We start from the raw sequence: 60,836 nt of genomic DNA, 5'->3' as shown, positions 1-60,836 counted from the left end.
TCTTTTAGAGATGCATACTAAAACATTTTTAGGTGAACTGGAATCCTATCTAGTTTTGCTTCAAAATAACCTCAGTTAAGGGTAGAGTAGTTGAGGGAATAAATAACACAAGATAGGCCATGAGTTGATAATTATTAAAGCTGAGTGATGGGGACATGGAAATTCCATTATAGTCTATTTTTATATATGCTTGAAATTTCGTAAAATATAAAACAAAAATAACTGCAAATGATTAAGTCATTAAAAACAGGGGCTGGCAGAAGTAACACCTGCATGAGTGTGGTTGGTAGGATAATAATATGGGTGTAATAATTTATAGTTTTAATTTGAACATTTCACCTACAATGTAATATGGTGTATTTGAATATGATATTGTTATGTTACAGAATTATATGCTTATGATTTTGTAATAAAAAAGGGGTGTTATTTGTGCCGGACCCTATATATAAAAACTACAAGTTCACAACAATAACTTAAAGAGAAAGCAAAACAAAATAAAAGCAACACCAAGTTGCTAGGACACAAACCTGTTACTTTGAAAGAGATAAATAAGGAAACGGATTTAAGCATTTGTCTTGACATTCTGGTATGAACTTTATTTCAGAGTAACCAAATAGTCCTAAAGGATATGAAAAAATTTTTCTGTACAGAAGAAAAAAATAATAGCATTAGAAAATCATTATTTTGTAATCCCTGATGAAATAACCAATTCATAAAATGGTCATTAATGGATGGTAAAACAATTTGGTGAAAAGTTGACAAGGAAACTTATGATGCAGGATCAGGCTCTCACTATCTGAAAATGGGAGGAGCCTGGGACCTGAAATGCACAGTGGAAAAGAGCTGTCCAACCACAACACCTGTGCTCCTGTGTAAGTAAGAAATAAATCTTTATTGTGTTAAATCACTGAAATATGGGGCAGTTCATGACAGAAGTTAGCTTATTATAAAAGTATACCATTTATATATATTAAAACACATAAACACATAATTATATATATATATTTAAAGATACATAGATGTACAAAGACATACTGAACACATTAGAGTGTATGCCTAGGTCAGGAAGTGGAATGAGGATCAGGGATGACAAGCAAACAAAACAAGAAAGAGACTTAGTATCAACTGATGATGAGAGTTTAACTATTAAGGAATAAACACTAATTTAACAGAGAAAATTGTCCTGGCCAGATAGTTCATTTGGTTAGAGCATTGTCCTGATACACTAAGTTGCGGGTTTGATCCCCAGTTAGAGCACATACAAGAATCACCCAATGAATGCATAATTAAGTGGAACAACAAATTAGTGTTTCTCTCTCTCTAAAAATCACTAAATAGAAGTTTAAAAAGTTAACCAATGATTGCATACATAAGTAGAACAACAAATTGTTGTCTCCCTTCCTGCCTCTAAGACCAATAAATAATAATTTTAAAAAAGGAGAAAATCTACCCTTTCCAGAGAGAGCACAGGCTAGTTTGCTGGTAATTTTCTCCTACCTTGAGGAGTACATAATGGTTCTGGAGAGGAGGCAATCATGTCCACTAGGAGAGTCTCAAGCCTGAAAAGTTCCCTAAATCAAGAATTTCTCTCAAGTCTGACCTTCATTCTTTCCTCTTCCTGGTAGTGATAACGCAGGAGGCACTTGCCATTTCCCAGACATGGGGCTTGGACCTGGCCACCTCCTCCTTAGCACCAAGCTGAGGGAGGCTGCACAAAGCAGAGATGCTCATTCTGGGCCTGGGTGCATCTTCCTGCCCACCCTCCATCTCTGCCTGTGGTTGGATTATGGCCTCTCCTCCAAAGATGCTCATGCCCTAATTCCTATCTTATCTTATACAGTAAAAGCGACTTTGAAGATATGGTTAAATTAAGGATCTTGAGATGGGAAGATGATCCTGGATTATCTCAGTGGAGCTAATGTAATTACAAGGATATGTAATCACAATGTAATCCTCATAAGAGGCAACAGGAGAATTAGAGAAAGAAGATGTAAGAATGGAAGCAAAGTTCAGAGGAGGGAAGATGCTGCTGGTATGATGATGGAGGCAGGGGCTGTGAACCAAGGAATGCAAGCAGCCTCTAGAACCTCGGAAAGGTAAAGAAATGGATTGTCCTCTACAGGCTCCAGAAGGAATGCAAGCTTGTCAACACCTTGACTTTAGCCCAATGAAACAGATTTCATACCTGTGACCTCCAGAACTGTAATAAAATACATTTGTGTTGTTTTAAGCAATTAAGTTTATGGTGAGTCATTACAGCAACAATAGAAAACTAGTATGTTGGCCTTGCTGCTAGGCAGCACTAATCTGTTCTTCTAGGAAAGTAAGGTCTGTGAGAGTGAGAAGTGGAGAATCAGACAAGACTTCCTGGAAGTCCCTGCAGTCAGACTGAACTAGGTTCATATTACCATTCATTTATTACCTATCTGGCCCTTATCAAATGTCTAAACAACGATACATTGTTAATAAGGCATTGTTTATAGGGTTGCTAAGAATCAAATAATGTTTTTAAATTACCTACTATTACCTAATTACCTACTTAAAAAAAATAAGTTACATCTCCTTGTGGGTTTACACATTCATCCCTCCAGTAACAGGTGTCACTGAACACCCAGTATGGGTCTTGCACCAAGCACACAGTGAGCGTGTGTCCACTATAAACCTCAAGCATTTCTCACCTATGCTGCCAATGCTAAACCTCATTGACCCCATCCTAAGTGCACGCCCTTACACTTGCCCAGTCACATGGTTTAATGTCTCCCTGATGTACCCATCCCAGCCAGCAACACTCCTTATCCTATCAGGTGCTGTTTCTGCAGCTGCCAAGAGCAGTCTCATCTCTGCCTTTACCCTGAGCACTGACTGACTAAAGCCCTAAGCCCGCCTGGAGGACAGTATGCTCCATCTGATCATACTTTCAACACTGTTTTCTTCTTCTCTTTTATCTCTCTGTACCTCTCCCCCTTTTCCTCCCTTCTCTTTCTATGAGCAACCAAACAGGTCCTCCTTGTAGCCTAGGAAGGCCTAAATTAACAGAAGAGTTAAACCTCAAGCAGCCAGTCCAGAAGCAGGTAGGAAGAACCAAGGACGTGTGTTTACTGGGTTCCTAAACTACTCTGACAGTGAAATAGGGTCTCAGGTATTAAGCAGGATGACCTACCTGGAGTGCACAGGCACCCCCCACCCATCTCTCCTGCTCCTCAACCCTCAGATGCCTATCCAATTGAGCTATAATCCCCTGAGCTGCGGAGCTCCCCAACTCCTCAGGATCCACCTGGATTTCCTAATCTCAAACCTCTCTCCCGAAGCCCTCACTTCTAATCTCCAGATTTGAAATGCTGAGTTCTGCCCCCATGACCTCTAGGCTGACTCACCCTCCCTACCCAGAAAAATGGTCCAAGATTGATTTTCCTTGTATCTGCAGTCCAGATTAGTATCCAATCCAGGTCCAAGTTTCTCTCTCCTCAGAGCCTATAACTCCTCTCTAAACATTGAACTACCTTTTTACAGTAGGGTAAGAACCTAAATATTAAAACAGAGGAAAATTTCTTTCAGTCCCTTTGAGTTTGGATAGTATTGACTGAGCGAGGTGGGGGAACAATCTGGCCAAGTGATGGAACTGTGGGCAGGCAGGCAGGCAGATCTGGGTTCTCTAACCTGGGCCATGGATTTAACATGGATGACACTGAGCAAATCTCTGACCTCTCTAGGCCTGTCTCTCCAGCTTGCCTGTGCAATGAGAGGCTGGTTTTCTGTAATGCTGCATTTGAATTTGGAAGTTCCACCCAGCTACCCATGGCAATGATGCATAATGGCCACAAGAGGGCAGGCAACTTCTTCAGCTCAGATGTTTGTTGACTAAACAAACACATAAGCTTCCAGGGAACTAACCAAGAGCATGCTACAAAATGGCAACAGAGTAGGAATTTAAAAAGGGTATTTGAATTTCCAGCCTGGGGACTTGGTGGGGAGAGGGACGGTCAGGAGGCCCAAAACCAGGAGGGGAGGTAAGGAGAGGGCTGTTGGGCAGCAGAGGAGAGGCAAGAATATATTTTAGTGATTTCAATCACATTAAGGGGATGGGAGAGAGGATCTTTAGGGGACAGCCATGGACTGAATGTATTGTGCCCAAATGACTGAGGTCGGGGGGTGCAGAACAAGACTTGAGGAGTTTAGGGGATGTGGAGATGATCCACTTGGCTTCCTTCCCTTCCCCAGCATAGAATGAAAGTAGAGAAACTGCAGCAGTTATTCTAGGATTACGGATCCACTCCTACAACTCAGGAGGGCACAGCAAATAGACAAAGATCACCTGATATCCTTTTTGCCTTCCAAAAATCTAGTTTCAGGACCCAGGAAAGATAAGGACCAACATGTAGGCAGTTACCTGAGGTTCAAAGGGTTAACCTCCAAGAATTCATATTTTGACATCAACCACAACCCTATCTCCTTGTCCTTCCCCTGAGCCTCAGGCTGGCAGCTTTCCTGAATTCCTTCTTTGGTGTGATTCATTAGGACCCTGGGACCTAGGCCCAGAGCCATTTCTCTGCACCCTCCTCAGGTCTAGGAGTCTAGGGCTTGCTCTAAGAAAGGAAGGAAAGTGGCCTTTCCCTGGATCTCTCTCTCCTCCCAGGATGTGGGCCCTAGGACTAAAGAGCCTCTGTCTTTCCCTGCCACACCCGCCTCCATTGTAACTGAAACAAGGGGATTCCTTGTGTCCCAGTCTCTGGGCAGGTCCTTGTGACCAAATGGTGGAAAGTCTGGGGCAGGATGGGGGAGGGGAAAAAAAATCACAGGATTAGAGAAGACAGACACATCCTCACTTTGGAGATTTTGGTACACCTCCAGAGCTCTGAGACCTCAGGCTTGTCCTCCCTCTGGCTCCCATCCTCAAAGGGGAGAAGAGGCGAGGGAACTCATCTGCATATAAAAGGCCCGAGGTGGAAATGGAAACTGAGAAGGTGTGGAGACACAAAGGCTGAATCTCCTTGCAGTAGGATTTGGGGCCAGAATACAAGAATGGGGGCAACCCAAGGACAGGGTAAAATGGGACTGTGACAGGGCAGGCCAAACAGACTTCTGAGAGCAGCAGATGGAGGCCTTGCCAATTTCCCTCACTAAAAGCACAGATACAGGAGTGCTGGCACCAGACAGAGATGTGGTCACAGGGGAAGCAAGGTCCCCTGGGTTAAAAGGTGAACACCCTGTTTAAAAAGTATGAACCTTTCCGAAAAGAAATGCAAACATCTAACGGTGAAAAACTTTCCTGCCAGGAGGGGTGGTACGCTCCCCCTCACAAGAAGTAATGGTATGGAGAATAAATGGCATGGTCTCACTTAGCAGCAGGAGTTCACACACTGCTTTGTTGATCTATCACAACTACAGGACTGGTACAGTGGAAAGACTAATCCTGGCAGGAAATGACACCACTCACCAAACAGGAAACAGTGGTTCTACCAACACCAGAGGTTTCTGGGAAGGCCGATCCACGGAGGGTTGGTCCTGAGTGTCCATGTCCCTCAGCCATCCTCCATCTCGGCCAAGAGGGGGGCCAAGGCTCCTAGATATTGGATGAGGTAATTATATCCCCATCTCTTCATCAGTGATCTCCTAAGGGTCCTAAATCCCTCAAATCCTTACCTAGTTACAGGGCAAAGGGGAAGACAGAACATCACACCAGGAGCCACAAGTCAAGCCTCTGGAGTCAGTCTATCTGTGGAAATAGCTCTGTGGACCCAATAATTGAGGGATAAAGGCATAGCTTCCCCAGAGACCAGAGGGATGGTAGGCCAGGTTTCCATGATAACTGATTTCAGTGCAGCCTCTTTCTAGTCCCAGACTGAGGGAGAATAAATTTCAAGGGAGACCAGGGCCTAGTGAAGAAAGAGCCACAGCAGCACAAGAATGGACAAGTTGTTACAGGAAGGTCACATCATCCTGACACTGCCCCCAGTACCAGTGGACCTCAAAGCCCAGCTTGGCACTCTCATCCTCTGGGGACTCAGGAGGTTCACTCTGGAGCCCCTCCCCTGGGTGCTTCCATACAGTCCTCAAGCTCCCTAGCTTGGTGGCTGTCAGGTCCACCTCAGTCCTAGTCCTCTCCCCACCGGGTATAACCTTTGCCCAGTCCATCTCAGGACGGGGAGCACTGAGGGAGCCCTGTTCATCCAGCTCGCTGGGGGCCACGGTGTCCAGGAAGCTGCCAATGGAGACGCTGTCCAGCCGGTCAGTGGAACTGATGTCTGGCAGGCTGTCCCAGCTGCCTCGCCTTGAGTGGCCTGGACTCCCACCTGTCAGGCTATATTGGCTGCTGGTGAGGCTGCTGCAGTGGCTGGTCAACGTCCCCCGCTCTTCCAACAGCCAGCGCACCGCCTCAATGCCCTCGTTCAAAGTCACCAGCTGCTGTAGAATCTTCACGTCAATGGCTCGCAGGTAAGCCTGGGGGAATGGGAGAAGGAATCAGTCCCAGGTTTGGGGCCATGGACTTCCCAAATGTTTCCAGAGGCATCTACCTTATAGTCCAACCATTTCACTTTCAAAAAGCACAGAAATAGAAGGGTCTAGAGTGTGGGCTTTAGAAGCAGATAGATCACTGTTTTAAAATCTCACCTCTGCCACTTATTATATCACTATGGCCAACTTTCTTAGCTTTTTTGAGCCTTGGTTTCCTTGTTTGTAAAATAGGGCTAACTCACTCACCTCACAGGATGGCTGAAAGAATTTTGAGATGCTATTATGTACTCAGCACAGTGCCTGGCATACAGTAGGTTCTCAGTAAATGTTAAATTCAGGGTCAAGCAGAAGTAACGCCTGCTTGAGTGTGGTTGGTAGAGTAATAATATGGGTCTAATAATTTACAGTTTTAATTTGAACATTTTAACTTAAGTGTCATATGGTGTGCTTGAGTGTGATATTGTTATATTACAGCATTACGTGCTTATGATTTTGTAATAAATAGGGGGCATTATTTGTGCTGGACCCTATATTAAAATCTGATCCTACTGAGCACTGAACTTCATAGATAGGATGTTACTATTAACTATTGAACCAGTCCAGATTCACCAGGAAGGCTTAGAAACAAAGAATAGTTTGATAAGGAGACCAGGTGTTACACGGGAAGTAGTCTGGACCAAAAGAAGGCAAAAGCTGGGGGATAAAAAGGGGGCCAACCTGGTCCCCCAGTCCCTTCAGGGTGTTGGTAGCAGTTGTTAAGGGAGGCAAGAGTTGGCTAGGGCTTCGTAGGGTCAGAATCCTGACTGGGGATTCAGGGCTTCCCTTCACCACACACCAGTCTCCCTGTTAGTGTACTGGGAGTTAAGTCTGACTTACTGGGTAATCTCTAAGGTCCCTTCCAACCCAGATGCACTGAATTATCTTCCCCAAGCACAGGTCTGAACCTGTTTCTCCCCTGCTCAAGAGCCTTTATGGGCTTTGCCCTGCTCTTAGAAAATAAAATCTGTTGGCATTCAAAGGCTGTCATAATATGGGTCTTTCCAGCTCTCTAGCACCTCTAGCATACCTCCCTGGGAACCCCAGGTCCTGCCATACCTGATTTAAATTTCCTTTTAGGTAGTGCTTTTTTTTTTTCATTTTTATTTTTGAAAAACATTTTTTTAATTTATTTTTAGAGAGAGGGGGAGAGAGGAAGAGAAACATCAATGTGTGGTTGCCTCTGGAGTGCCCCCTACTGGGGATCTTGTCCGCAATCCAGGCATGTGCCATGACTGGGAATCAAACTTGCAACCTTTTAGTTCGCAGGCTGGCACTCAATCCAATGAGCCACACCAGCCAGGGCTTATTTAGTGTAACTTATAATCAAAGGAATAAACAGATGTAGATTAAAGAAGCAAACAGTTCTGCAAGATTTATTATGAAAAATAATAGTTCTCTGTTGTTGTCCTAAATCCCCCCTCCCAGAGACAACTATTAATTTTTATCTATTTTGGTCCTTACCTTCTAATTTCCAAATAGCATGCTACTTAGTGATTTTTAAGACTTAGCTGTTTTCTATTGACTTTCCACACTATAGAAGGTTAAGGATTTAACTCTTTCATCCTATTCCCCATTCCTCTGCCATAAAGGCATGCTTCCCATCTCTCCAATATGCAATAGATGCAATATATGTAATAAATTAATTATTCAGTTTTTACCTTATTAGACTTTAGAAATGCTATTCACAGCTAAGCCATGTGGTTTACTATAGTTACTTTTCATTTCTTACAACTTTATGTCTTCATGTGAAGTTTATTCACATTTATTCACACATTTATTGAAGCCTATATGTTTTAAAATGCTGTTATTCTCTCTTCACACTGTTGACAACTTAGCTGCATATAGAATTCTAGGTTGAAAATAATTTTTCCTCAAGATTTAAGGCACTGTTCCATTTTCCTCTAATTTTCAGTGTTACACTTAAAAAATCTGATGCTACTCTTATTCCTGATCCTTTGTATGTGACCATCTTCTCACTCTTTACGGAAGTTGTTAGGATCTTCTCTTTGTTCCCAGTGTTCTAAATTATCGCAGTAATTTGACATGGTATGGGTATATTTTTACCCATTAAATTGGCCACTTGTTGGGCACTTTTATCTGGAAACTCATGTCCTTCACTTGTAGGAGATTTCCTTTTATTATGCCTTTAATAATTATTTCTCCTTCAATATCTTTCTGTTCTTTCTGGAAATCCTATTATTTAAATAGAGGGCAACCTGGGCTGATTTTTTTTTCTTTTTCTTCTTCCATCTCTATATTTGTCCGAGTTTCTGAACTATTTTGAATATTTCTATTGAGTTTTTTGGGGTTTTTGTTTGTTTTGTTTTTGTTTTTTGGCTATCATGTTTTTATTTCCCAGTGTTATTTCTAGTTTTCTGAATGTTTTCCTTCTTACACCTTTCTGTTTTTGTTCATGGTACAATATTATCTTTTATCTCTTTAAGGATATAACTAATGATTTTTATAAGCTCTCATTTCCCTATATTATCTCCATTATATTCAAGTTGTGTTTTTCTCTTTGTTTAGGTCTACATGGTTAGAGGGTCTCATCAGAGGGTCTTACGATTATCTAAAAGTACGATTACTTACTGTTCACACTTCAGAGTGCTCTTTAAAAAGCTGATTGGAAACTTTGAGTGCATGTGTGAGGCTTGACAACTCTGAATCTCATTAATGATTATATGGCTGGGCTATATGATTGGGTAAGGCCTGAAGTCAGTATTTTCTGTCTTTTTATTTTTTTCTCTTGGGTTCATCATAGTCACCGTATGATACCGATCTAGAGAGTATAATGTAAGCAAAGCTGTCAATGTTCTGGAAGCCAAGTAGGGAAAAAAGCTGGGAGGAGTATTTTATAACATTTAGTACATTTTCATGTAACCCCTTTTGTCTTCAACTTTGCTTGGTGTTTCCCAATTTGGAGACCTTCCATTCTTTTTTTTTTTTTTTCAATAGATTTCATTTATTTATTTTTAGAGAGAAGGGAAGGGAGGGATAAAGAGAGGGAGAGAAACATTGATGTGTGAGAGAAACATGCCCCCAAAAGGGAACCTGGCCCACTGCTCAGGCATGTGCCCTAACCAGGAATTAAACTGGTGACTTTTTGGCTTGTTGGATGATACTCAACCCACAAAGCCACACCAGTCAGGGCCAGTTTTATTATTTTTAAAATATATAAACCAGGGCGCTTGTGCCCTGGTTGGTGTGGCTCAGTGGATTGAGCACCTGCCTGCGAGCCACAGAGTCGCTGATTCAATTCCCAGTATATGGCACATGCCTGGGTTGCAGGCTGGGTCCCCAGTGAGGGGCACAGGTGATGCAACCACATATTGATGTTTCTCTCCCTCTCTTTCTCCCGCCCTTCCCTTCTCTAAAAAAATATAAATAAGTAAAATATTTAAAAAGTATGTCACTTGATAAATGTTTATTAAATTATTCAGGGAATAATTTCTTTATTCACATCCACAATGATAAACCACAATAAGACCAAATATTTATACACTGAGAAAAATATAGGCACTGGTATTAAACATACCTGGGTTCAAATTCCAGTTTTGCCATTAAGAAGCCATATAAAAGTGGATTCCCCCCCCCTTCAAATCTTTATTTCTTCATTATAAAATTAGGATACTATCAAATTTAAAGGTTTATTTTAAGAAATGGAAGGAACATTAAGTGTATAGCATACTGCCTATTAAGTATTCATTAATCAATGAATGATAACTATTTGGCTTTACATATTACTATAGTTAACTTATTTACTATGTCATAGCACAGACCAAATTTTGTACTTGAAATGATTTGTGTTTTTGGAAGACTATCACAACTTTAATTTAATTAAATAAATGATTATTGGGTACCTGGGTTTTCTAGTAATTACAAAGATAATGGAGCCCTATCTGGTGTGGCTCAGTGTGGCTCAGTGAATTGAGCACTGGTCTGCAGACTGAAAGGTTGCTGGTTCAATTCCCAGTCAGTACACATGCCTGGGTTGTGGGCCAGGTCCCCAGTTGGGGATGTGTGAGAGGCAGCCAAATGATGTTCGTCTCACACATTGATGTTTTCTCCCTCCTCTCCCCTCTCTCTAAAGATAAATACATAAAATATTTTAAATGTCTTTATTAAAAAGAAAGATAATAGAGAAACTGTCTTTGCTTAACAAAAGCTTGCCATTTCAGTAAGGAGATGTGGACATAACTGAAATAACAGACCATACAGACTATTAATAACATGATAAGACATTACCATCAATTATTTCATACTGAGGACAAATATATTCCCTCTGGGAAACCAACAGTCCTAGTCCATGACCAAACGAAATGTATTAAACAAAATTTCTCATGTTAAAAATGCTTCCCCAGCTATGTTTCCCCTTCCTCTTTCCCTCTCTCTTTTTCTCCTTTTCTTTCTTCCTTTCATCCTTCCTTCTTCCTTTCCCCTTTCTTCCTTCTTTCTGTTTTATTCTTTCCAAAATTTACATCTCCAGTGTTCTGCTAGGATAAAGGAGTGACTGGTACCTGGTTGCCCAGTTAGGGAAGGGAGCTTAGAGTAAGCTTCATAAAACAGATGCTCACCAAAACCCTTTTATTTTCAGCTGCTGCACCCCAGCTCCAGAAATACTTCCTGCATCTAACTGTTGAGACCTTTGAATGTGTTAGTAATGCAAAATGGGTTGCTTTTCAACTTCCAAAACTTTGCTCCTATCATCTTCTTTCCTGTTTTTGTTGTCATAATGGTTTCATGGCTTTTACAATAATCCTTTTACTGGCTATTTAGTAGAGTTTCAGGAAGGAATATAGGTAAATGCATGTGTTCAATGTGCCATCTTGCACTGGAATTCCCAATGACTTTATTCATTCTTCAAGGCACAACTCAAATGCCACCTCCTCTAGGAAGACTTCCCTGCCTTCCTCAATATGGGATTAATCCATTCAGTCAATATTTATTTGGGGGGAACAACATTTATTGAGTGTTGCTTACACACCTGGCATCGTGTTAGATAAAGGAAGAAAAGACACCATTTCCTGCCCTCAAAGAGTTCACAGTCTAGTGGGTAAGGTTAAGACCATGACAAAAACACTTGCAAAATTCAGCATAGCAAATGCTAGGGGCTGTGGGTACCTAGAGGGCCATAACCCAATCAGGGAAGTAAGGAGATGCTTCCTAGAATAAGGGACATAAGCTGAGACTTGAAAATTAATTCAAACTTAGATATAGCGGTGGAGAGAGGCATTCCAACAAGAAGAAACAGAATGTCTCTTCCGCCTTTTCAGAGCCCAAATCTGTCCCTCTATAATGAAGACTCTTCCGGAAAGCCCTCCCTGGGTTCCAATAGCACTTACTGTCCTCTACTAGAGTTACTAGTCTGTTTCTCTCCTTCTCTAACCCACACTATGTGCTCCCTGTGACCAGGTCCTGCCCAGCTCATTTCTGGTGCTAAGCCCAGGGTTGGGTAGGTCAGATACAGATCTGTGATTTCCTTGCCCTTACTATTCTTGGCCCTCTCTGCTGGTCCCTGGGTTCAGGGGTTTGGGTCTTACCATGTTGGTAGGAAATGAATTTGAGGGACCAGATTCTATAGTCCTGTGATAGTGGGATTCCCTGACTGTAACAGCATCACTCACAGAATAGAAGAAAGCAAGGCTTTCTTGCCAAAAAAAGAAACCCTCATTTCACACCACCTCTTTGCAAACAAAAAGGGGGGCAAACAGTTCAGGAGAGATGCAGCCTCAGAGGCCACTCCAACCCAGTTCTCTTCCCGGCGGGATAGAAGTTTCCCACTCCTCTCCTCAACACACACACATCAGACTGCCCAGCCCTGAGGTCACAGTAGGGCTCCCTCTTCACTCTATTCAAACCAGGCCCTGGGACAAAAACCCAGAGATCCCTGTCCTAAATCCCTGAGATTCACAGGGACAGAGATTCACAGACTACTGTTACTGGTCCCACAATCCCTCTCCCCCACCCTCTGAGAAGAGGCAGAAAAACTGAGGTCAAGAGAGACCCTGTTGAAGATCACAAAAGGATCTTGGACTTGAACCTATGCCCTGCTCCTTGCCTTCTGTGGAGTGGTTGTCATAGCAACAGTTACTTGGGTGGGAGTATTAAGTAGAGGAGGTTGCCCATGTTTCCCCTTCCCACATATCCCAGAGTCTGGCTGGTTCAACAACCTTCAAGTAGGGGAGAGAAGCAGGAGGGAAGAGTCCTAGAAGCAGGGATGTCCTTGGTCTCAAGGGCAAGACAGTCCCCTCTCTGTAGGAGAGCTGGGAGAAGGACAGTTGAAGGTCAGTACTTAGAGGGCTTAGACCAGTTCTGCCACAAGTAGCTCCAGGGGAACCCCCCAGTGCCCTGCCCCTTGTCCTCCCTGGGTGCAATCCAGTGGGCAGGGCAGAGTGTAAGAAGAGATTAATGACATCTTGGCCTGAGGAGGGAGAAGGGAATGGGGTTGGGATCTGTGGGGCACATAGGGGGCCTCTCGCTCTTCTGGCCCTTAGAAGGCTCCCTCACTCCTGCCCTTCATGGGCACCCTAAGGCCCCAGGTGAGGCTGAGTTAAGAGAGACCTAATCAGAAGTTAAATGTACCCCCTGAAAGTTTACAAATAGGTTTATCTCTACCAAAGGCAGAAAAGAGTTAGAACCAGAGAAAGTAGGCATGGCTCCTCCGCTACCTCCTGTGTGAGCTCAGGCAAGTCCCTCAACACCTACAAGCATGTTTCGTCTGTGAGATGGGGAAAATGACTGCTTTTCTCACTTGAATGACATGTGTTTTAAGTGTCTGGCACAAAACAGGTCTCAATGGCAGACGGAAAGTGTAGGCAGATCATCTAGGTTCAAAGCCTGGCTCTGCTTTTTTTACTTTTCATATGACCTGGGGCAGTTACTTAACCCCTTTGTGCCTCAGTTTCTTCATCTATAAAGTACCATTTACCTAATAGGGTTGCCGTGAGGATTAACAGACTATCTTGTTAAGTGCTCAGCATAATGCCAGGCACATACTCTTGGTGCAAGTTAGTTTCCAAAGGAGAGCACTCTAGGTGGGCTCTTTCTAGGCCTTGGGCTAAAGTTTGTGCAATAAGGCAAAGCCAGCCCCTCCCTTAGGTGGGCACTACTTCGGAAAATCTGGCTCACCTCCAACCTTCATGGCCAAGTGCACACATGGCATTCAAATCCTTCCCCCAGGGAGCGTTCCCTGATTGCTCTGCCCAAAAGGCTCTCCTCCCAGCCTCTCAGGCCCTCTGGAAGCCCCCATGAACTCCCCTGCCTCTCCCTCGCAGCTCAGTCTGGCACAGAGCTGGGCACACAGTGGGGGTCCAGGAAGACATTAACTCACATCCTCACTGTGGCTTCCTGGCTCTGGGCCAGACAGCAGCTGGCACTTCCTCAGTTCCCCAGAACTTGGCTGTAAAGTGATGGCAGGTGTGAATCACCTTCTTCACCGGAATCAGGGCCCTGGGGAGCCTGATGAGCCCCAACTGCCCTTTTGGCTCTCAGTCTAGACCAGCAGCAACAGAGAAGTGGGAGGGTGCCTGTCTCCTCTTCTCCCCAAAGCGTAGAGATGAGATCCAAATATCCAGTGCACCTTGGGGGCTGGTGGGAGGAGACTGAGTCAGAGGTGATGAAACCAACACTGAGTGCTGCTTCTCATGTCTGCTAAGGTTCTAGGAACCTTTCAAATATTTTTAGGGGGATTGGGAGAATGTTAGGGAAAGGGAGGATGTTTTTAGTGGCCCTAGTCCAGAGAGTTTTCACCCAAATCTCTTGTGTGCTAAATACTGTCATGAACACTGGGGTCTCAGAAGAAACCCTGGGTCCACTTTGCAGGAGAAAAAACGGGTTGCCCTATAATGGCAGCTGGGGGATAGGTGGGAAGGAGGGCAGAGGAAGATTTCGTCTCTGCTAGGTTCTCAGTGTTTCCCAGTCTTCACCCCTCCCCTCCCAATTATTTGGTAGGAAAAACTTCCAAGAGCCTGAGCCTCCCACCCCGAGCCTTCAGGACCCATCTACACCTGACTCACCCTTGGGGAGGCAATTAATGGACCCCAGGGTGTAAAGACTGACCTGGGAGAGATCCTGAGGAGTTAAGTGGGGAGTTTTAATTCCCTCGTCTTTAGTCCAACTCTGAGTCGTTCCTTCAGGCCCTACACAGAGGACTCGGGTCCACCACCCTCGCCACCCCGGCTCATGAAACCCACACTCACCAGCTCCATCTTCAGCGCCATGATCTTGTCCCCCAAGCCGTGGCCCGTGCTAGGCGCCCCCGGGAGCAGCAGGGCTCCAGGGATTCCCGGCTCCCGCTCCCCTCGAAGCCCGCGGAGCAGCCCTTCGGGGGTCTTCCTGCCCACCTTGCCCTCCACGTCTCGCAAGTCAGGCGTCTGGGACTCTGCAGTCCCCTCCATGCGTGTCTAAGCCTGAACAGAGCTGGGCGACCAAAAGCAGGGGATCTCGATCCCGGGGGTCCTCCTGTCTCCGCTGCTGGTGCGGGGCGGAACCGGTGGGTCCCCGCCCGCGCCGCACTGGGTAGGGAGGAGCGCGCCGTAACACTTAGAAGAGCCGCGCAGAGCATTGTTCGTGTGTCTATATATATTCGAGTACAGCGCACATAACCTCTGGTCCTGGAATGATTAGGGCTGGCGATTCTGGATTGTACCTAAAGGAACATTCAGAGATGTATCTCAGCGCCTTCTCCCCACCCCGGCACTCAATCCAGTGGCACACAGCAGGCGCCCAATAAATGTTTGCTGAGTGAAGGCTAAGCATAATCAGTCATGGATGTGGGAGTTTAAGGAACAGTGGTAACAGAGAGCTACAGAGGATTTTAGAAAACTTCCTGGAGTAGAGCTGAAATTAAAACTGGTTAGAATTGAGCTAGCCACTGACACACTCACACACACCCTCACTGTAGCCACTCCATTTAGACTGAGTGGAAAGTGAAGTTTGGCCAATGAGGAGCAAACGGTATTGAAGCTGAAGTGGTCCACATGGGCCAGATCATGCTTGATTTTGTAAACTGATGCTTCTTAAGCTTGACTGTTCACATGAATTACCTTTGAATCCTGTTAAAATGCAGATTATGATTCTCTAAATCTGGGATGGGGCCCAAGATTCTCCAGGAATCACACTTTGAGTAACAAGGTTATAGAAGATGGTTCTAAGATGCTTGCATTTTATTCTACAGGCAATGAGGAGCCATGAAAAACATGCTTTCACTTGATTTTGGTTTTTAATCCAAGTAATTCCAGCTCATGGTTACAGAAGGATAAAAGATAAGTTACCCTTTGCCCTATTTCCACCTCTAGTCCCACTGTCAGAGGCAATCACTTTTAGCTATTTTTTTTCTGGTATTTAAACTAATAACTCCACAATAGGTTTACACCACTATTTCTTCATTTTAAACATTGTCTACTGACTTCCTATTATGATAAATATGGATTTACCACACTTACACTCCGTACTTCCCTTTTCTATAGGTCCTATATATTTTTACTATTATTTTTACCTTTGTAATTTTATGTAACATATTTTCCCTTAGTATCTTTTTTTTTCCTGTTACTGATTCCAGAGAAAGGGGAAGGGAGGGAGAGAGGGAGAGAAACATAGATGTGAGAGAGAAACATCAATCGTTTCTCTTGCTTGTGCCCCAACTTGGAGACCGAGCCTGCAACCCAGGCATGTGCCCTGATGGGGAATCAAACCTGCAGCCTTTTGGTTTGCGGGACAACACCCAACCAACTGAGCCACACCAGCCAGGCGTCCTTAGTATCTCTTGATCCACTGATAACCTAACATTTTGGAGGATGTCAACCTACCATTTAGGAAACAGATGGAATGTGGAGAGTTTGAAAATAATCTAACTGGACTTCTGGCTTCCTCTGTCTCCTTTTAATCTGCAAACAGTAAATATTCTCTTAAATTGGATTATATTGCTTCCCTGCCTAAAATTGTTTCATGGCTATACATTTACTTCAAATAAGCATCAACGTCACCTGGAAACTTGTTAGAAATGCAGCATTCTGCTCTGCCCCAACCTGCTAAATAAAAAACTAAGAGTGGGGACCAGCCATTTGTGTTTTAACAGGCCCTCTAAGTCATTCTTGTTGTTCTTACTGTTATGTATTGATTAGAGAGAGAGAGAGAGAGAGAAAGGGGAAAGGGGAGAGGGAAGGAGAGACATTAATTTGTCATTTCATTTATCCATGCAGTCATTGGTTGATTCTTTTCTGTGCCCTGACAAGGGATAGAACCTGCAACCTTGGCATAGGAGTAGGATGCTCTAATCAACAGAGCTACCCCATCAGGGCCTAACAAGCCCTCCAAGTGATTCTTACACAAGCAAAGGTTTGAGAGACACTGTGGTAAGTGAAGTGCTGTGTATATGTATTATCTCATCTAATCTTCACAACTCAGTAAGTATTATTATTGTCAGTATAGTGCAGGGACTAAGAGTGATATCTGGAGCCAGATGGTTGGGGTTTGAATTCTAGCTTTCCCAGCTTTGTGACATTAGGCCGCATTTTCTTTCTCTGTAAGATTGGCATAGTAATAGTATCTATCTCATGAGGTTGTTGGGTAATGATATGAGTTAGTATAAAGTGCTTTGAACAGTAACTGGTACAGAGTAAGCATCATATAAGGGTATTCTCATTTCACGAAGAAAGGAACCTAGGCTGAGACCTGAATCGACTTCCTTAATGCCTAGGTGAGTGGTAGAACCAGATTTTAATTCCCCTTAGCCTTCAGAGGCCGCGTATGCACCAGGCCTGGGTGCAGCCTTGCTCAAGCAAGGGGAGCGAGTAAGCTGTGTCCAAGGCCCGTAACCCCTCTGACCCTGGGATGCCGTACGGTCTAATTCAAGGCTCTATCACTCTGACTGAAATCGAGTTTGCCACCTGGCCGTGCTGGAGGAGGGGAAGCAGCTCCTCCCTAGCAGGCACCCCCGCCAACCCGCGGCGAAGCTGCCGAGGGGCTAAGGGCTCGCGGTATCGCGGGCTACACCCCCACCCACCGCCGCCCAAAGCGCCGCCCGCCGCCCTCTCACCCCACGGCGTTGGCGGCGGCGGCGGAAGCGGGGAGGCGGGCCGGGCCGGCCAGGGCGGGGCCGCGCGCGGCATGGAGGAGGCGGAGGCCGCGGCGCGCCGGGCGGAGCAGTGCGGGCCCGAGAAGGGCCCGAGTGGGGCCCAAGGCCCCTGACCCGTGAGTGCCTCCAGGCGGGGGTCTGGGAGTGCTGGCGCGGCCGGGGTAGGTCTCCCGAGGCCTTGGGCAGTCCCGGGCCCTGGGAGGAGAAAATCAGGGCCAGATAGGAGGGGCGAGGGTGGAAGGGTAAGGAGATTGGGGTCGGGGGGAGCCTCTGCACTTAGCCCACCCCAGGACCGAGAAGGCCTGGGGCTTGGTCATTTTGGGGGCTGATTAGCCTTGAAAGCTGATGATTGGCTTCTTCTCTGAGTCCCTGGACAACCCTGTCAATTTCCCTAGCCCCAGGGGAGTTTCCAGGTGCTCTGACCCCTCTGACGGTTTCATTCCCAGAAAAGTTGAGCCACTCTCCCCAGGTCACACAGTGTGGATCCCTGCAGGGAAGCGTTACTGGGAGGTGCTCCCTCATCTCCCAGAAGGCATCAGACTTTAGGAGGAACCCCTTACTCCATGTGATCCCCTCAGTTTCCTGAAGGCATGGGTTGGACGGGACAGTGGTGACCCTCCAGTCCGGCATGGACGACTGGAAGCCCAGCCCCCTCATCAAGCCCTTTGGGGCTCGGAAGAAGAGGAGCTGGTATCTTACCTGGAAGTATAAACTGACCAACCAGAGGACCCTGCGGAAATTCTGTCAGGTATAGAGGTGTCCCAAACCTCCCAGACTTACCCCAGCTTCGACTATAAGCACTAGAACCCACCTTGGCTACTCTCACCCTAGAAAGGGGCAGCAGGTTCCCAGAGGGGAAGCCTCTTTGTGTCATGTCCCTACCAGGTAGTGGTTTGGGTCCGGAGTTCTGGAATCAGAACCCAAATACAGCCTCCTAGGTTTCTGAGAGAAGCCCGAAGTCTGATCAGGGAGGCTTTGTCCAAGAGCCCATACCATCAGGCAATCAGGGCTAGGACCCAGGTCTTTTGATACCAGGCTGGTTCTCTAGGACCGGCTCCATCTCTAGGAACTAATTGTGGAGGGAACCAAAGAAATCAAGGCCTCACATGGAAGCTTACAGGAGATCTGGTTAGGGAGAGCCCCGGTGAAGGAGGAAAGGGTGGGAGGTGCCCTGGAGAAGGTGATCGTGAAACAGGACCCTGGTTGGGGAAGTAGAGCTGGGCAGAGAGAGGGAGGAGAGACAGGCCCCAGGCTCTCCCTTTGTCATGACCGCAGCCTGGGCCCTCCTTTCAGGAAGACTGTCAATGGTCTGGGGCAGGGGCTGCCCCTCTTTAGTCATCCCCTCCCCTCCCCTCAGACAGGGGCTGTGCTTTTTCTACTGGTGACCGTCATTGTCAACATCAAGTTGATCCTGGACACACGACGGGCAATCAACGAAGCCAATGAAGACCCGGAGCAGGAGCAAGACTATGGTGGGGGCAGGCTGATTGAGGATGGGATTGGTGAAGGGGGTTCCCTGGGATCTCATGGCTAAAATAGTAGGCATATCCCAAAGGATGAGACTGCTAGAGAGACTACTTCCATGACCTGTCGTACCCCCACAGATGAGGCCCTGGGCCGATTGGATCCCCCACGGCGCAGAGGCAGCAGTCCCCGAAGGGTCCTGGATGTGGAGGTATACTCAAGCCGCAGCAAAGTATATGTGGCAGTGGATGGCACTACGGTGAGTGGGTTGGTGTCTGGTGTACACTCGTTTCAACTCAGGCTGGGGTCCACTGGCTTTGGGGTCCACTGCCCGAGTAGGAACTACACCTCTGCTAATTTCTACATGCTCAACTTGGAGGCCTCGGTTCCTCATCTGAAACTGGGACTAAGGATTTCTACTTGCCACAATTACGTGAAGAGTATGTGAAATGTATTATATGGAGTGGGATTTTTTCAGAAGCAATCATTACTATTAGTAGGCAGTTAATTCCTTGTTATTTGTGTCATCATCACTTCCTGGTCTTTTCATTAGCTTTAGCCTTGTCTCGGGCACTGGGGAACTGCAAGTAATCAGACTTGCTTCAAAGGGCTCAATCTGATAGATCATGGTTAACTGCAGCAGGAGGCAGGGGCAATCAAGGCCTCTAACAGCCATGGGAGCTATGGAAGGGAAGGTTGTAAAAAGATGTGATCTCTTGATGGGAGTGCTATGGAGGCTTCCTGGAAGAGGTGGCCTCCAAGCAGGGTTGGAAAAGAATTATGTAAACAGAGGCATAGGTAGGAAAGGAGGTTTCCTTTCATGCAGTTATTTTTTTAAGTGCCAATAAGACAGGCCTTGAATGCCACAGTGAAGAGTTGGACTTTGTCTCTGCCACCCTTTAGGTACTGGAGGATGAGGCCCGGGAGCAGGGCCGGGGTATCCATGTCATCGTCCTCAACCAGGCCACGGTGAGGTTCTAGGGTAGGGGATCTGGAGAGCCGAAGCTGAGCCCTCGTTGCTGGTGACACTTAACTCACAAGTGGCGTGTCCCCTGCTAGGGCCATGTAATGGCAAAACGTGTGTTTGACACATACTCACCTCATGAGGATGAGGCCATGGTTCTGTTCCTCAACATGGTGGCACCTGGCCGAGTGCTCATCTGCACTGTCAAGGTCAGTGACTCTACCCTGGCCCCATCCCCTAAACTCCAGCTCCAACCCTGTCCATGACCTTGGGTTCTATGCCCCTAGTGTGGCACACTGGGAAGAGGCTCTGAAGGAAAGTAACTTGGGTTCCATTACTAGCCTTGTCATTTTTATTATTTGAGCATGTACTGTGTACCAGGCACTGCACAGGCTACAATGGGAAGCAAGATAGAGTCCCTCCCCTTAAGGAGTTTATTCTAGCAGGGCAAGATTTTTTTTTTTTTTAAGCAGCCAAACAAATATTTAATGCCAGGAAATGAAAACTTATATGAGGAAGGAAATAAAAAAAAGGGAGACAGAGTGATGGGGGATGTATTTTAGAAAGGGAAGGCCTCTGTAAGGAAATGACATGTGAGCAGAAAGCTGGAGGAAGTGTGGAGTGAGCTATGTATATATCTGGAGGAGGAACATTCTAGGTAGAATAATGGCAAGTGCAAAGGGCCTGAAGTGGGAACATGCTTGAAGAACAGCAAGGATGCCAGAGGAGCTGGAGCAGAATAAGGCAGGGGAAAGAGTGGTGGGAAGAAGGCAGAGAGGTTAGCAGACACTGAGGTGCAGATTATGTGGGATTATGGTAAGGATTTATTAGCCTGGTGACCTTGCATGATTCTCAGACTCTCCCTAAGCCTTGCATTTTCTTATCTGTGAAGTGATAGTAATCACAGAGGGTTGTGATTATTTACTGAGCTAATTTAAGTAAAAGGTTTGACATGTAGTTAATGCTTCATGAGGCCAGGTCTCCTGGAACCTCGTTGTTCAGGCTGACCACCTTCTCTGGTCTCACAGGACGAGGGCTCCTTCCACCTCAAGGACACAGCCAAGGCTCTGCTGAGGAGCTTAGGCAGCCAGGCTGGCCCTGCTCTGGGCTGGAGGGACACCTGGGCCTTCGTGGGACGAAAAGGAGGTGCCAGCACCATAGGCCATCCACCCTTATAGTATTAAGGGCCTGGGGGAGCAGAACCCTGTGTGGGGTGGGGAGGGAAGCAAATAGGAGCCAGTGTTGTGAGTTGGATGGAAGTGGGTAGGGAAAAGAGAATAAGCTCTAAAACTGGAGTCTGGGCCTCCATTATCCCTTGTTCCTGCCTCCTGCCAGGGCCTGTCCTCGGGGAGAAGCATTCTAAGTCACCTGCCCTCTCCTCCTGGGGGGACCCAGTCCTACTGAAAACAGATGTGCCGCTGAGCTCAGCTGAAGGTGGGGTTCATGGGGGCTGGGCTCTGGGGCAAGTGCCTGGGCTGGGGTGGGCATTTGATTCCTCTTCATGGGGCTCTATTAAACTCTTGACTGGGGGGACTGGTGTTCTTCAGACCACACTGGCCTTGTGCCCCCACCCTGTTGACCCTATCTCTCCATCAGAGGCGGAGTGCCACTGGGCAGATACAGAGTTGAACCGTCGCCGCAGGCGCTTCTGCAGCAAAGTTGAGGGCTATGGGAGTGTGTGCAGCTGCAAGGACCCCACCCCCATTGAGTTCAGCCCTGACCCAGTAAGTACAGCCTTGGGCAGTAAGGCCTAGGCTCCTTCCTAGCCTGGCAAGGGGCCCTCGGAGAGGTCCAGCTTGGGCTTTCCCTACCCTAGCCTGGGAGGGAACCGGGAGCTGAGGGTTTACACTGAGCTCAGAAAGACAGGGCATTTGGAGCAGGTGGGGGTCAGGTGGAGGGCAGGCCTTGTGAGAAAAGACCTGGAGTCAGAGTTGGGCTCAGTATATGGAGGACCGTGACAGGGAAGATTCTTCCCTTTCTCTGAAGTTTCCCTCACCCCCAAAGAATTCTTCCCTTGGTAGGCATCCCAGTTTGAAGAGGGAATGAGGCGAGAGCTAAAAGCTATTTCTCACTCAGCTCCCAGACAACAAGGTCCTCAATGTTCCTGTGGCTGTCATTGCAGGGAATCGGCCCAATTACCTGTACAGGTGAGCCTGGGAATGGGCTTCATCCAGCAGTGAGCAGGAGTGTGCTCCGTGGGTGGGAACCCCAGCTCATCTATCTGCAGGCGGGCAGAAACAACAGATTCTAGGTCTGTTTACATATGTGGGTTAAAATGAGGAATGTGGGCCCATCTATAAACACCAGGGAGTCCTGAGTTGGGGGGGTCAAAGAGGCCTAACCCATCCCTGGGCTCCCCAGGATGCTGCGCTCTCTGCTTTCAGCCCAGGGGGTGTCTCCCCAGATGATAACAGTTTTCATCGATGGCTACTATGAGGTGAGTAGGACTTGGGGGGCTTTGGGTGGAGCAGAACAGTGTTGCGGGTGCCGAGTAGCAGTGATCACTGAGGACTGGCAAGGGAGACAGCCCAAGCAAGGGCTGTGACATGTGGAGGGCTTGGCACCTCAGAGCTTGCAGAGAGGGCAGGGGGAGGGTGGCTCACTGGATGACCAGTGGCCATGCCCCACAGGAGCCAATGGACGTGGTGGCGCTGTTCGGTTTGAGGGGCATCCAGCACACTCCCATCAGCATCAAGAATGCCCGCGTGTCTCAGGTAGTGCCTAAGCAGGGATGGAGGGGGCAGGCACCTGGCAGCACCATCCCGCCTAGAGCTCATGTGCCCTGTTTCTGTTCCCCACCCAGCACTACAAGGCCAGCCTCACGGCCACTTTCAACCTGTTTCCAGTGAGTAGTAAGGAAAAAACCCTTGGGCCGAGGGAGGGGAAACATGAACATAAAGTCTGGGCCACATCCTCCATATCTGGAAAATCGGCAGAGTGCTGCCTGAGAAGTGAGGTGAGGGTGGAGAAGACATGAAATTGGAAAGGCCCACCTTGGGAATATGTTGTCTCCCTCCCCCTGCAGGAAGCCAAGTTTGCTGTGGTTTTGGAAGAGGACCTGGACATTGCTGTGGACTTTTTCAGGTGAGGGAAAGCTTCTATAAGCTGCATGCGGCCTCTTTGCTTGACTGGGTCTCCAGGGAAGACGACAGTGAGGTGTTTTGGAGAGCTTTCTGGAGGAAGCAAGCTCAAAAGTGAAGGAATAGTCTGAGCAAACGTAGGATGATAGCTGTTGGGTTGGAGTAGAGAGCTGAAAGGATGAATGGAGACAGTGGAATTTTGGAGGGAGGAAGAAGGAAGCATGACTCCTCAGTCCCATCTCCAGCTCTTCCCGCATCACTGTGTGGTTGGGTTTGTCTTTGTCCCTCCCTGAACCCCGGGACCCTGCCTCTCTCAGTTTCCTGAGCCAGTCCATCCACCTGCTGGAGGAGGATGACAGCCTGTACTGTATCTCTGCCTGGAACGATCAGGTAGGCTGAGTGGCCCAGAGTCAGCTGGGGAGTTTGTAGAGGCCCTGAGCTAATATCTCCCATCATGGCCCCCTATCCCCAGGGGTATGAACACACCGCCGAAGACCCCACATTGCTGTACCGTGTGGAGACCATGCCTGGGCTGGGCTGGGTGCTCAGGAAGTCTTTGTATAAGGAGGAGCTTGAGCCCAAATGGCCCACACCGGAAAAGGTGTCCTGGCAGGGTAGGGTGAGTGGGCTGGGGTCCCCTGCCAGTTTGGAGACTCTTAACTTTCAAAATCTTCCATGGCCCCAGCTCTGGGACTGGGACATGTGGATGCGGATGCCTGAGCAACGCCGAGGCCGAGAGTGCATCATCCCTGATGTTTCCCGATCCTACCACTTTGGCATTGTGGGCCTCAACATGAATGGCTACTTCCATGTGAGTGGGAGGCAGGGATGTTCGGGAGGGGGCACAGCATGGTAGATAGGGCAAAGAACGTGGCGCTGGAGCAACCCTGGCTCTGCCGCTCAGGAGCCATGTAACCTTGGGGAAATGGCCGATCATCCTCTTTGAACCTGTTTCTTTATTTGCAAAATTAAAATTAAAATACTATTTACTTTATAGGGTTGTGAGGTTATGAGGTTTAAATGAGTTAATATATGCAAAATGCTTTGAACTGTGGACGTTATGTAAGGGTTAGCTGGTATTATTTTTATTATTACTATTTTTAGCACTAGACTGTGGGTGTGAGGAGGGTATTTCTGCTGCCAAACATGCATCCAGCCCTGCAAGCTCTGCCCTCTCCTGTCCTTCCAAGTGCTGGAGCCTAAGCCTCAGCCTGAAGTGAACAGGGAGGTTCCCAGGTCCCCAGCCACTACGAGGCTGTGTCCAAACGGCCATTCCCCTCCCTGTTACTGAGAGGGAGACCTTGAGACAGCCCTGCCTGAAGGAATGGACAGCTTCCAGCTTGGAACCTCCTAGAAGCCCGAAGGGCCCTCAGAGGCCAGCTAATATGAAACCTGTCCATTCATTTTCCTGAAAGGGGCAGGCATTTACCCCAGGTCACTCTCAGCACCTTAGTCACAGCAGTTTTCCCTACCAGTCCAGCCTATCCCTTTGCCCACCACCTGCTGCAGGGCCTGTTCCTGGCTTCTGTGGCTCTAGAACAGCAGGCCCAGGGAGAACCCCTGGGAATAGGGACTAGCTCAGTGGTCACTGGCATGAGCTGCCGGTGTGGACATGAGCTCTCTGGCAATGCTTAAGTCAAAATTAGAACTTTAAGAGCCTGTCAACGATACTGCAAAAAGGACAGGGAAGGCAGAATGATATTAGAGGGACCTTTATTGGTCCAGGACTTCATTTGTGGGCCTGTGGATATGTGGTAGGTCAGTGGGCAGGTGTGGACCAGACAATGTAAGGCCCTGATTTGCACCCTCACACCCACTCCAGGAGGCCTACTTCAAGAAGCACAAGTTCAACACGGTTCCAGGTGTCCAGCTCAGGAACGTGGACAGGTGAGGGCTGGGGACAGCAAAGCAGAGGATATTTTGGAGCCCTAATGAGCAGTATTTGACAGTCCCTTCCAACCCTGGGGCTGTGTGTTTATCCTGGTCCTGCTGCCCCCTGATTCCCATGTGACTTCCAGCCCTGCTCCGGGGACCTTAGGGACTACCCCCTCCCTTGACCCGCTTCTCCCTTTCCTGCAGTCTGAAGAAGGAAGCTTATGAAGTGGAAGTTCACAGGCTGCTCAGGTATGGCCTAGGGCAGTTAGAGCTATGTGGCAGGGAGTGAGGAGGAGTCAAATACTAGAGTTTTGGCCTCATAATTTGTGGGACCAACTACAAAATGAAAATTAGGGCTCATTTTTCAAAAATTACTGAGAATTTCAAGACAGCAACAACTAAGCAAGGGGACTTGTGTGATACACTTAAGAATCACTTCCTGTCTTGCCCACCTCCCCCCTGCCCCCAACCTGGCTTCCACTGCAGTGAAGCTGAAGTTCTGGACCATAGCAAGGACCCTTGTGAAGACTCTTTCCTGCCAGACACAGAGGGCCATACCTACGTGGCCTTTATCCGAATGGAGAAAGATGATGACTTCACCACCTGGACCCAGCTTGCCAAGGTGCCTAATACCGCACCTACCTGAGGAATACCCTTCCCCTCAAGATACAGAAAACCTTTGTTCTAGAATCTTTTACCTCAGAACCTTCTATTCACACTCTGAGAACCTTCTTCCAACCACCTTGTTCAAATTTATATTTTAAAAGAGGCTACCTCTTATTGAACTACTTCTTTAAGAAAAAATTTAATTTGAGAAATTGTAAAAGAAAAAAAATGCTACAAAATGCAATCTTGCAAATTGAGAAACCCCTGCTGGGGAGGGGTTGGGGCTGGGCCGTGGGTCCTCAGTGGCCCCTCCAAGGAGCTCTCGGACTCATGCTTCTCCCAATGCCTCACCCCCACCAGTGCCTCCATATCTGGGACCTAGATGTGCGTGGCAACCACCGGGGCCTGTGGAGATTGTTTCGGAAGAAGAACCACTTCCTGGTAGTGGGGGTCCCAGCCTCTCCCTATTCGTGAGTGATTCTTTTCTGCCCTTGGAAATGAGAGACTTATCTGGATTAGGGGACATAGCTAATGACCTCTTCCCTATTATCTTCCCAGAGTGAAGAAGCCACCATCAATCACCCCAATTTTCCTGGAGCCGCCCCCAAAGGAGGAGGGAGCCCCAGGAGCTGCAGAACAGACATGAGACCTCCTCCACGACCCTGCAGGATTGGGTACTGTGTACCCCCAGGCAGGCTAGCCCATTATCCCATCCTGTAGGATTTTGTAGACACTGGCAGGGGCTGGGGCTGGTTTGTTTTTAACATGAGACTTAATTACTAACTTCAAGGGGAAGGTTCCCCTATTCCAACACTGCTATTTCTGAGTTGGAGGTCTATTTATTGACTTTTCTTGTTGGGAAAGGGCAGGATAGTACCGGAGATCCCTGGGCTCCTGATCCTTCCCTTTGTATACTTCCTCCTCCAAGGCCTGGCTCAGAGGTTAACCTATTTATTTACTGTCCTGAGGGCCTTGGAAACAGGCTGAAGCCTGAAGGGCCTTGATTTCTTTATGGACTGGGGTGCTGCCCTGAGAGTGGGGCTGGCTCTTACTCAGGAAACTGCTGTGCCCAACTCCCGGACAGGCCTGGCAGGGCCCCCCCCTCCGCCCCCCTCCCTCCCCCACTGATACAGACTCACTCAGAGACCCTCAGACACTGAACCAGGCCTCTTCTCAGCCTCATCTTTATCCAGGTTTTCAAAGCTGGGTAAGGTGGTCATTGATTAAAAAAGGAGAAAAGCTCTACGGATATGTCTTGTGATTGTGTGTGTGTGTGTGTGTGTGTGTGTGTGTGTGTGTGTGTGTGGAGAGAGAGAGAGAGAGAGAGAGAGAGAGAGAGAGAATATGAGTGGTCATGGTGGATCATGAGTTTTCCTTACGGCCTTCCGCAGGGTTTATCTTCCATTTGGGGCTATTTAGCCACCAGGGGATGCCCAAGTCTCAAACTTGCAGGTTTTTCCATTGGCTCCACCCTAGAGCACTTGAGCCTGACCTGTTGGGGCTGAGCTTGGAGTAACCACCCCACACCCCTTCACTACTGTTTAACCTTCAAGCTGTTTCCTGCCCAGCTTGTCAGGGCTAGGCACCTGTCCTCAGAGATGGAGTGAGAGAGAGCAAAAAGAGAAGCTTGGGGGTGGGAAGGCAATAGGAGTGCCAGTGAGGCTACAAGGCTCATTTAGGAGGCTAGGCCTGGGTTGCTGATGGAGACATAGAAGTAAGGATTTCTGTGGCCCTTACGGCACTGTATGCAGATTTCATAGCTGTGCATCTCTTTTCTAGAGAAAAGGCATTGTTTTCATCAGATTCTCACCCAGCCAGTGATCCAGAGAGGTTAAGAAGATCTAAGTTTGTTTTAGAGACACCAACAAATGAATGGGATTGTTTACAGGATGTATAAGAGCCCAAGGCAGGTGCAGTATGACATACAAGGGATCCGTGAAGGACTTAGGGTCAGGAGGGTGGGTACAGAACACCTCTTGAGAAAGGGTCTGCCTGCAGAGTCCTTGGGAGGCGAGCCACATGAGCTCTATAGAGCCTTGGCCAGGAAGGCAGGAACTGATGAGCTCCCACCCTCCTTTCACCAGCTATCTGCCCCTGCCTCCACCACCGGTGCCTGGAGCTCCCCTCGGCGATGGCACGGGCGGTGTGTGGCTTGGACGATTCTTGCCACCCTGCTGCCTTCAATGTTTGCTGAAACTAGAGATAGTGCTTGAGGTACCATAACAACCAGTTCAAGGAGCTATTAGCTCACAATAAGGTGGCAGCCCGCCCTGGGCAAACAAATCTACACTGTTCTGTGGGCACCTGGGGGAGGGGTTGTGTGCAACACATAGAAAAGTACGGAAGAAGGGCTCATTGCTCTCCCTGCCCGCTCCTCAGCAGGCTTCTAATTTTGGCCTCAGACTAGCTCTTAGGCATTGTATGGCTTTGGCTAGGTCACTGTTCCTTTGTGGGATTAGCGGGGGTGATAGTTCCTGGCTGCCTTAGGAAAACCTGGGAAGAGGGATTCAGGGGTCAAAGGGAAGCAGGGAGAAGGACTGGTTTGCCCTGTGGGGCTTTGCTTTCATAGCAGACACGGCTCTCCAGGTAGAGCCTCCTTAGTGCTATCCTGGCTCAGCAACAGTCAGACCAATGTGTGGGGCATTCTGGCTTTTTGGTAAATCTTGCCATGTCAGATGGCCTGGTCCAAACTCTTCACAGAAGGTGTGGGTCTAGAACTAGTCACACGGCATTTCTAGGCCCCATTTCTGGAACATCAGGGTGGTTAAGAGGAAATACCAGATCTGTACAACACCAGGCAGGCCAAGAGCAAGAATAAATGAAGTTCCTTCTGAAATACCCAAAACAGAGACAGGTGGGGGGCTTTGCCTGACTGGGGAGGGTAGGCAGCTTGGATCCTCTGCTGGGGCTTTCAGAGGGCTTTCCAGAGCCTAAGGAGAGACTTCTCCCATTGCCCTGCCTGTGTTTATGGTCTTCCCTGCCCCCACTTGGGCACAAGGTTGTTATTTTCATAGCTTTATGGTCCAGTGCCCCTCACCAGGAATGGGTAGTTTCAGGCCAAAGTCCTCCCACATTATAGGAAGTTGGCCCAGCCCGCACCTCCTCCCTAGTGCCCTCTTGACTGTCCCTGTTACACCCCTTCCCAAGCCTGGAATCCAAATAGAGGGGAGAAATAGCCACCCACCTCCACCCCACTTCTCTTTTACCTTTTTACGGGCCTTCTGGGTCTCCAGCCCCACAGGAATATGAGACCAGTTTAGGCAAGATGGGTCCCTCTCTCCAAGGATGCGTAAGAAAAGAGTCCCAATGGAAACATTTTAATTAGTTTATGAATTCTGAAGTGCCTTCTACACATCCGCCTGGTTACTGCTAATTTTGCATATACCCAGGATATAGAGTACCTTACTCCCCAGTGGAGTACTAGAGTCACCAAGAGCTCCTGTTGGCCTGAAGGGTATCAAGGGCTCCAGAGACAGACTGGAGGAATGGGCAGAACTTGCAACCATAGAACTGGCTCTGGAACAGGTGGGCCCCAACCGCATCAATGGAAGGCAAAGTCAGGCACAGCCTGTAAAGAGTGGTCCCTTTGTGGCCCCCAACTCCACAGCAGCAAGGCTAGGCCCATTCTGGCCCAAATGACACTGTTAGATCCTGTCCCCATGCTGATCACGCCCACTTGTCAGTACCAGGGTGCCTCTTCCCCGTGTCTGCAGCAGCAGTGGCGGAGGCAGAAGCAGACTTATTTCATATTGCAGTATAGATACAAGGACACAATCATGGCAGCCAGCTGGTGGGGAAGAAACAGGGAGACATGAGGGGGCATCATCATGGTCCTTAAGCTTTAGTCCCCCTGCCTCCCAGACCCCCTTCATGAAACCCTGTTAGAAGTCTGCCTCCTCCAGAGAGGCCTCAGACGTAGGTCGAACAGCTCTGATCCAGTGGGGATACAGTGCCCCAACCTCCTCAATTCCTTACCTCCAAGCCCCCAATTCCGGCTGCCACACCACCCACAGTGGCTCCATTGGTTTGGATGATTTTCAGAAGCTGGCTGAAGCAGCCCTTGGGGAAGGGAGAAGAGCGTCTGTAGTCAGCACCTGCCTCCCACCTTTCTTCAGCTCTCTAAGGCCATTAAAGCAGCCCCAACCTTCCATGCCGGCCCACACCTGTATAGCTTTGTCCTCAGCCTCCTTCTTGGTGCAAGTGTCCGTGGCTGTGCTGTTGACATTAGAAAAGCAACAGTATGGGGGAAAGGTTTTGTTCTCTTTGAAGTAGGGAGAATTCTCGAAATCTGTGTAGTTATTGAAGCCACAGCACTTGAGCTGGAGACAAGAAGGAGAGTGTGGTCAGTAGGGCCTTGCTTCTTTCTTCCCACTCCAAAATCTCCCCCGACCCAGCTTACCCCTTCCATGGTGGAGTTCCACACTTGGGTGAAGTCCTTCTGGGAACCATATTCTTTCTCGATGGTGGGCACTATTGCCAGTGTCAGGAAGTGCTCGGCCTGGATGGGGCAGGCCAGTGTTTAGGGCCCAATAGGGAAGGTGGCCATTCACTGGCCACAGCCCACTTCCAGGGCTTTGCCCAGTCTTACCCCCTTGCCCCATCCTCGATCCTCACCATTGTGGTAAACACCAACGCGACCACAGCGGCTGCAACCTCAGCGGTGAAGATGAGGAAGAGGATGAGGAAGAACTGAGTGGGGAACAGGAGACTGAGTTTTAGGGAGAGACAGTCCCTCATGACTTCCTTGCTCTAATCCACCCCCATAAAAACGAGACAGGGGCCCCTTTGCTGAGGTCCCTGGAGTCCAGAACAGGGTTTGGGGATCCCCAGGGCTTGGTGTCAAAGGTAAGGGGACCCTGAGCATTGGTTATGGGCCTCGGGAGCTGGGTTTGACACACCATCATGAGGGCACACTTGTTCTCAGTGTGAGCACCGTAGCAGCCCAGGAAACCAAGAGCGAAGAGCACAGCACCAGCTGCGATGAGGAAGTAGCCCACATTGACAAATTGCATGGCACTGGACGACAGCGGTCCAAAGATCTTCAGGAAGGATGGTCCATCGACTGACACCCAGATCCCCACTGCCAACAGGGCCACACCACACAGCTGTGGACAAAGAGGCAGACCTTGAAACAGTGTTGGCAAGCAGTTCCCTACCACGCAGTTGAGTCAGGAAGATGGGAGATGAGAAACCTCCCCTTTTATTGGCTAAGGAGTCTAAAAACTCTTCCTGTAGGGAGGAAAAACATCCTGTAGAGCCAGAAGGATGGGAGCTGGGGTACCCATAGCCAGCATCAGGCTGCTCACCTAGGTAGATACAAATGGGATCAGAGGTTCCTAAAATACCTACTGGGTGCTGGGGAAGGTTGGGGGGGTGGTATGCTTTGCCTCACCTGTGCCAGAGTCCTGCCACATATCTAGGAGTGAAAACAAGCAGGCGGGCACCCCATTTCCTCCCCAGCCTATTGGTGCCTGGAACACCTCTGTCCTCTGATAGGCAGAAACAGGGGAGTGGTAGCATTGAGCAGGCTCAACAGTAACCATGGCAGTGAAGGCAGGACCAAGGTTTACACCTACTCCCAGCCTTGGAGAGGCAGGTAGTGAGAAGGGGCACCCTGAGGCCCCAGTTGGCTCCCTTTCAGAATTAGATTGCAGCCATGCCCTTCATCTAACCTAGACCTTAGAGACCCATGGAGGGAAGTACACCCAGAGCTCTTGGAGGCTCCCTAGCACAACCCCAGACCTCAGAGGGAATTCTGAGGCCCAGACTGGGGACGGGGGCATTGCCCAGTTTCCAAAGCAAAGCTTTGCTGATCCAGAGTTTCAGTGGATGAATCATCCTGACACCACCTTGATGCCCAGTCCCCACTTCCTAGCTATAGAAACTGAGGTTACAACCAGGAATAAGGTGGCAGGTTGTGGCTGGATTCCAAGCATGTTTGCTCAAGGACAAAAAGCTGGACTTTCAGCCTGTAGGGTCAAATTTCAAGGAGTCTCAGGCCTGCCCTGCTTTGCACAGCCTGGTAAGGGCTGGGCAACAGAGGGAAGAAACCAAACCGGATTTGCCTTTAACCCCCTCTGGCCAGAGCCTTTGCTGTCGATATCCCTGGAATCCTGTCATCTTCTCTAAATACATGGATAAAGGTTAGTTCCTGAAAGCCAAAGGAAGCACAAGACACAGCCTACACTGTAGTCAGATTTCTACAAATTCATCTACACTTCATGTCTCCACTTCCTCACCTTTTACTCACTCTAACCCACTCTAATGTGGCTCCAAGGTCTCTGGTGACTTCCTGTGCTAAATCTGGTAGACACTTCATGTCATAACCTCCTTGACCTCTCTATCTCACCCTCCTTGTCTTTCTCCCATCGGTCTTTCTCCATCTACTTCCCAGTGCTCGTTCCTTCACTTATTCCTTATAAGCTGGGTTTCTCGGACTCCACTCTCCCTAAGTGCTCTCACCCACTGCAGGGCCTCAACCACCACCTATGGGCACAAGACTTTCAAATATCCCTGTCCAGTGCCCATCTGAGCTGCAGCTCTAAGCTGCCTGTGGGGCATCCCCAGGGTTGCTCATTCCAGAGACATGGACATCATCTCCAAGACCTCTCTCTCCCTTGCACCTTCTTCTATCCCTCAGCCACTGTCTGAGGGTTTTCTCCTTTGTCTACTTTTCTGCTTTGTACATTCTCCCCATCTCCACCACCATCTCCAGGATTACACCTCACTGCTCAGCTTCCTCAAACATGCCCTACACAATCTGTTCCTGGTTTTCTGAGCAGGATCTGATTTCACCGCGTCTGGGCCTTTCTGCAAGCTTTACAACCCCCTTGCAAAGAGTAAATCCCTGGCCTCAGCTATTTCCTCTAGAAAGCATTTTCTGCCCAAGCGGGGTTCAAGCTTCTCCAATGGGCTCCCATAGGCCCTGTGCTAGGGCCAGAAATACTACATTGCGACTATCTGCCTATCTGGCCTGCTGGACCTGAGATCTCCAGGTCAGAGAAGGAGCTTCCTCACCTGTCACCCCAGCACTCAGCACTGAGTCTTAGGCTATAAACATGTGTTGAGTGAACAAGCGGCTTGAGGCAGACCTTCTGCTCTGTGGTCTCTGGGCCTTCTCTTCTTTCAGTTCCCCATCATACAGAGGTCACCAAATTTTCTTCCACGCTAGGTGACTTAGGGTAAACCCCTTCACCCCCTCGGGCCCCCCATGCAGTCTCTTGTTTCCCAGCTTGAGTTCTACTCAGATTGTAACCCACTCCTGTAGGGAGCCCCAAAGAGGCCACATGCCCCATACTTACAAAGATGAGAAAATTGAAGAGGATCATAATGGTCTTAATGAAGCTGTAACACTGCATGGTGGCTCCTGGGAGGCAGACATGTATGAGTTAGGACGTCCCCCGCAACCCCCAGGGTGGCCCTGGCCCTGGACACTGACATACCAGATACCAGAATCCTGAACCCAAGCTTCCCCTGCATCTGGACTCTGACACCTCAGAATCTTTCCTCAGTTCACATCCTGACACTCCTACCTCTTTGTACTGCCCAGGCCCTCTACCAGCACCTGATACTCTGAGATCCTAACACCCCAGTTTTATCCACTGGCACCCCACATCTAACTACCATACTGCAGGTCATTCCATGCCCTTCCTTAGCAACTACATGTCCTTCCCCACACCAGCTCTAGATTCCTTTAGGACCCTCCCCATAGTCCCATGGTCCCATGGTCCTTCCAGCTCCCCAAACCTGCTTTTAGATTGAATTCCCTTTCTAGGATAATCTTTACCCTATGCCATCACCCACCTGTTTAGGACTCTTGGTTGTGACTTCTGAAAGAAGGATCTGCTGAGGCTCCAGAGGGGGCAAACAGCTCCAGGAAACTGCCACTGAGTGGGCAGGGAGACAACGGAGCTGGATTTCACACAACACTGCTTACCTGCAGGTGGGGCAGGTGTTTTAACTGCTTCCTTCTGCCCGCCTGCCTGCCTGCTCCACCCCAGCGCATAGGCCTGCTCTTGCCCCTGCTGCCCCCTGCTGCTTGGAGATCTGTCCCCACAGCCTGTCCCCACAGCCACAGGAGCAGGCAGACTCCACCTGGCAACACCAGCCTTGGACAATGCCCCTCCCGATCTGAGAAGGGAGAGGAATCTGAGGGTGGAGCCCCAGGACTTCAGAGTGCCGTCCACCCCAACGGTGCACACATGCTTCTAACTCTATCTGCAGATACACCCATACGTACCCTATGTGCTCCCAGGCATACTCATCTGCCCAAGCTGCGATCTACATGTTCACACCCAGATACATACATAAACTGGTGCTCATGAGCGCGCACACACATTGAACTCTGTGTGGACTGACTCCTAGAAACTAACGAACAACAGAGCAACATCTGAGGTACTTACTTAGAGCCTCTCTCTCTCTCTCTCTCTCTCTCTCTCTCTCTCTCTCTCTCTCTTTCTCTCTCACACACACACACACACACACACTTTCAAGGAAGTGACCAAGGCTTTGCAGCTTCTGCTCCCTCCACTGAGTAGCAAACAGATCCCAGTCCTTTTCCCTTCACAAAGCCTCAAATTCCCCATCTTTCTCCTCCCTCCATCTCTCCTCCTCACTCTTCCCCCTCCCCACCCTTTTCTCTCCTCCCCGCTTCCTGTCTTCTCCGCGTATTCTCTGTACACCCCCCTCCCTTTCTGCCAGAAGGTGGCAGCACGGTCCCACGAAATATCACTTGCCTGGCTGCAAGGCTCTGTTATGCCCACCTTCATCAATCCTTTGGGGCTGCCATCCCACTTCCCATTACAGCATTCCTGATGGCAAGGTGCTGGGATAGTTCTGGCTTCCCAGTCACCCAGACCAGACGTTCAAATCCTGGTTCTGTTACTTATTAGCTCTGTGACCTTGGGCAGGGCATTTCTTAGACTTCGTTTCAAGCCTCTGATTCCTAGTCTGCATAACAGAATTGTTACTGGGTTTTAAAAAAGAGATTTTTCTCCTCACTTTGGGACATAAGTGACTACAGAGAAAGAAGGTCAGAGTGGAGAACATCACAGCCAGAGGGGGTATGGCATGGACAAAGTAGATTTTTAAGTTTATTTTGTTTTTATAATGGGAGGAGGCAGCTGAAAAGACAGGAGAGAGAGGTGAATATGACAATACAATATTTGTACAGATTATGTTTTAAATGCAGTGTGTGTGTGTGTGTGTGTGTGTGTAGTCAGTCTTTTTTCCCTTTCACAATAATGCACAACAAGATAGATTTTCTTATCTCCTTTTTAAATATGAAGAAACAGAGGCACAGAAAGGCACGTCTTGCCATAGTCACACAGCTTATTAGTGGAAGAGCCAGGATTCAGCCTAGCCAGTCTGGTGCCAGAGTCTACATCTTAACCACCAAGCAGAATGTCTACCTTGATGGAATTTCTAAAAAGACAGGAGGGGCTATCTTCCAGGAAAAGCAAGGAAAGAGGCCTTGGTCTGGGACTAGCATAAGAAGATGGCCAAAGGCAGGTGGGTTTTTAGGTATAGTGTATAGAAGTTGATGGAGGCAAGATTGGTTTCTAAGACTGAAGATGGTAAGTGTGGAAGCTGGAAAGGCAGGAGGTGTGGGGCTTTTAAGTGTGGTGTGGAGGGCTACTCAGTCTCCCAGCAGGCTCCTGTGGAAACAGAGAAGAGGTGGAATGGGGCCTACAGGTAGACCAAGAGGAAGGAGAGAGGACTGAGGTATAGAGGAAGAAGAGGCAAGTCCAGAGTTCTACAAGAACTCAGTGCGAGGCCTAGCCGGGCCATTGATGTTCCTGTCTCTTTTAAGAAAAGAGATAAACCCGAGGTTGCACTGATTGTCCACATGGCTTTCTCCTTCATCTCAGGAAGAATTGGAACCAGGTCACATTAGTGTATGTTCCCAGTGTCCAGCACATATAAAGCTGTTAGTACTTCATTTCCTGAATGATTGAATGAATGAATGAGTGCAGAATAACAAGAGTTAAATGTTTAGGCTTTGGACCTTCGCCATGATGGATTTGAACCCTTGCCTGCCTCTGATTGTGTGACTTCACCTGAATCTCAATTTCCTTATAATATCAATCCTCATCATTCATGGATTACATATTAGTGAATTTACCTGCTCGCTGAAATTTATTTGTAACTCTAAACCAATATTCATGGCACTGATAATATTTTGCAGTTATCCATGGACATGTGTAGAACTGCAAAAAATTTGAGTTGGCCAACTCGCATGTTCTCAGCTGAGGTTGAATAACAGAATACCCTGCCTTCTCATTTCAGCTCTTATAATGTAAACAACTGTTCTTTTGTTGGTCTATTGAGTGACAAGTTTTTCATATTTTGGGGGCTTTTTGTTGGTGGTTTTGCTGTTTAAAATGGACCCCAAAGTCATACTAAAGTGCTATCTAATGTAGCTAAGCACGAGAAGGTTGTAATATGACTTACAGAGGAAATACATGTGTCATATGAACTTCATTCAGTATAAGGTATAGTGTTATTGACTGTGAGTTCAATGTTAATGAGTCAACAATAATTTTTAAATTAAGTGTCTTTAAACAGAAAAACACATAAAACTAGGAGATGTACAGATCAATCAATTGACAAAAATGTTATGACCTGGTAGGAATCTAACCGTGCATTTCTCCTAGGAGCATTGACAATATTTGCTAGTTCAGTGTTCATAGTGGTGACTTTATTAGAACATTACTACCATCAATAACAAGGGTTGGCTGTATGTGAAATAGAAATAATTGTAGAATCTCCTTGTAGGGTTGTTGTGGGATTGAATGAGACAATGTTTTAAGGTACTTGGTACCATGTTTGGCACACAGTAAGTGTTCGATAAAAATTGTTAATATTATTAACAAGGATGAGTGAGAAAGTAGTGATTTTCCCCCATTAAGAGTTCCTTTCTCCCAAGGGGTCGAGAGGAAGTTTCTTGTTGGACCGACCCGTGGAGAGAACTGTTAGACATCTTGACCTATGAGGAGGGGCCAGGGACCAGGACTTGTAATAAAGAGCCCCACCCATATACAGACTCTGTATGTCATAGAGACCTCAGCTGCCCTGGCCAAGAGCGCGCTCAGGCACAGCACAGAAGCTCTCTGTGCCCATGGGGCCTTTTCAGCTTGCACGTGCCCCTCGGCCCCGGGGCTTACGTTCCCCCTACCGCAGGCCAGGTATGGGCTGGCCTCGGCCCAGGTTTCCCAAGATGTTCAAATGCAGCCACAGAAGGTACCGGCAGAAACTTCAAGGCCCAGCTGCCACAACTGCAGCCACCAATCTTGCTCCCTTGGCCAGGGATAGCAACAACAGCTATCCTGTCACCACAAGTGTGTGGATCCTTCCACTGCAAGGTTAGCCAAGGGCCCTGAGCCAGGACTGGGGGTAGGAAAAACAGGGCCACTGAAGTTTTCCCCACCTCAGCCCTGCATAGGCACTCAAGGGGACACATGCTCTGTGAAATATCACCCCAAAGGTATGGAGAAGGCTTGGGGACAGGCATCCTAAAGACTGAGAGCCTTAATGGAGGATGATTGGCTGGAAACGGAGGGCTTGGGGAAGCGGGCAAATCTAAGAGCAGTGGAGCTTCCAAAACTGCTGCCTACCTCACACTCTTCCCTCTCTTCCCTCTCCTCAGCTCTCAGACGCCTCTGTCAACCTGGCAGCTTTCTGATCCTCTAGAAATGCCCAGAAACTAGTCCAGAAGCTTAACTGGCTCCGGATCTGCACTTTTGGGGCCATGGGTGGTAAATAGCAGCCAAATACAATCATTTCTGCCCTATCTGCCTATTTTACCCCGAGATGTTTCTGGCTGACTCTGCAGGGTATGAGGGCAGGGACAGGCTTCAGTGACAGCCACAAGGATCACAGACGGTGGAAGGACAGGACGAGGTCAGCAACACACACCATCTCCCCATCTTTGGCTTCAAATTTTGATACGCCCTGTGAGGTAAGGGCCTTCCTGCCTTACACTCCCATCTGCACAGGGATAAGGGTCTCCATAGACATCTTGGAATGTATAGGGAGCCAGGTCCTTGAGGAGGGAGATAGAGACACAGATCAGAAAGGATAGGATGAAAGAGATTTCACTGCTTGAGTGTAACCCCATGAGTTCTTAAGCATAATGTATGTGGTTCTGTGTTGGGATGGTCGGTGTGTAGGTGTAGCTGCTGATGTGTGTGTCTGAGTGTGTGTGTGAGACCAGAACAGGGGGAGTATAAGCAGACATGTGGCTGAGTGCGCCCTTGCAATTGAATGTGCCCCTGTGGCCGGCTGTGAGTGTTAAGGTGTGTTTGTGAGGGTATGGATGTACCAGAGAGAGGCATCAGCTCTGCTGAAAGGAATGAAGGTCAGGTCAGGAGGGGGATGGCGGTTAGCCTGAAGGAGGAGAGGGTTGCTTCTGAGTATGATGTACCATCTTTTGCCCCTAAGTCACTTTCTGAGGTCAGTATTTTCCAGGACAGGAAAACAGCTGAGGTAGACCTTTGGAGGTGGGGCAAGACTGAATTTGAGTCCAGAAAAGGGGAGGGTGCTAAGCATTCTGGTCTGGTGATTTTCCATTTGGTTTCCTGAGTGTACACCCACGTGTCATTGGGTGTAACTGGGTTTCTGTGAGGTGTGTCTCCATGGCATTGTGTCTTAGTGACAGGAAACATTGTGAAGGACCCTGTTTCTAATGTGTCACTTTATGCTTGGGTTAGTGTGTGCCTCACTGTCTGAAAATCTGGCTCCATTTCCAGGGCTCCCTTCCCTGAGGGTTGAGACCTTCGGCCTGGCCCCTGGGGTTCAGGAAGCCTGTGGGGAGAAAATGAATTGTGTCTGTGTCCATCTACTCCAAGGCTTGCCAGAGAATCGGACCTGGAGAGGAGGGGAGGGACAGAGAATTCACTAACAGTGTCAGGTGGGGCCTGAAGTTTCTCAGGGTATTGAGAGGGGGAGGTGCTGAACCTCAATTAGAACTAGAAGGTGGCTGGGTTAGTGTTCAAGGCCCACAGGGGGGCCCACGCATATAAAGACACATGATACAATCTATGAACACAGTATAAATATAAGTGAACTCACAGAAGCACAATGCAACAAATACACATGCATGCAAGGACATGCCTATAAACAAACATGCAGACACTAATACACATAGACCTCCTCATATAACATGTGTAATGTGTATACATGCCTACAAATGAACATACACAGACACAAACATGTCTGCGTCCAGGCACAAGCACTCAAACTCATGCAAACCCAGGCACACAGACACACACCTACATGCAGACACACTCACCAGACTTCCCTGCCCCTGCGGCCCTGGGACCCAGAAACCTCCCCTACATAAGTGTGTGTGCGCGCGTGTGTGTGCGTGCGTGTGTGCGTGCGCGTGTGTGTGTGTGTGTATGCATGCCCACACTTGAGTCTGTGAGAGTAAGTGTGTATGTGTGTGAGTGAGGGGGTGCTGAGCTGTGGGAACCCGATGACATCATCTCTTCTGGCTATTTTTAACTCCCTCTGCAATGCTGGCTCCTCCACAGCCCTTCCCCCTCCAGGCTCCCACCTCTCCTCCCCCTCCAGGCTCCCAGAGGCAACGGCAGCCAGAGGGCACCCACCACCCCAGTCTAGGTGACCCCCTGGATAACTGGATACCGCTGACTCTCTCCCACCCTGCCAGAGCTCCCCGGCGGCTGAGAAACCTGGGCTCCCAGGCCAGACGAGAAGACTTGGGCTATGTGGCAGCTTGGAGCAGGGGCCTGGGTTAGGTGAGCTGCCCTGGCTGGTCTCCAGCCCCTGGAGTTTTTCTGCTTCTGCTTTTCAATCTGAAACTCTGTCTCAGTCAGTAGTGCCTGCTGTGTGCCAGGGAGGGTGCCAAGTTCTGGAGATAAAACAGTGAGCAAGTCAGTGGGAGCTCTTCCTGGTGGGAGTCACAGCTCTATGGGAGACACATTAAATAGATCACACAAGGCACTGCACTAAATTGTGGCGAAGGCTCTGAACGCTGGTAACAAGGATACTTAGTCTGGGATGACGTTCTTTCTCTTTCAGTCTCTCATAGAGATTACCTGAAACCAGATGGGCATACTCCCTTCCCTTGCACCTTTCACCCTGACAACCACACCTCCAGAATTCCACAAAGCAGGTCTTCCTTCTCACACCTCAAGCTATGCTCTCAACATTGCACCAACCCACCAACTAAGTGGTGGCCCGCTGTTATTCATATCCCCTTTTCTTTGGAACCTCCCCACAGTCGATCTATAGATGAGAAAACGGAGGACAACTAGAGTAGTCAAATTCATAGAGACATAAAGTAAAATGGTGGTGGCAGGGGCTGGGGTGAGGGGGGAGTGGAGAGTTACCTACCATTTAATGGGTACAGAGTTTCAGTTTGGAGATGGATGGTGGTGCTGGTGGTTGTACAACATTGTGAATATACTTAATGTCACTGAACTGTACACTTAAAAATGGTTAAAATTGTGTATTTTATGTCATGTATATTTCATCACAGTAAAAAAAGAAAAAGGTCCAGATTAAAGAAAAAAGCAAAGAAAACTGAGGCCCAGAGCAGGACAGCCCAGGACAGCACTTGACCATACCCGTCAGTCCGTGCAGTGCAGCTGCCAGGGGCGATGGGCGACGGAGGGGGAAGTGGTGGTGGCGCAGGTGTGGGAGGGGCAGGGGATGTGGGGGAGAAGATGAAGGGGGAGGAGGACGGTGGCCTGAGGGACCCATGCCTGGAGGAGGGTTTCCTGCTCCAGCCAGCCTAGGCAGCCACAGGAAAATCGGGTTTGGCTGCTTCAGCCAAGCCCTCAGGGCTGGAAGGGGTGGCCCAGACAGCTCTGGGGAGGTGGCTTGGAGGCAGGCCCATCCTCTAGCCCAGTCTGACCGAATCATCGGGGAACATTATGTAATAATGGGACACTTTGGAATTTGGGGGCAACAGCTGTGGACTAGAGGCAGGAGCCCAGAGGTCCAGCCCATGTTCTGCTCCAAACCACAGATGTGATCCTCAGAAAGTCCTGCCTCATTTTCTTGGTCTCACTGGATCCTCCCAGGAAGGAGCCCTGGGGGATTAGTTTCCCCGCCCCTGACTCCTGCCTTCTGGGTTTTCCTGGGAGTCTGACTCAGGCAGGGGAACCTAAATCAAAGGGTAGAAGCTAAATCAGACCAACCCCCCCGGGCGCCAGGCTGGAGGAGGTCCCTTGCCACCAATGGGTCAATGGCCGGAAGGTCAGCTCCAGACCCACAATGCAATACCGGTCACCCCACCCTTACCAGTGCCCTCACCCACACCCCCACTTCCGGCCTCTGTTCTTTCCTCTCCTTCAGGGAAAGCTGCATAGCTCCCCAGGGAATCTCCCATATCTCCTCCACTGGCTCTCAGCCCAGTGCTTAATCCTACCGCCCCCTTTGCCCATTTTGGCCAGGCGAGGCTCTCAGTAAATTTTCTCTGGAGCATGGGGCAGGCCAGGAAGGAAAGGCAGCTGGGTGGAAGGGCTGCAGAAGAGCTTGCTTTTCCTGCTACCTTCAGATACTGGAGTCCTAATAAGGGGCTTGAGGGGGAGGTGGATGGACTGAGTGCTGGGGCCCAGGACTGGGCTGCTCTGGGCATATCCCACCGATGGAGCTCCCGGGAAGGTGGGAGTGCTACCCTTCACCTATCCAGCCATCTCCTTCCCCTGGTCTCAGTGACTTCAGAGAAGAGAGCCCAGAGCCAAGACTTGCTTCCTCCGGACAGCAATCACAAAACACCAAGCCAAGCAGGTACCGGTTAATGTCACTATGTCAACGACAAATCCATGAAACACAAAAATCATAAAATTTTGATGCATAGGCTCCGTAGTCATGGAATTTTAGAATCACAGAATTCTAACACTGTGAAACCTGAGTTATAGAATCTTAGAAATGCAGAACTCTGGCCTCACTGAGTCCTAAGTCACAAGTTAGAGTATCCTCGAACTGGAAGTTTTGAGAAGTCAATTAGTGAAGCCTCCGTCTTTAGGTGGACATCTAAGTCAGAGGATGCCTGATGGGTGATGGGCGAAGGCGTTTGTACAAAACACTAAGGAGGAGGTGGAGAGCCCAGGACACATGAGCTTAGGGTGACGTAACAAATCTGTAATTGACAGACCTCTTCAATAAGGACAGTGCTAGCTTCTGAGGAGGAGGGGAGTGGAGGGGCAGGTGGGATATAGAAAGGGGAACTATATAAACAAAGAAATCGTAACCAAAAGGAAAAATCAAGTAGCTTAATACTCTGGCCCCAGTGCCTCCAGCTTTCCCATGATTGAGGTTAACATCAGCCCAAGACATTGTTAAAGGTTAGTAAGACTACTTATCGCATTAAAATGGCAACTCATGTCTGACTTTTTGGGGAAGAAAAAGGTACAAAACAAAGAAGAGTTCATATACCACACTTTTCTTGGGACTGCTGGGAGGAGCGGATGCTTTCCAAAGAGGAGGTTGAGCTTTGGGCAACATGATATATACCAAACCCATCTTGTGAAGTGGGGTTCAGGGTCCCCAGCAAGGTCCCGGGAGGGAATCTTGTGGAGAGCATCAGTCTGGGGTGGTGCCTCAAGTGGAACATTTTTACAGAAAGAGCCAACTTTGAGATGGCACTTCATATGGAGACCCTTGTCTGATTATGGGATTGGTTACTCATGAAACAACAGGGATATTTACATAGCAATTCTGGGAAACTACTGCAAAGTCAGGAGCCCAAAAGGAGAAGCTCCAGAAAAAGGCAAATGCCAAGCCCTGCTTGGCATGGGAAATGGGGCAATGTTAGCTGGAGATCCTCTTGCTTGGCTGCTTGTCCTTGGATTCAGCTCAGTGCCTCAGCCCTGACCTCTCTCCACTCCCTCGTTTGCCTCCCTTTCCCTGTTTGCTTGCTCTTCTACCTTCTTACATCTGCTGTGTGACCTTTGGCAAGTGCTGTTCCTCTCTAAACCTCAAACCTCCTTTGTTCTCTTTAAAAATCTATAATTGGGTCCTAAGTGCAGCTTTTATTACTTTATAGTCTTGGTATTGTCTGTATCAGTTCTAAGTTCAGGTATCTCCATTCTTTGTTTCCAGAGAAAGCATCAGGCAGCTTCAGGGGAAAATACAAAGACTAGGGACTAAAAATAAAGCTCATATTTGATGTCCTATACAGGGTAGGGCAAAAATAGGTTTATAGCTGTTTGTATGGAAAAAGACATGCAAATTATGATTATTGTTTCATTAACTCTGTTTCGTATACTCACCATTGTAAACCGACTTTTCCCCACCCTGTATGTGTCGGTGCCAATGACAGGTGTTTTCATAAATCTTACATAATGTCCAATAACCAGTCTGTATATATAAATCATTGCTCCTATTTTAGATATGAAGGAACTATGGCTCAGAGAGGGTAAAAAAATGCTTAAGATCATTCATCTTAGCACTCATTCAGCTAGGGAGTAACAGAACCGGAATCTTAACCAGGTCTGTCTTAATCTGAAGGCTGTGGTTTCAGATTAGCATTATTCCAAGGATGGGAGTTTCAGGGAGAAGTGGCTCACGTGCCGTGAGAGGAGATGAGTTCCATTTTGGGAATGTGCAATAGGGGTTGGCAGCTTTTGCTGTAAAAAAAGAGAAACAAAAACAGCAACAACAACAACGAAAACAAAAAACACTGAATGGAAGCTTCTTTTATTGGTATTCTCAGCTCACGTTGGCCATAGCTGGGCTGGGCTGCGTTGGGCGTGAGGAGGTTGGAGCTGGGTGTGTGGGGTGTTTCTGGATTGGTCTTCAGGGGCTTGAGGGGCTGCTGCCACTGCTCCTGGAGATAGTGTGTATGTGTTGGGAGGGGCTGTGAATGGGGGCTTCTTCACTTCCCAGGATGGGCAAAACCCTGCCCCCCTCAGTTGGAGCTGGTTGTCAGGCCTCTGGAACCTGGGGCAAGGGACTTTTCAGCTGCGACAGTTTCATGGTGTGTTGACACTAGGCTCACTGCCTTGAGGTTCCCAGCACCTTTTGGATCCCTAAGCCCCAGAAACCTTGCACAGTTGCCTCAGTCTACTGACTCAAAGGAGGTGGAATGATTTCAGATGCACCCTTGACCCCTGCCCTGCCCAAGGTTGGGTCATCATCGGAGGCAGGGGCCAGGAAGTCATCGGCTGAGAAGGTCAGGTCTAAAAGCAGCCTTGCATGTCATCTTATACAGATTCTTTGCAGTAAGGGAGAGGGAGGAGTTTGAAGTCCAGAAAGGGAACAGGACTTGCCAAAGAGCATACAACAGCCACTGCTGTCCCCATCAAGTACCAGGTACTTCTCTTGGCACTGAGGGCAGAGAGTTGAATCTGTCCTAGTTCTCACTCTTGAGAGCTTGCATTCTAACAGAAAATAGCTACAAGAAGAGAAGTGTCAGGGCTAGGAGAGGTTCAGACTTTGTATGTTTTGAGAGGCCAGCACAGAGACCCCTTACAGGCTTCACGAAAGATACAGAGGTGGTTTTTAGGCTACGCTTAAAGAAGGGTCAACATTTTAGCTAATGCAAAGGAGTAAAAGACTGCTGGCTGAGAAGCAGCATGCGCAAGAGGGGGCACTGACTTGCTATGTGGGATCAATGAATTGCCCTGCCTGGCTGGCCCCTGTGGCTGGAGTGGGAAGTCTGATGGGTAACAGCAGGGCTAGGACTTGAGGTCGGGACTGTCTGTGCTCCATAAGCAAATAATAGTCACAGAGGTGCAGGCCACCGGGATGCCAGGGCCCAAGCTGGTAGGGGCATCTGAGCAGTCTGTGGTTGGGAGACTCCTAGCAGTAGAGGTGGGGGCCTCTTGTCTCTCACCACCCAGCCCAGGCTGTTTCCTTTAATCCAGTACACAGCACACAAAGCCTCTGCTCCTCCTCCCTCGACGGGATCCAGGCCCGGCCCAAGGTGGGGCCAGCCAAGGGGAGGAGATGACTCCCTCCCGCAGCTTCCTTCTCACTCTCCCATTGCTCCTAAACTCGCCACTGGGCGGGGACAGGATGGAGCCGTCCAGGGCTTTGGATGCAAATCAGCTCCGGATTTATTCACGGGCGTTCTTTCCATAAAGCGCGACGCCCCCGGCGCCAGAGCTTGGCTGGAAATACCTCTCGGGCCCTGACCCAAGGGCGCTAGTGCCTAGAACGGGGGTCGGGGAATTCTTTCCCTGCCCGCGGATCCTGTGGCTTTGGCCCTGGGGGCGACGTGGGGGGAGGGTGAAATTGGGAGTCCGGGGACTGCGCAGGGGCTGGGTTGTAATTAACCACCGCTCCAGGTGGGGAGCAGGAAGTGGTAGTCTCGAAAACCCTCCCAAAGGGAAGAGTGGGAGCCACCGAGAGTCAGTGGGGAGTGGGGGACACCTTGGGTAAGCAAGGATGCTGGTCTCGAGGACCAGACCTGAGATTTTGGTAGAGAGATCTGAAGGTTTATGGCTGGAGAGCGTGGGAGGGAGTTCGAGGGGAATCCTGGGACCTCGGAGGGGCCTCCCCAAGCCTTGCCTGGTCTCTGTGCAGACGTTGTTTGATCACAAAGAAGGAATTGGACTGATCCCTGCCCTCATATCGCTGGGATTCTAAGGCAGAGTTACCTCTCAGAGGCCTGAAAGCCTGGAGGGGTAGAGGACATGGAGGAGTGGGGCTGTCCCATGCACTTCCAAGGGCACCAGCCTCAGGAAACGGCTGGAGGAATGGTGGCAACAGTTTATATATAAATGCCATTTAAATCAGCATGTATGAATAGGTATGGAGAGATGGTATTTATTGAGAGGTTACTGCATGCTGGACCAAGGATATTCACGAAAGTGACAAAAAGGAGAGATGTTTGCTTTCTTTTTTGGTATTTTATAGTCAGAAAAGGACAATGCGACTTGTATATTTTTTTCTCGACTTTTATATATGAAGGAGGGAGTGAACAGAAAGAAAAACATCGATTTGTTGTTCCACTTATTTAAGCATTCATTGGTTGTTTCCTGTATGTGTCCTGACAGCAGACTGAACTGCAGCCTTGGTGTACTGGGACAGTGCTCTAACCAAGTGAGCTACGTACCCAGGGCACAATTCTTCTTATATGAATTCGGGAGAAACTACAAGGTGTGAGGCAGAGAGTCGAGAGAGAAAAGGTTAGAAAGGTAAGCTGGGGCCAGACTGGGTCACAGTGGGGGTGCTTAAGTGACTGAAGCTGGTTTTCCTACTGAGAGCTGTTGAGGGTTTTTCAGCAGCTGCCGCGGGAGATAGGCTCCTAGTGGGGCTGTGCAGAGGCAAGGAGACCTGTGAGGGGGGCGGGTAGGTGGCATGAACTGCAGCACAGCCTTGGGATGGGAAGAAATGGATGGATTTGACAGGTAGAAATGACAGGACTTGGTGATGGACTGAATGGGAGACATAAGTGAGGAGGTGTGAGAACTGTATCCTGATTTCAACTTGGGTCCCTGGGTGGTGCTACCTTCTGAGACAGGGAGTGGGGAGAGTAGCACATTTGAGGGGAAGCTAAGTTCAGTTTTGGACATGCCTGTGACCACACTTCTGGACAGACCCTCAATAATTGGGGTCTTGTCGTCCCACCTGGCAATTACTCTGTCCAGAAGATGGGAGGGGTATCATTAGGCACTGCTGGCTGTCTCTTCCCTGGCTGCGGTTGGCTGGAGGTCTGGGTGGGGAGATGGGGGTGGGGGCTGCCACCACTGGGCTGAGCCTAGTGACTGTTCTTTTGTGGCTCTGGGCTGCCAGGTGGTTTCTTTGGGCACAATCATGTTATAGGAGCTTGAGGACTGGGATGTCAGATTGTTTCCAAAGAAAGTTCCAGGAGTGGGGCAGTGCTCTGTGCTGCTATGGTTACTCTCTCCATTTTACAGTTGAGGAAACTGAGGCTCAGGAATTGAGAGGCAGGGCCAGGACATGAACAAAGGCCTATGTGATGGCTTCTCACAGTTCCAGCTGCCATGTCATTAAGGATGATATTTGCTCTAAGAGGGACTGGGAAAGCACTGGAGCCATGGCTCCTTTGGGGAGAAATGCAACCTGGAGGTGGGTTCAAGGAAGGAAGCAGGGAAAACTTCCTAGAGGTGGTACCATTTGTGTTGTCATAGAAGCACAATCTTGTTTTCTGTCTCACTAGCCAGCAATCATCGACAATCTGCCATTGCCTGCAGTAAGGATGACATCACCTGAGGGGTCTCGAGGCAGAATGTGTCCATAGAACCCAAAAATTTGCAGGCTGGAATTCTTGCAGGCATTTTAGGCTTAAACTGAGGTAGTTCTACCTCAATCTCTGGCATCTGTCAGCTTGAACATCCCTTTGGCACTGGCTCTTCACTGGCAGCTGGAAGCCCAGTGCCTATTCATTTTCATATCAGGGTTCAGCACAAGTTTATGCTGTGTTTCCAGGTTTTGTTTTACTTACAAAAAAAAAAAAAAAAGAAGAAGAAGAAGCATCATGTGATAAAGTGATGGATTCTTTCTAAGGGAAAACTGGCAATTACAAGAAGAACTCTTTCTATGGATGATTGGGGAAAAGTTCTAAGTCGCAAAAAATGTTGCTAACTTTTATCTGTCACCCACCAAGTGTTTTTCCCCAGGTGTTCAAATGGCTGAATCAGACTGACGTGGTAAGGCAGTGGCGAAATTCTTGGGAGCTCAGAAGGGGTAACTTTTTAAAAAATGTTTAATATTTGTTCATTGTAAAAAATACAAGCAAGTAAAAATATATAAAATATATATTTTATATATACATGTATATATATAAAACATCCATTTGGAGATAAACACTGTTAACATTTTATATATATATATATTTTTAAATTTCCGGGCATACATGGTTTTCTTTTATGTGGTTAATATACTGCCTAGACAATTTTGTGTCTTGCTTTCTAATTCAACAAAATTATAAATTATAAGAACTATCCGTATCATTTAAAACTTTAAAAAATTTTAATGTCTGCATAATTTTCTACTACATGGAGTTACTGTATTATATTACCAAACATTTATCCTTAGACATATAAATTCATTCATTCACGTGTGTTTTTTTTGTTTGTTTGTTTTTTGCTGTTGTAAAGATGTTGTGATGAAAACCTTTGTGCATATATATTTTGGGTTATTTTCTTACTAATTTTTCTGGAAGTGGAATTACTGGATCAGAGGACCAAAGTGTGTGTGTGTGTGTGTGTGTGTGTGTATACTTATATATGTGTGTGTGTGTATATATTTTTTAATCCTCACCTGAGGATCATGTTTATTGATTTTAGAGAGGGAGGAAAGGAGCGAGAGAAAGAAACATTGATATGAGAGAGAAACACTGATTGGTTGCCTCCGTATGTTCCCTGATTGAGAATCGAACCTGCAATCTAGGTATGTGCCCTGACTGGGGATCAAACCTGAAACCTTTTTTTGGTGTACAGGATAATACTCCAACCAACTGACTACCTGGTCAGGGTGAGGATCAAAACATTTTTAAAGATCTTAATATGTACTGCCAAAATGCTTTCCAGAAAGGTTGTGCCAATTACACTCCATTATCCTGATAGAGATGTACCAGTCTTATGGCATAGCACTAAGTATTAACATTTTTAAAAGTTCTTGCTAATTTGATAAGCATAAAATAGAATTCTTTTTTTCATGCTGAGTACTTTCTTGGAGACCAGAGTGGCATGGATCTACTAGGGTCCATGATTTGGCCCAATCTGACCAAATTCCTCTGCTGATCAGACTGTCTCCTTCATTAAGTTGATGAGGTTTGGCCATTGCTGTGGACACCTATTGTTTTTACCTGCCTGGAATTCTCTCCTCCTTTTGATTAAGTGTCTCTGGATTTTTCTTTAGGGAATATCCCTCCTCTATTTTGGTCCATGTGGTTCAAGTGGGCCTGCCCCATCCTCAGTTCCAGAGATGGGCATTGAGGCACTGGCCTGGCTAATTATCACAGTGGTTTAGTGATGGACATTTCATCCAAGTGGGGCAATGCAAGCCTTTTTCTGGAACAGCTAGGACAGAGGCCCTCTCTTCTGTTAGGGGGTGGGGAGTAGGGCGAATAAAACTGAAGAGTGTGGACTTGGAATTGGCTGGTGGCTGTTTTTGTAACTTGGGAAAAGCTTACCTGAAATAGCAGTCAACACTAGTTAAGTAGTGCCGAGAAATGGAGAAGATATATACCTAGAGACTTTGAGCTTCTAGATTTGGCTGCCTGGCTTTTCATTTACATGAGGCAACAAGTTCTCCTCTTTTTTTTTAAAAAAAAAAGCTGGTTTGAACTATGTTTCCGTTATATGCAATTGAAAAAACCCTATGGTTTTGCATGGTGCACAGAAAAGGCAAATGTGCCTGAATTATTACAGAATCATAGATTCTGAAGGTTGAAGGATCTTCACCATCTTCATTCACATTTTATACACAAATCTCCATGTAGTTTAGTCAGATATCAGTCCAGCATCTGCTTGCATAATTCCAAGGATGAGGCACTTCCTGCCTTTAGAGGTAATCTGGCCCATCCAAACTGACCCCCATGCCTGTAAATAAGACAAAGGATGGGAAGAATCTAATCCAATGACCCAGGTTTTTGGCCAAATCCTTGACCAATATAAAAGTGAGAGGTTGCAGAAGCTAACTTTAGGGGCAAGACCAAGCTAAATGGTTTGGAAAAGATAATGGGTGTTTTGTTTTTTTGTTTTTGCCTTTGAAAGTTTGGGAGCCAGGAAAAGGGAGCTGTAGAGAAAGAAACAGAAGAGGAAGGAAAGTAAAATAATAGGGCATAGTAGCAGAAAGACTTTTAAGAACAAGAATGTCTAATACTAAATTTGGGAGGTATTCTGTGGTTATGCTAAGTCCCCTCTGTCCCATGAATCTTCAGTGAAGTTTGCTAACAAAGCTTTCTGGTAAACGATTATTTTTGTCGTGTAAATGGTAGTTATAGAAAAGATTGAGGACTGGGTGCAGGACAGGGATAACACAAGTGAGATGTGAGGTAATCCGTAAGCTAAATTCAGATTGTGGAAACATGGATTCAGAGACAGAGGAGATTAGGACCATATTATTATACTGAGCATTTTCAATAATCTTTGGGAATTTTGTGGAAGAATTTGAAATATGGTTTGACAAGGCTTATCTGGTTCTTAAGAGGCAGCGAGAATGTTAGCTAATAACTGGATTGTACTCATATTAAGATGAAATCAGTCTCAAGCTTTCACATTATCAAAGGTATTTACCTTTGGAGGCCATATTGACCAAACCTATTCAATTTGTCTCATATGGCAATAACATTGTTGTCTGGCTTTGGAGTCAGAATCTGGGTTTGAATCTGGGATTTGCCCCTGACCAACTGTTTGACCATGGAACTTATCGTCAATCTAGTGGGAAGAGATTGAAAATATATAGATAAAATATGTAGTATGACAGGTAAGTGCTATGGAGATAAAGCAGGTAAGAGGGAGCTGGAGCACCATGAAGGTTTTTGGCCATTTTATATAAGGTGGACAAAGGAGACCTCACTGGTAAGGTGATATTTAAACAGGGACCTACAAGAAGGGAGGAAGCAAGTCGTGTTTATACTTAGGGGAAGGATGCCTCAAGCAGAGCACAGAGCAACTGTAAAGGCTCTGAGGTGGGAGTATGTGGGATGTATTCAAAGACCAACAAGGAGGCCAATGACTATAACAATGAATTTGCTCTCTCCAAGCCTCTGTTCATCGTCTAAAAGATGTTAATAATAGTGCTTGTGTTATAGGGTAGGTGTGATGAATAAATGTCATAATGCTTAGTGCAGAACTTGTGAGCTATTGTTAAGATGACAGCTAAATCTTCGACCTTGTTGACGATTCTTTTGGATAATGATTTGTAGTTCTCCCTCCATCCCAGTTCTCTTCCTCTGATTTATGCTCTTGTTAGCCTATAATCTGCAGTTTGTTTATCAGTCATTAATGGTTACCAGTACCTACTATATGCTACACACTAGTTTACAGGTCTTTCTTAAGATGCGTACTGTCCCCTAGGGGATAGTACAACTGGCCACCATATAAAGCAAAACACAATCAAGAGAATAACTAGCAAAGTGTTCTGGGAATTCAGAGGTGAGTCATGAAATTCACGAAAGGCTTCCTGGAGAAGGTGATATTTGGAGTGACCTTTGAGGAAAGGCTTTTCATCTTTGGAGATGAGGTGGAGAGGGCATTCCAGGAATGAGAAAAAGGTGTGAGCATGGGCATAGAGGCCGGCATGCCCATCACAGCTGAAGCGGGGGAAATTGCCTGGTGTGGTACAAGGACAGTGTGTTAGAAGGTGAAAAGTGGGGGCAAGATTTTGAAGGGACTTGACTGTTAAGTTATGGAGTTTGGGCTTACACCATAAATAATAGAGAGCCATCACATATTTTTAGGTAGGGAATGATATGGTCACAATTATGTTTTTAAATGATCTGTCTGGCTGCAGAAAAGGAGAGCTTAGAGTCAGCAGGAACATGAGGGTTAGGGTGGACCCAGAGAGGAGGTTCTAACAGCTGTCCTGGTGAGTACTGATGAGGTCTTAGGAATGCAGATGGAGAGAAAAGATGATAGAGAGATGCAGGAAGAAATAGAATGCTCTACCTATTCTCTAAGAATCATCAGAGAACATATAGGAATTGCCCAAATATGGTTATAGTGAATTGTGCAGTTAACTCTTCTGAAATTGGGCTATTGAGGCCAGCTATTTTCAGTTCCACTCCACAGAAATACCTTTCAGAAAGGGGAGACAGGCAGGAGGAACATGTCTGCCCTGGGCACTCTCCTGTTTTGGCATTTGATAACTGCATGGAACTTTAGTATCTTGGGTCACTCTAACCATCACTCTGTCTTTCAGGGATCAGCTTTCTGAACAGGGACTTCTCGTGGCTCCCAAAGCAGCTTGAATTGAAAGATGGAGAATAGAGTTTTGGCCCTAGGAATTTCAGGTTTAAAGATCTGTAAACTTGGAGCAAATAATGCTAGGATTTTACATCATCTTTTCAAAAGGCCTTTTTTACTTTCTAAATGGCCTATTTAGCTAAAGAAAGAAATCAAAGATCATCTAAAATTTGATAATTTGGGGGAACCCTAGATCTGCCATGCTGCCAATTCCTTTGAAAAAGGAAAGTCAATCCAGATCCTGGCCTTCTTGGTTTATGATACTAGTTGACTGAATCCATGGTATCAATGACAAGAGGCTAGGGGTAGGGGGATGCATCTGCCTTGAATATGGGTGACCACTCAGTCGCTTTCTGTGGAGCTTTCCTATCAACACAGCAAGGAGGTGGACTGACTTTGGGGTAGAGGGACTTAGAAGGAGGGAGCTCAGCAGATGATTATCATAATAGCCCAGATGAGCATTTTTCAACTTTAAGCATTTTTGCTCACATTAGCTAATTAACTGACAGTTTGTCTGAGTGGAGCTGAGAGATGGTAAGAGACAGGGAGCTCATGCCAGATCACGTTTCCAGGGTCTGGAGGGGACATGATTGCAGTCCAAGTGCCAAAGTGTTTGAGTGTTTGGATAGGGGCTAATGGACAGGAGCTAATTGACAGGCTTTCGTGCCCGTGTGTATGACGGTCAGCTGGTTTGTTCAAGACAATGTGATAAATACCTCATTCAGTCCAGGGGCAGTCCTGGTCAGAGAGACCCAGTCAGATCCTGTTACTGATCTGAAGACAAATGCACAGGGTATTAGCTGCTTTTCCACAGATGTCTTCTCTGGAGGACTGTCTCTGTGTCCAGGAGACTGAATGAGATTTTTCATGGTCAGAGATGTCACACATGATTTTTTTTAAACATGAAAAATTTAAATCAGAACCCAGCCAGTGATGAATGCCTATTGTTTACTGTGTATATATCTTCTATAAGAAAAAAACCGAGCCCTCACTGGGTAGCTCAGTTGGTTAGAGCATTGTCCCGATTTTCCAAGGTTGTGGATTCGATCCCCAGTTGGTCAGGGCACATACAATAATCAACCAGTGAAGACATAAATAAGTGGAACAACAAATCGATGTTTCTCTCTTTTTCTCTCTACCCTCTCTCTCTCAAATCAATAAATAAAAATTAAAAAATGAAAATAGCCACTTATTAATTATTTTTTCAAAAGAAAAAACAAAAAACATGCACATTTTCAGAAACAGGTGTGTTAGCACAGCACATAAGAACTTGGTGTAGGCATCGATAATTTCACATTTTAAAATTCACTTAAAATTTTACGTAAGTAAATTTATTATTTTTTTGTGTACATTTCTATAGGTTTAGACCAAGGGTTAGCAAACTAACTATAAAGAGCTACATAGTAACCAGTTTAGGCTTTGTGGATATACAGGCTGCCATAGATACTCAACGTTGCCTTTGGAGTACCAGTACATCCACAGATAATAAATACATAAATGAATAAGCATGGCTTGACCTATGGACACAAATTCAAATTTATATAATATTCATGAAATATTCTTTTTATTTTTTTCCTCAATTAATTTTTTAAATTTATTGATTTTAGAGAGATAGAGGAATGGGGGGGGGAGAGAAAGACAAACATCTATTTGTCGTTTCACTTATTAATGCATTCATTGGTTGCTCCTTATATGTGCCCTGATGGGAGATCAAACCCACAACTTTGATGTGTTGAGATGACACTCTAACCAACTAAGCTACCCAGCCAGGGCCTCCCCAATCATTTAAAAATGTAAAAACCATTCTTAGTTTGTAGGCTGTAGAAACACAGGTCATGGGATGAATCTGACCCTTGAGCCGTAGTTTTATGACCTCTGGTTTAGACCAGGTTTTCTCAACCTTGGCTGTATTGGCATTTGGGGCCAGATAATTCTTTGTTGTGGGTGCTGTCCTGTTGCATTGTAGAATATTTAGTAACATCCCTGGCCTCTACCCAATAGCTGCCAATAGCATCATCTCCCTCTTTGAATTGTGACAAGTAAAAATATATCTAGTCATTGCCAAATGTTCCCTAGGGAGTAGAATCACCCCAAGTTGAGAACCACTGATTTAGACAATTATATACAGTGATTGAATCACCATCACAATCAAGATACAGAACAGATCTATTATTCAACTAAGCCCTTCATATTACCCCTTTGTAGTCAACACTTCCCTTCTTCCCATCCTCTGGAAGTCACTGTTTTCTGTTTCTATAATTTTATTTTTTCTAGAATAATATAAATAGAATCATACAGAATGTAGTCTTTTGAGTTTGGCTTCTTTCACTTAGCATAATGCATTAAGATTCATTCATGTTGCTGTGTGTATTAGCAATCCATTCCTTTTTATTGCTGATTAATATTTTATTATATGGATATACCACAGTTTATCCACTCATCAGCTAAAGATATTTGTATTATTTATAGTTTTTTGGGGGTTATGGATGAAGCTGTTTTGAACATTTGTGTACAGGTTTTTGTGTGAACATAAATCTTCATTTTTCTTATGTAGTCATTACCTAGGAGTGGAATTTGTGGATCATATGGTAATTATATGTTTAATTTTACAATAAACTTTCAAATTGTTTTTCAGAGTGGCTATACCATTTTAAATTTCCGCCAGCCCTATATGAGAGTTCCACTCGCTTCCCATTCTCATTACTTGGTGGTGTCAGGGTTTAGTTTGTTTAAGCCATTCTAATAGGTATTTAGTGGTCTTTCACTGTGGTTTTAATTTGAATTTTCATAATGATTAATGATATTGAACATCTTTTTATGTGCTATCTGTACATCTTTAGTGAAGTGTTCATATCTTTTGCCCATTTTAATGAAGCGGTTTGTTTTCTTATTGATATATTCTCTATATATTCTGGGTACAAGTCCTCTGTTGGATATGTGATTTGCAAATATTTTCTTGAAGTCCATAGCTTTCCTTTTAGTCTCTTAACAGGATCTTTCACAGCAGAAGTTTTTAATTTTGAGGAAGTCTGGTTTATCTTTTTTTTTTTTCCTTTATGGCTCGTGCTTTTATGTCATGTCTAAAAATTATTTGCCTAACCCAAGATCACAGAGATTTTCTCCTGTTTTCTTTTAGAAGTTGTATAGTTTTAGATTTTACATTTAGATCTACAATACATTTTGAGTTAATTTTTATATAAGGTGTATGTGTTGGGTATTTTGGGGGAGGAGGCATGGGCATCTACTTGTTTCAGCACCACTTATTGAAAAGATTATCCTTTATCCATTGAATTACATTTGCACTTTTGTGAAAAATCAGTTGAGCATATATGTGTGGGACTATCTCTGGGTTCTCCAGTCTGTTCCATTGATCTATATGTCTGCTTTTTGCTAACACTGCACTGTTTAATCTCACATTTTAAACAAAATTCTGAAAGTAGGGTGATGGGCACATAATGCAGTGTGCAGGTGATGCTTTGTTGAGTTGTGCACTTAAAACCTGTATGGTTTTGTGAACGGATGTCATCCCAATAAACTTAATTAAAACATTCTTAAAGTTAAATTCTTTTGAAACAGATATATGTCTAATTAGTGTTCTGGCATGCTTAACACATTTAAGGTTGAGAAATGTGTAAATTTAATGCCCAAAACTTATGTTTTGGTGAAAATCTTGGATCAGAGTTAGAGGGTGGCAGATTTGATGACTCAGACAGTATAAGGGTGCTGAAAGAACACTGAAACACTTGTGGCTTTGGGCAAATCCTATAGCTTCTCTAAGTCACAATTAAAAAGAACAAAGGACTGTAACTAAGTACATTCAATAACCATTTGTGGAACAGTGTTTTAGGTATTGATTATACAGAAATATAAATCATATGTCTGGCTCTATAGAATTTACTTTCTAGTTGGGGATATAATCAATAAACAAAAAAGTAAGTAAAATTATTTCAGATTGTGATAAGTGCTAGTAATAAATTAAAATAGGGCACTGGAATAAAGGTTGTTGAGTGGAGGGGGCTACTTTGGCTAGCATTGTCATGGAAGGCAACTTTGAGGAAGTAACATTTGAGCCAAGACCTGAATGAAGAAAAGGAGGTAGTTATAGTATATCTGTGATAAAGAACATTATAGATAGAGGGAGAGCAGACATAAAGGCCCTGAGGCCTATCTGATCCTGACAGATGAAGGGCCAAAACTGATGTAAATGAAGGTTGGGTATTGGTGGGGAGGGGTAAGAAGATAAACTGAGAGACAGGGGACCTTTACAATCAAGCCTCCACTGTGCTTCTTCCTCATCTGCTCCTCTGTTCTGCTCTTCACACTTTACTTTCTAGGCTTTCTGTACTTCTCTGTTCTCTAAACAAGCTGTTCTTTTTTGTATTTTGCATAGTCTGTTCCCTCAAGCCAGAATGTGTGTCTGTAAGTATTCTCCCCTTCTTTTCAGTAGGAGAATTTTCCTAAATTTTAGCAGGACATATGGGTAGAGCTACCTACCCCACTCGGACTATGTGCCTACCTCTGGACTGTTACGTGACAGAATAAACTTCTCTCCTGTTTGATACACTGTATGTTGGATTTATAGCGGTTTAGCTTCTATTCTCACTTTTTCTCATCTGCCTGGTGAACTCTTACCTAAACCTGCAAGACCACCAACCTCGAAGGGGCAGATTTCAGCCCCACCAGTAGAGGTGGGAACAGCCAGCACAGAATGCATTGTCCCTACTGGAGGCCAGAATGGGTTGCTGCCTGTGGTCACTATTGGAGACGCAGTAAGCTCCTGGGAGTCATCTACCACAGAAGCTGAAAAAGTACCATGGCAAGATGGCAAAACTTTGAAGAACTTATTCTTGAGGGCTCAAGAGGCCCTAGAGAGACCCAGACATAGCCGAGAGACACTGAGGTGGTGTTAATTACTGTAACTAGGGAAATGGGTGTTCATGATAAAATGATTTAGGTATAAAAAGTTATAAAATAATATAATCTCTTTTGGTACAGGCAAATGTACCAAAAGAGGCTGAGGACATGTGGGTTTATTTTGGGGGTTCCCTGTGGGAATTTTATGAATCTTACTGAAGTTTAAATCTGTGCCATGGACTCATCACTATCACTAGAATTAAAGCCACTCAAAATGTTTAGGACAATGACCAAGATAGCATTAGAAAATTTGTACATAGGGGTAGATGGAGACTTCTAGAAGCCTTTGTGGATTGCATGCTTTGGAAGAAAGCCTGAAATTGAAGAGACTATGTGAACGTCTATTAAGCCCCTGAGCATGCAAGACCATTAAAGTCTTCAGAAGGGGAGAGAACACAGATTTACTCAAGTTTACTCTCTTTTTTTTAATTTTAAAATTTATTTATTGATTTGAGAGAGAGAGAGAGGGATAGGGAGAGAGATACATGTTCTGAGCCCTGACCGGGGATCAGACTCGCAACCTTGGTGTATTGCTCTAATCAACTGAGCTAGCTGGCCAGGGCTCAGGTTTTTTAAAGATGTTAACTAGTCTGCAGCCCTAGGGACATAGCTGGGAACAGGGTTTCAGTGTCAGATATGGTTAGAAGTTCTCCTATATGAAAAAAGCCCCAGCTTCCACCAGAATCATTGGCCTAGCTACTGGGTATAGGTGAAAGAAAAGACCACTCAGTTAGAGATTTATGAGGATACCAAGGTTGAGGGTATTTGCGGGGAAGGCTACCCCTAGCATGAGAAAGTATGTCCTTGATTTGGTACTCTAATGAGATGCTCTGAGTGGCAGGTCCCAGATGAGTTGAAGTAATAGCAGAATCTCTGAGTCGGATGTAGAGCTTTCAAGGCAACCAAGGCCTCAGTGTCAGTTGGCTGAGTGTTGAATGCTCTAAGTTTGCAGTTAGGAGGGTTAACAACCATAGGGCTGTTCAGATTTTTTTCTCTGCTATATTTCAGGGTGTGAGAAAAGGTGCCTACTTTTGAATTGGGGCTGGAGACACTCTCAGAGAAGGAGAGGAAGGAGGAGCCAAAGATTCAAATAGTATGAATCAGGCTCCCATGTAATAAGCAAGGACTAGGGTTGTCCTAGGGTAAGGTTTTGGGTAAAATTCCAGTTGCCAGACTATTAATCTTTTAGATTCCTCCAACTGTTGAAACTAACCTGGGAAAAGGAGGAGAGGAGGCAGTTCAAGTCATGAAGTAAAGGAAACTCAACTGAGGTGATTGTAGATACTCTGACTCACTACTATACATGAGTACTTCACAAGATAGACGAAAGCCTAATGATGACCCCTTTATACAAAGTGGTATGAGGGTGGATACTTTTATGTCCTTTAAAGGCAGAACATTGAAGGAATTTGGGGGTGAGAAGGCTCCTGGCCAAGAAGAAAATCCCAGCTATTACACTCCTAAGGTTGAAGAGCTTCAGGGAAAGAAAGAGTGAAGATGGGCCTAGAGTTTGAACTCTCTTTAACACAAGAGAAGGCCCTCGCCATGCAAATATCCCATCTTTGTCTTATGGAGGGAGAATCGTAGAAAGAGGGGCAGCCAGGTCCTAAGCACTGCTTCAAGGTGAATTCACAAGTAGCAAGCACCCAAATCACCATCCGCCTCCATGACAAAAAATAGGATGGGTCAGATGTGGTTTTAGTACTGATTATGGGGCTTGAGTTTCCTATACGACTTTTGGAGATGGGGGGAACAGTGAAAAATCTGTGGTTATGTGATGGACCCTGGCTGTGTTCAGGAGACATAGATACATTAAAAGGGATCAAGTCTATAATGTTTAAAGTGTTTACAGAAAGCTTGCAGGGACAGAACATCTGGGTGTTCTCGCCTCATTCAGCAGTGGAAGCCACGGAAAAAATCAAAGCAAGAAATTGTGTCCTCTATCTTAAAATTTTATTTTTGGGGATTCCTCAAATTTGAAATGTGGATAGAAAGGGTATTACAGAAGGGCCAAATTAGGAGTAGTTTTTTTCTCTCCAAGAATGAAGAGGGACTGGGTTTGAGGTAAACAGCATAAGCTTGAATTTGGAAAACCAGACCCTTATGAAAATTGTGCAGGAGATCACCTGAAAGACCTATTCATTGACTGCATCATCTCTGAATTCCATGTTCCATAGATTCCCTTTTGCAATAGTGAACAAAAAAACCAGGTAGAATCTGAGTTTGTGTGGATTTCCTGGCTTTGAATAGACAATCCAAAATAGTCCAGCACATTGTGTTCCTTATACAGGATGGCTTAATGACTTCCTATGGAGTCAGTTGCTTCCAGCACTGGATGTCAGCAGGTATTATAAAATTCTTATGACTGTAGAGGACATAAACAGGGTAGATTTTAACTGTCTTGTGTAGGCCTACTAATATGAAGGAATGGGAATTTCAGGAACCCTTATTACTTACTGTTCAGAGATTACTGGAGAAAATGACTGGTCATATGAATTTATCTGGAAGTGTTTGCTTATTCATTTATATATAAATGAATAAATTTATAAATATATAAATTCTCCAAAACTTTGGAAATGAACAGCAGGCCTTTGAGAGTAGTGATCATGTTTTTTGTCTGCCCAGATTTTCTTTGAGAAACTGCCCTTTCCCAATTCTCAATCTATGTAGTTTGGGTACAGCTAACCCCATATTCTGCTTCTAATGGGGCCCCATGAGCCTTGACCTGTCCATTAGAACATTCTATTTAATTTGTCTCAGTGATTGGTTCAGGGGTGAGCCTGTGACTCTAGCTAGGCTAGTGAGACTGAACTCCTAGAATTTTTCTACAACTATATGGAGAAACTTGCACTCTGCTAGACGGGAGTTACTAAGCCGGCGGAATGTAGGCCTGGAGCTCCTGGAGGCTATCATTGTCAGCACCTGGGGAAATATCAGAGTGGAGGAGGACTGAGAATGAAACTGGTCCGTGCTGTCATTGAGCACCTTTCTACTTAGCAGTGTGTCAGTTGAAACTACCTCTTTATTTGGCTTAAGCTGGTTAGTTTTTCTGTGGGAGACATTACAACTTGAGTAATTTTGCTTGATCTCAATAAAAGGTGACAACATATAATATCACACGGGGGTAAGCACAGGTCACAGGGAGGTCTCCATTATTAACAACTAGTCCCACCCTATCATGGAAAACTAAAAACATTAATAATGTTTATGTTTATGAAAAATTCTTCCAGGATTGCAAAAGCCTTTTGTGTTCTAACGTGGCATTATCAGGACAGACCTAGAGCATCAGTTCAGAAGTCAGCTTAAAATCCACGAAGAATTCAATTTCCTCACTTCCTGAGCTCTTTTGGGGGTTCAAGGCCTTGATAACCTTGGTGAGCTACTTAGTTCAGGCTTGTCCTAGCAATTGTTGACTTACACTGATGTCAGTTTTGAGGGCATCAGAGTAGGTGCTATGTTACAAAAATGAAGAAGAGAGAAAGTCTAGAGTTTTTATCTCAAGTCTATCTGATAGTGAAATGTAACACTATTTAAAAAACAGACTTCCTGGATTAAAAATGGGAAATCACAGGTAAATTCTGAGAGAGAGCAGATGTGTCAGGTGCTAGACTACATCTCACTTGCCCCATATGTTTCCCAGTCCTAGGTTGGTTGCTTCTGGTAACTGGCTACTATAGGTCTATGAGCATGCTGATGGTTTCTCTTTACTAGCTATACTCACATGTAATGAGAATCAGGCTCTGAGGTAGGTCTAGCAGGAAGCTTTGGATACCATGTTCATGGTGGCTTTTGACTGTGCAGTCCAGAGATTGTTATGACCCTAATTGTGAAGGTAGAGTTGGAGAGAGGAGTGACAGGCAGGATCCAAGCAAAGTGTATGTGTGGGGGGGTTGTCCCCAAAGAAAATACTCAAAGCTTCCCAAAGAAGAGGACTAGAGCATGCATCAAGGGACATGGCTTCGATACCTGATTAATGGGATTATACAGAACAGTTGACATTTTTGGCTGCCTGCCATCTGAACACCCTTCCCATTTTGGAGGACTCCCAAATCAGATGGGAAGCAGGGCCCATAAACTCTAATATGATGAGTAAGGTGCCAGGAGATGTAAGAAATAAAATGCTTTTTTTAGGATTTGGGCTGCCCATTAAGTTCAAAATAGCTAATTAGTGGTTATATATATAGCCTGAGAATAGGAGAGGAAAAGTCATAATGTTTGACCAAAATAATTTACCATTGAGGAGGAGCCCATGAAAAAAACTGTCTTCCTGCTTCTGGCTCACTTGGTAGGCATTAGGGTTCATGAGAAAGTCCTTTCCCAGGTACTTGTATAGGTAGGCCCCTTAAGGAACAGAGAGAGGACATTGGAAGGTGGTAAAGGCAGCAACCATAGATAGGATTCTTGTTGCAAGTAATAGAATTTAGTTGGAGCCTATTAAATGAACAGGAAATTCATATAAGCAGCTCCTATTAGATGGGGAAAGAGCAGCCCAGGACAGGGCCTAAAGGGCCCTG

General features: G+C 46.5%; 3 protein-coding genes across 4 annotated transcripts; 1 reads left to right on the top strand and 2 right to left on the bottom strand.

Moving 5' to 3' along the window:
• Positions 1-569: 569 nt before the first annotated feature.
• Positions 570-14,930, bottom strand: LURAP1 (leucine rich adaptor protein 1). The gene is made up of 2 exons (XM_054572166.1): positions 14,691-14,930; positions 570-6,438 (listed from the first exon to the last, which is right to left on the bottom strand). Exons 1-2 carry the CDS (start codon positions 14,886-14,888, stop codon positions 5,917-5,919), a joined length of 720 nt encoding a protein of 239 aa, XP_054428141.1. The 5' UTR covers positions 14,889-14,930; the 3' UTR covers positions 570-5,916.
• A 2,635-nt stretch (positions 14,931-17,565) lies between these two features.
• POMGNT1 (protein O-linked mannose N-acetylglucosaminyltransferase 1 (beta 1,2-)) lies at positions 17,566-26,790 on the top strand. 2 transcript variants are annotated; one of them, XM_054572164.1, is made up of 22 exons: positions 17,566-17,682; positions 18,145-18,314; positions 18,924-19,038; positions 19,171-19,289; positions 19,934-19,999; positions 20,090-20,203; positions 21,023-21,140; positions 21,330-21,428; positions 21,591-21,718; positions 22,071-22,141; positions 22,356-22,431; positions 22,625-22,708; positions 22,798-22,839; positions 23,020-23,078; positions 23,392-23,464; positions 23,547-23,675; positions 23,760-23,885; positions 24,897-24,961; positions 25,154-25,198; positions 25,436-25,571; positions 25,916-26,025; positions 26,114-26,790. In XM_054572164.1, the coding sequence occupies exons 2-22, from the start codon at positions 18,195-18,197 to the stop codon at positions 26,199-26,201; spliced, it is 1,983 nt and encodes a 660-aa protein (XP_054428139.1). In that variant the 5' UTR covers positions 17,566-17,682; positions 18,145-18,194; the 3' UTR covers positions 26,202-26,790. The 2 variants fall into 2 exon arrangements, with proteins under 2 accessions (XP_054428139.1, XP_054428140.1); XM_054572165.1 differs by having other exon boundaries at positions 17,566-17,727.
• A 2,091-nt stretch (positions 26,791-28,881) lies between these two features.
• Positions 28,882-33,491, bottom strand: TSPAN1 (tetraspanin 1). The gene is made up of 8 exons (XM_054572163.1): positions 33,359-33,491; positions 32,857-32,921; positions 30,454-30,660; positions 30,170-30,244; positions 29,955-30,053; positions 29,719-29,874; positions 29,531-29,614; positions 28,882-29,342 (listed from the first exon to the last, which is right to left on the bottom strand). The coding sequence occupies exons 2-8, from the start codon at positions 32,911-32,913 to the stop codon at positions 29,295-29,297; spliced, it is 726 nt and encodes a 241-aa protein (XP_054428138.1). The 5' UTR covers positions 32,914-32,921; positions 33,359-33,491; the 3' UTR covers positions 28,882-29,294.
• Positions 33,492-60,836: the final 27,345 nt, after the last annotated feature.

The sequence above is a fragment of the Pteronotus mesoamericanus genome, unplaced genomic scaffold (genome assembly GCF_021234165.1).
Source record: "Pteronotus mesoamericanus isolate MK-2021 breed Mesoamerican mustached bat unplaced genomic scaffold, CSHL_Meso_final contig_221, whole genome shotgun sequence".
Lineage (NCBI taxonomy): Eukaryota > Metazoa > Chordata > Mammalia > Chiroptera > Mormoopidae > Pteronotus > Pteronotus mesoamericanus.
This window is presented reverse-complemented; position numbering and strand designations above follow the sequence as displayed.

Bases quoted from the DNA above. Each gene is read 5' to 3' on its own strand.
- POMGNT1 (XM_054572164.1), top strand. From the start codon at position 18,195: ATGGACGACTGGAAGCCCAGCCCCCTCATCAAGCCCTTTGGGGCTCGG. The intron at 23,079-23,391 runs GTGAGGGAAAGC...TGCCTCTCTCAG, and splicing joins ATTGCTGTGGACTTTTTCAG to TTTCCTGAGCCAGTCCATCC. The intron at 23,886-24,896 runs GTGAGTGGGAGG...CACCCACTCCAG, and splicing joins ACATGAATGGCTACTTCCAT to GAGGCCTACTTCAAGAAGCA.
- LURAP1 (XM_054572166.1), bottom strand. From the start codon at position 14,888: ATGGAGGGGACTGCAGAGTCCCAGACGCCTGACTTGCGAGACGTGGAG. The intron at 6,439-14,690 runs GTGAGTGTGGGT...CCATTCCCCCAG, and splicing joins TGGCGCTGAAGATGGAGCTG to GCTTACCTGCGAGCCATTGA.
- TSPAN1 (XM_054572163.1), bottom strand. From the start codon at position 32,913: ATGCAGTGTTACAGCTTCATTAAGACCATTATGATCCTCTTCAATTTT. The intron at 30,661-32,856 runs GTAAGTATGGGG...CTTTGTCCACAG, and splicing joins TCTTCAATTTTCTCATCTTT to CTGTGTGGTGTGGCCCTGTT. The intron at 30,245-30,453 runs GTGTGTCAAACC...TTCCCCACTCAG, and splicing joins ACAAGTGTGCCCTCATGATG to TTCTTCCTCATCCTCTTCCT.